The 70,545-nt window shown below is 45.0% G+C and overlaps 4 protein-coding genes and 1 long non-coding RNA gene across 5 annotated transcripts in view; 1 reads left to right on the top strand and 4 right to left on the bottom strand.

Annotated features, from left to right (window-relative positions):
- The window catches only part of rps6ka5 (ribosomal protein S6 kinase, polypeptide 5), a 19,309-nt gene extending 16,534 nt beyond the window's left edge, over window positions 1-2,775 (top strand). Inside the window, exon 17 of the mRNA XM_076023193.1 lies at window positions 1-2,775. This exon is cut by the window's left edge and continues 2,792 nt beyond it. The gene's annotated coding sequence lies outside the window, so the exon portion shown is untranslated.
- A 32,643-nt stretch (window positions 2,776-35,418) lies between these two features.
- mbip (MAP3K12 binding inhibitory protein 1) lies at window positions 35,419-41,234 on the bottom strand. Its single transcript, XM_076023192.1, has 9 exons — window positions 41,092-41,234; window positions 40,394-40,510; window positions 40,065-40,238; window positions 39,355-39,451; window positions 38,921-38,986; window positions 38,382-38,540; window positions 38,144-38,241; window positions 35,904-35,942; window positions 35,419-35,799 (listed from the first exon to the last, which is right to left on the bottom strand). The coding sequence occupies exons 1-9, from the start codon at window positions 41,212-41,214 to the stop codon at window positions 35,692-35,694; spliced, it is 981 nt and encodes a 326-aa protein (XP_075879307.1). The 5' UTR covers window positions 41,215-41,234; the 3' UTR covers window positions 35,419-35,691.
- Window positions 41,235-55,209: 13,975 nt separating this feature from the next.
- nkx2.1 (NK2 homeobox 1) lies at window positions 55,210-57,236 on the bottom strand. The gene is made up of 2 exons (XM_076023136.1): window positions 56,701-57,236; window positions 55,210-56,056 (listed from the first exon to the last, which is right to left on the bottom strand). The coding sequence occupies exons 1-2, from the start codon at window positions 57,068-57,070 to the stop codon at window positions 55,329-55,331; spliced, it is 1,098 nt and encodes a 365-aa protein (XP_075879251.1). The 5' UTR covers window positions 57,071-57,236; the 3' UTR covers window positions 55,210-55,328.
- A 6,104-nt stretch (window positions 57,237-63,340) lies between these two features.
- Window positions 63,341-65,736, bottom strand: nkx2.9 (NK2 transcription factor related, locus 9 (Drosophila)). The gene is made up of 2 exons (XM_076023191.1): window positions 64,687-65,736; window positions 63,341-64,350 (listed from the first exon to the last, which is right to left on the bottom strand). The coding sequence occupies exons 1-2, from the start codon at window positions 64,841-64,843 to the stop codon at window positions 63,788-63,790; spliced, it is 720 nt and encodes a 239-aa protein (XP_075879306.1). The 5' UTR covers window positions 64,844-65,736; the 3' UTR covers window positions 63,341-63,787.
- Window positions 65,737-69,193: 3,457 nt separating this feature from the next.
- LOC142886170 (uncharacterized) overlaps window positions 69,194-70,545 on the bottom strand; it is a 5,072-nt gene continuing 3,720 nt past the window's right edge. The window contains exons 2-3 of the long non-coding RNA XR_012926382.1: window positions 70,183-70,400; window positions 69,194-69,294 (exon numbers count right to left, since the gene is read on the bottom strand). This is a non-coding gene — a long non-coding RNA (uncharacterized LOC142886170). The remainder of the gene's footprint in view (window positions 69,295-70,182; window positions 70,401-70,545) is intronic.

The raw sequence follows: 70,545 nt of genomic DNA, 5'->3' as shown, positions 1-70,545 counted from the left end.
GAGAAACCGTTTCCTCTGCTCAATCAGGATACAAATTCTTGGACTACTGTGCATTTAGATACTCTCCCTCATCTACTTCCATTTTAATGCACTCTAAACCAAAGCATTAACTTCAAGGTAGCTGCTCTGAGCTGCATGAGACCTTTCCTGTCACGCAAAATATGCAAAGAAAACGCTTTGTCATCTCCGTTTGTCCCACCGGTTAAATATGTCAGACGTCCCCCCGATTTGGACGCTTTGCGTTTTAAGTGTCTTGCTTCACAGATTCTGAAGGGGATCCAGCATTATTCACTCTTGAGTTAAGCACATTGTACTGCTTAAAACTATGCACAGTTTATGACTGTTGCTTTTTCCGCGCTGGCCGTTGCCAGAGAGGCCCCGCTGACGCCGTGCCTGCACGGGAGGCGTTTACGTGCAGCGCGTCGTAACCCTCCAAACCGCAGAGATGGTTCTGTCGGCGTATGAAAAGCTGGAATCCTCGGAGCTAAACACTACAGAGCTCTCGTCTAACTTGGTACGCATGAGTTCCCCCGTTGCCGCCTCATTAAGCCTCTTTTCTTTTGTTTGGGTGTATTAATAGCTCAAGTGGAGGAAGAGGAAAAGTGTCCTACATTGAGCTTCCCTCTGGAGCCCGGCTCTATTAGCTGATGCACTGCAGCGCTGTTTGTTCCAAAGAAACTACCGTACTACACTCACCACCTTGGTGGGACCCGGCTCCCTTTTTTTTTTTTTTTCTTTCTTTCTTTCTTTCTTTTTTTGTATTTGTCGGGAAAATAACAGCGAATCAGAGAAAGAGGTTTTGGTACAGACGCCTCTCGGGGCTCGTATTCAAACTAGGCCCCCCCCCTTTGATGAGCAGCTTGTTCAGTGCGAGGCTTTGAGGACGACAGCAAGAGGGAGGCCAGTTTTGATTAGCCGTCCTCTGGCTTTGAGAGACTTAAAAAAAAATTAATCCCGTGGAATCCAAATGAAATTCTCTTTCCATCCACAGTGCTTTCACCCCTTTTTCTCCTGCCTCCCCGTCGCTGATGAGTGAGAACCTTTCAGCTTTTCGCAGCATAAACAAGAGGGCTGGCAATTTGTTTTCTGGATGGCGCCCAGCCGATAATGTCAAGCATGTACATGAGAGGCGGGTGTGGGTGCCAGACCTGGACGATGACATCACGCATTTTGCACTGAAAGCTTTTGTCTCCGAGCAGACAGATTCCGGTGGCCTGTTTTGTCACTCTCAGTTCAAGGTGCAGGATTGTGGAGCTGTCCGCAGTGCTGAAGTGGCCGAACCACTGACCGATACTCAAACTGGCTTCCATCATGATTCTGAAGAATAGTAATGGCCACGTTGCATAGAGAGCAGTAAAGGTGCGCCGTGAAAATCTACTCAAAGGTTTTACTTTAAGAAGAACCTGAAGGATTTCATAATGGTTGAGAGGTTTTTGGTGTTAATTAAAAGAAAAAATCAGAAACAGTTTCCTTGAGGGTCGCAGCCAGGTCACAGGAAATCAGCTGGTTTTGTTTGTGAGATTTTCTTTTTTTGTAATGTAGCACTTCTGACTTTCTCCGTGTTGGTGTTTAGAAAAGGGCCCATTGTGAACTTGATCGTTTTAGCACACGTGACAGGTTCACAGAGATTGTGGTGAACTCTGTGACAGAAAACTGTGCCAGTTGGATTGTGAACTTCACCAAACTTGAAAGAGCAGTAAATTCTGTAAAAAACTAAACTTTCCTAAAAACACAATTAAGGACTTAAAATGTCAGGAAATAAGGGAGCCTTGTGCAGAATGCTCAGCGTCAGTTTTCTGGGTTGCCCAAATTAACCTCATTACTTAAAAGAAAATACAGCTATTTTTTATCAGACTTTTACATTTCTGAATGCATTCAAGCCGCATTGCACAACAAAACTGAAAAAGAAAAAAGTTCAACTTGGCCAATTTTAATGCCAAGATAGTTTGTCGTTGGAAAAATATCTTTGATATTTTTTATTTTTCTCGGCCTCTTAGTGATTCCAGCTATGAGCCAATGCCACGGTGGTCATAGTGCATGGAGAGTTAACAGGAGAGGTGTTTCTCTTATTTCTTCAGCCCAGTGTTGAAATAGATGCTTCATGAAGAAGAGGCTTTAGTGTTTCGTTTTTGCCACTTCAGTTGCCAACCTTGTCGTTACCTCAGCCATCTTGCATGTGCTATAGCTTGATTCCTCTCAGTGTATTCTAATCTCCTTGGGTGATTACTTGTTTTATTGTTACTGAAACGTGTCGAAAAGTACTGTAGCAGTGAATCCCTTTGAGATTGGTCGATATAGAAACCTGTTTGAAAACGCAATCAAGCTTTAAGGGCAAAACTTTGCACTTGTGTGTTATTTTAATCATGCATTAGATTTTTTTTCTTTCTAAAGGTAACGCAGATGTCCTCTTTGATTTTTTTGCAGGTTCAGATGTCTCACTCTTACTCATCCATCTGTTTGAGTCAATGGCTGTTGTCCTACTAAAAACATAAACCTCAACACCGCATAGTACTAGTATATCAAAAGAGACACCATGTGCCAACCTGCTTTTCAAGGGCACTGTGAACTTCATGTTTCAATAAATGCTTATTCTTGCAGGCTGAAAAAAATGATCTGTGCATTTAATAACCGGACACTGGTCATGACAAATCCTTTAATAGATCCATGGCTTCATTGTGTTTTCAAGTGTATTTACATCAGTACTGAAGATATTTTGTGATACATGGATCTGTGTGTTTGAGTTGTCAGAATGACAATAAATGTACGTTTCCATGAGCTTTTCATTTATCCTGACTCGCAATTCAAGACTACTGATAAAAAAAAAAAAATTAATGCATACAGATGAGGCATTTAGTCCCGAGAGTAACCTCTAGATGGCAGTGTTTATCAAAGTACCTTCGTGGACAGTGATCTGAAGGCTAATCGCCTATGTCATGTTAAACGAGGCTGACGATAAAAAACTCTTTTCTTTTATCTAGCAGGATTAGACTTATTGTCGAAAAAAATGCACATTTTTGGCCTATCTTAGATTTGCATTTTACAGTCCAAATAAAAGGCTGTTTTACCTCCTGCCTTTTGAAACCTCTTCTGCATCATCAATTTATCCAATGGTTGTTTCATCCATAAATGAAGGAATAGTATCAATCACGATTTCTGACATCTAAAAATTTATCTGCCAAGACCGAACACAGGAATTAAGACGGGAGTAAAATATAACTCAATTAACCGCTGGTCAGCTTTCTGTAAACGTAATACAAGGCTAAAGTAAAAATGAATAAATAAATAATAAAATAAAATTACTTTAAACACCTCCTCAACACAATTTTGTTATATGTCTCATTTCAAGTTACTTCGGAGAGGCATGTGGATTTTGTCGTTTTTGGGGACAACACTGTGGTTTCACTGCATTTAAAAAAAAAAAAAAAAAAAAAAAAAAAACGTCTGCCAAGACAAGACAAGAATTGCCAAGCTGGACAAGGAAACAAGCACTGAAAAGAAGAGATAAACAGACAGGTACAGTGACACTCGGAACTTTATCTATTAACTGTTAACATTATCAATTTGCCGTCAGATCCACTTTCTAAAAATATATAATGGGGACGCTTTTAGTGGCGTCCGTGCCAAGTTTGACCTACTTTTACACTGATTTCATGCTAGCTAGTGCCGATGCTAACTGTGACCATTGTGCACTATTAAAATGAAAACTTATTCGGTGAATTAATTTTTTTTCTCCCTCTCTCTTTATTTATGGGTGACTTGAATGACTATTTTGAAAAGCCCATTGACGTCAGTTTTACAGAGGTTGTATTCCATTAGCACTGGCTAACTCAAGCTGTTGGTTGTGTGCTTCAGGTGTTCGGAAGTGGAACGTCAGCTAGAACTAGATTGCCGTCTTCTTGCTCATCTGAATCGTCACATATTTCTTTTTTATCCAGAAAGAAATTAAATAAATTTGTGTCAGTTAAAATGTAATTTTACTTTTATTTTTAATCAGATCACAGTGCTCAATTCACGGCTTGGCAGCAGAGCTAGCGATTCTCGCACTGCATGACCCAATGTGTGGCGATGATGATACAAGCGAAAACAAGCTTCATCACTTTGTCAGAAATTTTCAGTTGAACTCAGAAGTCCAGCTTGCCGTGCTGCTTGATTGGCTGCTCTGCCACTGCATCCCAAAACAAAGCGAATCTGTGCGCTTCTTTTTTAAGCCACTTGGTTTTGTGATCTCACCCCACTTACTGCTACATATGCAACAAACAGATGGTGCACTCGGAGAGCAATTTGCCTGCTAATTTTGCTACGTGGACGTCGATGTGGATGTTCAGCATGAGACACTCATTACACAGTGTGTCACTCGTGTGTGTGGGGATGTCTCATCTTTGAAATCTTTCTGCACTATCCATTACCAAACAATGTGTTGCATGCTATGGTCAAGTGCTTAGATGGAGGGTCTGCACTCTAAAATCCATCATTGATTTTTTTTTTTTTTGTAGAGGCTATTACATGTAGACAAAAATTCATCCATATTTACAATAGACTCACAAAGAGACCTACAGTTTCTCATCAATGTTTCTAATGACCCATTGCTCACTGTGCTGTGCTTCGCTGTGCTTTTTGCATAGTGCTGGCTTTTTAATGGATGCATGGGTACAGGGTTTGAGTCATGTGTCAAAATTTTTTGTGGTTTCACTTTAATGTGTTGTTGTGGCTTGAAACAGGAAAGAGAGCATCTCCTAAAGCTCTAAAGCAAACCTTGAGGCCCACTTTCGTCCAAAAAAAACCTAAAATTAGTAGAACCGTGTGAACGCATAATAATTTTAGCATGTAGCTAAGGTAAGAAGATGCCAAAAGCGTCCGCTTACAACTGCATGGCTCACTTAATGGAATAAGTTGTGGTAACAAAGCAAGTGGCTTCAAGGAGGAACAATCGCATCTTCATGTACGACTGTACCACCATTTTAACTGGTCCACGGTGACCCAGAAATGGGCTCTGCCAGCTCCAAAAGCCAAACCCAGTGGCTGAGAGTGTGGTTGCCTGCGTGTTCCAGAGCGAGGGGTGTAGGAAGGCCTGTTGAGGGGTGAAGTGCCTCCGATCTTTAGGAGTGGAAAGCATTTCCCTTTGTTGCCCTCCAATTTTTGACTGGCTTGCCCCAGCGCATGAGCATGATGGGGCTGTTTCTATTATCCGCCTTCCCCAACCCCGCAGCCCCCCATCCCCGTTCTGCCCGTTCCCAAAGCGATCGGCATTCCTGGGGGCCACCACTGAAGCAGCTTTAGAGGGAAGGCCTGCTGGCTCCTGGGTGGCCTCTTCTGCACTGGCTCCGAGGGGAGGAGACAATGTCTTATTAATTGACTGGGCGTCTTGGGCAGAGTTCAGGAATTTGCAGAAGGGGGAGACAAGAAGAAGCAGGGATGAGGGATGCGCTGGCAGGAATGGGTGGGGGTGGGGGGGTGGCTTGACAGGGGAAGATTCACAGTCAACCAATGAGATACGCTGGCCTTTGTCTCATCATGTTGATAAATCTTTGATTTACAATGCTGCCAGGAAGGGGAGATTTGTGGTGCTGTGATGCTGAGATGTAGCTGTTCTTTATTGGTCTGAAAGCTCTGTTGATTTTAAACAAGGCTCATTTATGACTGTCCAATCCAAATAGCGTCAATCCCAGTGTTGGAAAAGGCCGGCGGTAACTGGGCTCATCGTCATTGATCACCGTGTGAAACATTTCTGGCTTGAATTGTTCTAAGTTGCAACCGCTACTTACTGACAAGATGGCCGATGTTGTGCTGGTCTGATCAACAGCTGATTTCATTTTGATGCCGCGATAGCTGATTTCAGTCTTGCTGGTGAATTGCGGTTAGGGTGTTCACCCCCAAATTTGCCACATCCATCCCCGTCCCTCTGTCGTCAGCGCAGATGACAGCACAGCGCAAGGTTTTGTGCACGCCTGAGGAGTGAGACAGGACAGTTTTGGGGGTGGGTGGTGACGGTGTACCATCTCCCCATGTGGTCCCCCACAGCCCTCCGCCCCCCAGGTGTCCTCGGCCTAATCCTGTTACATGTGTCCCCCATTAGCACTAATGGAGGCGCCATTGTCACCCCCCGTTGTGTGCTGCTGTGCCCTCAGCCCAGTCACCTTGAGTCAGTAAACTCAGCCCTGTCATGTCTGGACTGCTTCCCACACACACGGGTGTCCATGGCAACGATGGGACCCCCACCTCCCCACCCCCACCCTCCCCAACACACACACAGCACACAGATGCACTCACATACATTTGCACTCATTGAGTTTTTTCCCTTCTTTTTTCAGAAGGACAGCTGAGCCATTTTTTGTATACAGCAAATCTATTGTTTTGTTCTTGCCTCTGAACAAAAATATGATTATGTTTGGCTGTTCTCAGTTAGAATACCACATGCATGTATTTATTTCACGAGTTTCACGCTAAATGATTTGCATCAGTTTTATGCTTTTTAGTTTTGAGCTTTTGTAGTAAGTAATTGCCCTGTAAAACGTGGTTCTTGCTTGTGGACCTATGACTGCTGTACAGAAAAGGGTTTGGGCAACAAAAAGAGAAAAACATTTACAAACCTTTTTTTTTAAGTTTCCAATTCGAGAATAAAGTTGAAATTTCAAGACTAAAGTTGACGTAAAAAAAGACAAAATTTTGTGAATAAAATGAAAATTTTGCTAATAATATTAACGGGACGTAAGTCAAGATGTCGAGAATAAAGTCGAAAGGCTATGTGCGCAAGTCTAGTGGAGTACTTCCGTTTTTGCATCGACTTTATTCATGAAATTTCTACTTTACTCACGGCATTTCGTCCTTTTTTAACCTCGACTTTGTTCACGAAATTTCAACTTTATTCATGAAATTTCGTTTTTTACGTCGACTATTTTCACGAAATTTTGACTTTATTCACAAAAATTCAACTTAAAACTCGAAATTGAAAAACTTAAATAAAAATCTCCTTCCTGTAATGTTTTTTTTTTCTCTTCTTGTGGCCCTAATCCTCTTTCGTACTGCCGAGCCTGCAGTGAACAAAAGAAAAAGTAATGTAATGCGACACTGCATTTCTCTATATCCTGAATTTCGCCGTCTTCCTGTCAAGTCGATAACCCTAACTGGCTCAGATGACTAAGAACCTGAATCAAACTCCAAAAAATAGATGCCTGAAACCGACATGCAAATTGATGTCAAATGAGTGCCAAACCCCACACGGTGTGCATGTTGTTGAGCCTGAGAAAGAGATGGGGGAGAGTGAAACTTTGGGAAGAGGCTGAAGAGTCGCTGAAAAGACAGTGGCGACGGCAGCTCTGCCCCGCCGCAGTCTTGTTTGGTGCATTTCAGGTGACCCGTCCCCCTTCGCTGCATCCATCATACGGAGACTGATTGAGCTGACCCCCCAGTCCTGCCCCGTCGACCCCCGGGCTTCCTGTTCTTTGTCCGCCTCTCACAATAACATTGGTATCACACAGACAGGGGAGGTCTGAGAACCGACTGAGGCAGTCCACCCAGGCCCGGGCTGGGCTGCCGAGGGTCTTCGGGGAGGGAGCGAGAGGAGGACCCCCCTTTTCAATTTCACTCAGTCTTCCCAAATGAGAGAAAAGGCAGAGAGTGGTGTCCTCTGTCACCCTGCCACACAGGGACCTTTAAAAAAGCAGCCTCAGTGCTTTCTCAAGTGAGGTGTCTTCTCGAGAGACAAAAAAGAGGAAAAGAATGAGTGGGCAAAGAATTTAATGGCGGTCTTGTGTGAGGAACTGGGAGTGGGAGGATGGCCACTCTAGCGTTTGTAAAGGGCCGCGCCGGCTTACTTGTGCTGCCTGTGTGCCTGTCTTTGGCCCTGTGAAATTGGAGGTGGGCTTTGGCACAGAAGCTACATCACTCCCCTTTTCGCCCCTTTCAGGTATCTCTGATTAGTAGCTGTGATCCGGGAAGTCAACAGGTGCAAGTGTCTTCCAAGCAGCATGAGAAGAAATTGGCTGATGGTGCTTGAAAGCGAGGTTACTGTGACAGTATCAATACAAAAATAAGATTAGCTCAATTTAATCTGCATTACTAAATTTGTGGAGATATAAACAAGTGAAAAAAATTGTCTTTGGTTTTTCTTATCAAAATGTGAGGATGTTGAATATTGTTTTTTTTTTTTGTTGTAGATGAGGGTTGTATTTTTGCGTTTCAATCCTCCTCTCTGGCGATCCACTTTAATTTTTCTTTCGATTGCTGTTAAACAGTCGCCTTTAGGGAGTTCTGGCTCTTTCTTGCTCAGAAACGAGACACTTGATGCTTCTTAAGTTGGACGTTTGAAGAGTCCCTCTTTGCCCTGACTTTCATACTCGAAGGCTGTGCAAACCGCTGTTTTTTTCTGCGAGAGGAAAGTTTGTCACACTTTATGAAAAATACATTTTTAAAAAATGGAGGTTGGCCATTGTGCAGTATAAAATCTGACAGAAGTGTCTCACAAACCCTCTGCAGCACTCCACAGAGTTTACATATTTCCAGTGAGGTTGAGAATAACTTCATTTTGAGGAGGATGAGATGCTGTGCGGCGGCACGGTGGCCTCATTTTAACCTTCAGCTCCATCTTACGCCAGGTCTTTGTACGTCCGACAGCGTGCGGAAGCGGCTGCTTCACTGGAAGTGCCTACAGAGCGGGCGCCCTGGGACTTCTTATTGGTTTAACATCGTCGAGCAGCGACGTCCCTCTGTGATCTTTATCACTTTGCAGTCGAATTTAAAGCAAATGTTTGCTTGCTGTTGCTTGTTCTAACGTTGCCTTACGTACGTGCGGCGTCTCTGCGAGCAGTTTTAACTTCCAGACTAAATTACTTTTCCCCAGTTTCTGCTCCTCCTCTCAGAGCAGCGGCGCCTTCGCCGTGCTCTTCTTCAGCAGGGGAAGTTTAATGGTGCTCTGGATTAGTTATTGGTGATGTGCTCATGCTTCTTCCTCTTCTTCTTCTTCGTCTTTGTCTTCTTCTTCTTGCTCAGAAACAAGCACTTAATGCTTTTTTTAGTTGGACGCGCGGGCCTTTGTCTGAAGAAGTCCTGCCGGTAACCATGACAATATCTCTCCAGAACCACAAACCCACCGGTGTTGCCTCCCCTCCTTTGTGCGGTTTGATAGTCATAAGATTTGCGCGTGGCCACTGACATACATCCCCGGCGCGAAGGACGGCTTTAATACGCAGTGCCAATCGATACTGCGTTTGTCCCATGGCCAAGGCGAACGCCCCTCCCCCCACAGCCCTCCATACCTGCTGTGCTCTCATAGCACAATGAGTGCACAGTCCTTGTAGCCCCTCCATTAAGTTAACAAAAACAATTTAATGGCCAGCAGCGAGAAAACCTTCCGTGCGCATCAGGGTTATTGATCCGCCCGTGAGTTTGGAACCTGCTGGTGGGATAAAAATACATCCCGAAATATATGTACGAGCGCAAAAGATGTTGGAGCTTACAACCTCGGGCACCCACTCAAGCAAATACCTGCTCTTTTCTTCTTCTTCTTTTTTTTTTAATAAAGGGATTTTGTTCATGAAATCTTTTCAAATATAGGCCTCTTGGATGCTTAAGGAACTCCCCCCCCCCCCCCCCCACCCCCTTCTCCACTTTCCTGTTTGAATATCCATTACAAACAGAAACCCCGAAACAATGAAGCTGTGACATTTATATAGTTTTAACATTTAACACAGAAGACAAAAAAAAAACAAAAAAAAAACAGGGGCCGCACACTCGTAACCTTGTGCAAATTATCAATTTATTTAGCATGTTTTTGGTCCTTCCCACTTTCTTCAGGGATAGATAGACAACCAGTGAGTGTGGCTGTATACAAAGGGCTTGTTGCCGTCACTTCATCTGATTTTGTTAATGTCAGACACCTGTGTAGGCATAGCAAAGGCCAACACGACCTCATGGCCACTGTAGTCCAACTAGGGAACTTGTAGTCCCAAGACAGGTTCTACTGAACCAAGATACAAAAACGACATTACATCCTTACAACCATATTACAACATTACAATAATCCAACAATATTTTTTTACAATATGTACGCTGTAAATAATTACCTCACAATAGATAAATGCAGTTGTTTCTATCCAGACATCGGGCAAAATAATCGCGATAAAGCATTGTCAATTGTAAAACCGTATTGTGATAAAGTTAAAGAACGGCGCTAATTTAAAAATCTTTGTTCACATTTAACACACAAACAACCACCGCTGTTGTTAAACTACCACGCTGGCCCACAACTCACAGTGTTCAGGCAGTCTCAGTGCAGGAAAGTGATCCGGTTCAGCAAAGGCTGCAGGCCTGTGGCTACACATACACATACATACACATACACATATACACACACACACACACACACACACACACACACACACACACGAAAAAAAGGAAACAAGCTCTGCTCCGTTTTCATCTTTTTAATTTGCAATGCTAATGCTCAGGAGGCAGCTGTCGTCTTGCATGTCGATGATCAACCCCGAACCAGCAGGGACGGAGGAGGAGGAGGACGACGATGAGGAGGAGGTGGAGCAGCAGGAGGAGGAGGGGGGAAAAAAAAGATAGATAAAACTGCCGGGTAAATAGGTTGGCCCTATTATTGTCTGGCCTCGCATGGGTGCCGGTCCTTGAGAGCGTTTTCAATGAAAGTCCCTTTCAAAGACGGACGAGAAGGAAGGGAATTAAATATGGGAAGATGCCTGCAGGAACAAATAAGAGGGAGCAGAAAATTGAAAGTGGGAGGAAGTAAAGCAAACAAGTTTTGCAGTTGTTGTTGCTGCTGTTGTTGTCTCTGCGTCTTTGTCGGAGGCAGCCCCCCTCGAGCGCTTGGAGAGCTCGGTGCACGCTGGGAGCCGTCCTCATGACTGCGTGAGAGTGCTCTTCAGGAGAGACAGGGTCTTCTCATAAAAATACATATATCTCGTTACTCGGCTTTGTTCCTTATTTTATGGAAGTGCCTTTCAACCACTGTTTCTAAAAAAAAAAATCCAATTCATACTGAGCACCGCACAGCTAAAGGATTTGAAATGCGTGCTTACTTTTGTTTGTGTGCGGATATAATTAGATGCTGCTATTGCAAAAAGTCATTTAATTAACCAATGGCTTGTTTGATAGAGTTCATAGATTTAGTTTAGAATTTTATTATTAGGGTTTTTTTATTATAGTGTCAGATTTTCTGAGAAATCAATTTTATTTTTTGGGATGATTACTTTGAATGTGTTTGAATTTTTTTTCCTCTTAAACTTCTGTCCATTGCTAGACAGTGTTGAAGCGTTTCAAATTTCAGCTCTGGACCCTAGGTTACTTTTTCTCATCATGTCGATTAAAGTTTGTTTTAAGTCTTCTTCAAGTTGATGATGTAAATACCATCGCTTTTCCTCTTGTACACGTACTGATCCATCTGGAAGTCCAAGTTGGTACCTCCCAAATGTAAGGTGATTCAGTCAAATGGAAAAAGGAGGCACTTTGTCAGTAGTTTAGTAGTTCAATCTAAACTGACTTAACCAAATAAATGAGATCCACTTCGTAATATTTCATATTAGTGAATCGTCCTCCTATGGTAATGCTGATTATACTCATGCGCATAATCAGCGCTTTACCTCTGGCAGTACGTCCGATTGTAGTGATTGCCGCATTTGAAACAAACTACCCTTTTTACACACCTTATTCCTGATTTTGAGTAAATCAATTTTCAGATCAATGGCTTCACTTAACGTCAGCCAGCCGAGTCGTTTCGGGAAAGGGAAAAAAACCCAGAAGAAAGCGGAATAAACACGATTGATGAATTAATTCGTTTTCAACAAGAAAGACTGCAATAAAGAGTGGAGGGTCAAAATGTGCAGACGGCGCTCTGTGATTTGTTAACCATATAATGACAAGTGAGGTCAGCCAAGACAAGAAGGCCATTAGTTTCCCTTCAATGCTTTCACTCTCCCCGCTAATAATGTTTGCCTAAGCTAGATTGAGGGAAATGAGGTGGAAAATTCACTGTGTGTGTGTGCGCGCGCACGTGGTAAATGGGGAGGATCCATTTCACGTACGTGTGTGTGTGTGTGTGTGTGTGTGTGTGTGTGTGTGTGTGTGTGTGTGTGTGTGTGTGTGTGTGTGTGTGGTTGTTTAGGAAGATGTCATCTCTCATTCTCACCACCTTTCATATCTTCATCCTCATCTCTCTGTCTCTCTCTCTCTCTCTCTCTCTCTCACACACACACACACACACACACACACACACACACACACACACACACACACACACACACACACACACACAGTCAGGCACGGCACACAAGGCCGGCCCTGTTGATGTCAGTGAGGCTGCAACAGTAATCCCTGTGCTGGGTCGCCCAGATCATTATAGACTCTGATCTGCGGTCCCTGAAAGGAGGAATTAGCTGGGAACACAATCCCAGTGACCTCTGTGACACGGCGACAAAGGCTCAGCTGCTGGGGGTCCACGTCCCTTAAACCAGCCCATATGGCTCGGACAAAACTGTTACAATGGCCGCCACAATGGGAACACGGTGGGAGGGTCGGCCTCTAACTGCCTCTGCCAGTGTGTGTGTGTGTGTTGCCAGTGTGTGTGTGTGTGTGTGTGTCCTGCAAATTATCCAACACTACCTTTTCCTGTTTGTGTGCCAGCGTGTGTTTTTTTTTTTTGTTTTTTTCTCTCGAAGTTGTCAGTTACCATTTGGACAGCGTGTGGCTGCAGTCGCTGGGTTGCCTGTTTGTTGCCTCCAAGGTTTGGCCAAAATATTTCATCTTTTTCCATTCACCTCAGGAATGTTTCAGGTTCTGGCTTCCGGGTTTAGAAACGCACGCAGGTGCAGTGGCGGGAAAGCTGTGTGTGTGTGTGTGTGTGTGTGTGTGTGTGTGTGTGTGTGTGTGTGTGTGTGTGTGTGTGTGTGTGAGTTCCCCTTTTCCGTGTGTTTCTATATGGAAGTCCCTCCCCTGCCCTCTCCGTCTGAGCTGATGGGTTTCCTAAGAGCCCCCCTGCTGGCTTCCTCTTTGTGTTTGGGGCAATTGGAAGAGACCCCCTGCTTTTAGAATACACACACAGGTTCACACACACACACTGACACACACATAGGCCTCCGATCTCAATATTGCGACGGCCGTCATATTTCTTTAGTTTTTGGTCGTCTAATGGACATTTGTAAACATCGCACAATATTTGGAACATGGAGTTAAAGCTGTATATTTAAATTCCACGTCCGTAAAAATGTAAAGTATTTCCTAGTGTTTGCTGCACAGTCACTACACGTTTCCCGATCCGGACGACTCGCTCCGCTGATCTCTGCGGTGACTTGCCAGGCAGCGTCGGCGCACGTACGTATAGCCACCGACCGTAATGGGCTCCTCGCGCTCCCAGCTGTCATAATGACTTCTCCCCCGCCGTGCGAGATATTTATTCAGTCTATTCTGTTCGCGGCGGCGGCGGCGGCGGCGAGGCGAATAATAGCTCACAATCATTCCCACCTCTCGTAATCTACTCAGAAAGCTGACACTGAATCACTTTATTTATACCCCTCTGAACTAGCGTGACACGTCTTACTTAACTAATTCAGAGTCAGCCCCATACAAAAAAAAAAAAAAAAGAATGAAAAAAATGGAAAGGTGGTTCATAATAATGCACGGCATGCCGGTAGCTAAGCTCTTTGCCCCCCCCCCCCAACAATGAATGCAATTGAGCGGCCAGAAGTGGTGCAGACTCGGCGATGCACAACGATTATAAGGCTCCCGTGTTCACCTGTCGGGCCCAGTTATTCCTCTAATGGTCCTCAGTGGTGTGGAGTGGCTGAGAGAGCCGGCCACTTTGTGCTCACACAAAACCTCTCGCCGCATATTTCCAACACTTGCGACAATTACGCAGACGTTGATTGAGCAGTTTTTTGGTTGTTTTTTTTGTATTATTTTAATTTTCGTAAGGCGAGAACACGAAGGCTGAGCCGCAATGAGCGTCTGCATGACATGATGCTCTTTCAGGTCTTGTGACCTTTTGTTTCTTCTTTTTTTTTTTTCCATCACTCGTATCGTATTAACGTTTGGCCTGATCTCAAGATCTCAAGATGTTTTTTTGGTTTTTTTTTTCCCGCCTTTACGCCAGAGGTGCATTTTTCTCCCGGGGCCATGTTCTCTCTTTCTCTTGGCTGCGCCGCTCTCTTCACTGCTCTCCACCCTCTCCAATTAGTGGAGCTCCAGCTGTGCACCACTGAGGATCAGAGGCTCCCTCTATTAGCCAAATGCATTTGTGTGGCGACTGAATCGCTCCCCGACCTTCTGGCTCTCGCCCAAAAGCCACCTCTGCATCCCTGGACCCCCCCAATCCCAAATCCACCAGCACATCCGTACCACCATACTCGAGTCCAAACAACAGCAAATAAATAAATAAAAAATTGCTCATCTCTGTATTATACTGCAGCAGTCTGTATATTGTTTTTCCCCATACAGTTTTGTGGAGGATGTTTTATAAAAGCGAGACTATTGCCCTGAATTGAATTTTTTTTTTTTTTTTACAGCATACTGAATGCCAGTAGAATGAGGATGACTCAGCTTGATATTTTTCCGATTCAGTCAGTCAATCAATCAATCAATCATTTATTCATCGGTATGAATCCAATACTATTTTAAACTTTAAAAAATCATTAATATCAAGTTTTTCTCAGTTGACAATGCCAACTGAGAAGTCAGACATTTTATTTATTTTATTGATTCATTTTAACGTCTCAATGCATAGACACTTACTCTGGAAAACTTAGCAAAAGTGTGTATTTATCTTATTTGAATTGTTTTGGATTTATTTTATTTTAATGAAAAACATTTCAACATTTTACAGTTTTGAATTATGTAATATTAAATTATTATCGTATACAGAAAAGAAGCAAAAACAATTATGATACCACCATTGTACAGACTGGCCAACCTGCTCTCTGCATCTTGCACTTTCTATTGAAAAACCTTATTCCCATTGGCACTTATTTCAACGTATTATTTTTATGAGGAAAAAAAAGTGCTACAGAAGGGTATATAAACTACGCTGAGCAGCCTGCACTGCAGAGCATAGTGTACAGTATACACAAGTAAACAGATGAATGTAATATTGAAGGGTACTTAAAGGCTTTCAGAGATTCCAGCTCCAATAAAGCAAATTCAATGGAACCATTGAAGTTGACATATAGACCTTTTTGTTTTTTTTTTTTTGTGTCCTTGACAAGATTTCTCATCTATTCCAGAAGGTGGCACAATTGTGTAGGGACTGGTCACAGGCCAAGGATTCATCCTCATACAATGTCAGCGTGGCTTGGCTGTGAAGCTGCCTGGACAGCAACAAAACCAGCCTATACCTTCTATATATTTATGGCTGTATAGACCAGTTGCCCCAGTGACACTGTCGGAAAATACCAAATTATCTTCAAAAACCAAATATTGTTGGGTGGAAGTAAGAATGTGTGGTTGTTTAGTGCATTTTTTAAAAAATGCTTTCAGTTTCTTGCTTTGAGGAAGTAAACAAGCTATTTGTTGTTATTTATTTGTCTGTTTGTATGATTATTACGCATTGGTGACTAAGTGAGGATGGTTTCATCCAGATCACGGCGCTCTATTACTTTTTATTATGGAGAAAAACGGTTGAGAGGGAATTGCGACATCGCAATGAATTCAATAGAAACTTACTGTTTTTCAGCTCAGAAAGTTATGTTTTATTGGCATAAGCTTTTTATTATAATTAGTGTGACCGAAAGCAGTACCTTTCCATTCATAAACCTGTTGTTAAGCTTCGACAAGATTAGCGAATGGCTTTCGCGCGATGCCCCTTAAAATGATCTTTGACAGAGTGGCTATTTACGCGCCGCCACTCGCCGTTGGAACGGACGCGGCCTCCGTATTCACGCTCAAACCAATCTCTCAGTTTGGGGTTTTAACCGAGTGCAAGACGTCGGCAATCAGCACGGCGCACGCTGCTCTTTTCCACCTCCTTTCATAACTGCAGAACACAGACAATTTAAAAATCTACCTGTCCCCGTCACATCTAAGCGCGAGAGCACGGTTCATGCATGCAGATGGGTTATGGGGAAAAAAAATAGCTTCATATTTTGATTAGAAAGGTAGCGCTGGGCTTTCGCTGAGAGGCCAGACTCAAAGGATCTGAAGTGGCTTTTTCTAGGTGACGGGATTCTTGCTAATGTGGTGGCATATAAATGTTGGCGGAATGTTATTTTTTTTCTTCCTTTCAGTGCGGACTAGACTAAAAAAAAAAAAAAAGAAAGAGGAAGAAAAAAAAAAAGCATTTGGAGGTTGAGGCATTAAATTTATTCATGGGGGAGCACACACCTATTCTGCTGATGTATTTTCCTGCCCCCTGGTTGTCGGCCCACTTCACCCCCCTGGAAGTTCAAGGCTGAGAGATGTCTCTGGTGCTCTTGATGACATGAGTTTAAGAAAAATAGCTGTGACTAAAAGGCTTGGCAAGGTGTTCTGCATGGGCATCCGAGTGTTTGTTTGAGGGGGGCACACTTGACCTGCTCCCTCTTGAGGAACGATGGAGGACTGCTCAAGGCTGTCAGTCAGTGGTTTTCCTTTCACGCTGCAGCCGCAGCAGCAAGCAGCAGCAGCGCCGCTCAGACATTCACATGCATAATATTACCCGTGGCCATGACGGGCGTTAATTTAACATCATAGCTTCAGAGGGTGGAAGGTAGGTGTTGGAATATTGCTTAATGTCTATCATTTTGCAACCGCTTTTTAATCAGGTGTCAAGTAAAAACTGTTATTACTAGTTTATGTACTAAATGAAGGATATGCGTGTGATGCGTGTGATGCGTGTGATGCGTGTGATGCGTGTGATGCGCGTGATGCGCTTACTGAACATCAGTGGTCCAATATGTCGCAAGTAGCTCAGGGGGGGTGGAAGAAAAAGAAAAGGAGGAAAGAAATCGGCGTCTTTTTGAGGGAGGTCCCCATGGATACCATTCTTCTCTTTGGAGGCTGGCAACTTGCCCTTGACCTTTGACCCCATCAGCGCTGACGCGATACAGGGGTGTCCAATTTGAACGTCGTCATTGTGGCGACTTAAAATTATTGCGGCTTCCCCATTGTTGCCGATTAAAATATGCGGAACAGCTTCAAAAAAAGTCTACCCACAGGAGTTGCAAGCGTCCAGTTCGACGCTGGCTTTGAGTGGCTGCGGTGGCTGAGAGGGGTTTGTTAGGATTTGAATTTTTTAAGTAAAGAGGAGGAGGCTGAGGGCGTGCTGTCCGTAGCTCTCTTCATGGCACGGACGCAAGTCGGTTCTTTAAAACAGGCGTTTATTCAGTCACACCTTGGGCGCATCAATACGTTCACGCCGTGAGAACTGTAATGTAACATAAATCAACATAAAGTGCATATTAACAAAATAAAGGTACACGAAAAAATGGCGCTAGGTCGCTAACGTAAAATTTTAGAGACAAATGAATGACCTCGTTGGGCTGCCTGTCGTGAACAGAGATTGAATTCTTTGACAGTGTGAGCTTCAGAGGTATGAATATACAAAAGTATAGCAAATTCACATGAGAGAGAATACTCTCACTGCACCTCAGTAAGGCTACCATGTCGTTGACAGTGGAGTGCACCACCCAAAACGTTTCCCCTTGCGACTTTGGTTCCTTACTGTGTTTTAACAACAGATGAATTAAAAGGATGAAATCATATTTTTAACCTTGCATCAGTTATTATTATTTTTTTTTTATTACGCTTCATGAAATTCTGAATAGTCATTTATGTGATTAATCTTATCCTTAATACAGAACATTTGTAAAACAACTTTTACACTATCAGTTATTAAATTCATTGCGTTACGCAGGTTTTTTGGGGGGGATTTGCATTTGTTGTATCCAGGCTCGTGCGCAGAGATATAAAGATGTGCACGTCAAAGCAGTCTTGTTATTAACGTGTTATTAAGCTATTATTAACAGGTTAGACCCGCGACAACCAATGAGTTTGTCACCCCAGTCGCTGCTCGTCGCTCCGGCTCACCTGTTGCTGCCTTTGACAGATTAATGATGCCTTTGACTGATGAATGATCTGCAACAGGTTTTACGATATCAAGATCTAAACCATGGGCATTGGAACATTGTCACGTGTCCTTAAAAAAAACGCCATGTTGTTGTCGTCTCCCGCCGCCTGAGAACTTTGGATTAGTTCTCCAACTTGGGTCTTGTTTTCACCGTCTCATCATAGTGAAGATGATGATAGTGCTGATTGTGATTTGTATTTGCCAGGCTGGGGCGGAAGAGCGTGTGTGGGTGTTTGGGGGTTTGGGAGGGGGGTGTGGGGTTGGCGGGGGGGCGTAGGTGTTTGCCGCGGAGAAAGACAATACAATTAAATGATTAATGCACAGCGGGACCACTGACAATTAAAACTATTATAGAAATTAAAATGGCATTATGTCACAGTGGCGCGCTGATGATACCCGTGTCGTCGTCGTCTCTCTTTTTTTTCTTTTTTTTTAAGGCAATTTTCATAATTCCAATAATTGAAATTACGGCATATTCATTCATTTACCGGGTGAGGAGGGCTGAGAGCGCGACCACTAATGAAACGCAATCATTAGCATCCAAACAAAGTAATTGGGTAGTCTTTTTCTCCTCGCCGATAGGTGATAAGGCACCAATCACCCCCGGTGTCCCCCCCCCCCCCCATCCCCCCTTCCCCCGCCTTCCAACCGAAATGCAAAAGTGAGCAATTAAAGCGCAAGGATGAGACCAGCGCTGCGTCTCGGGCCGCGCACCTCTGAAAACAGCGCTGATTGCCTTGATTAAAGACCTCACTGTCTCCCCTGATTTTGTTTATGGATACCGCAACGCTCTCCCGGCAATGGAAGGGGCTGGGGGTCGAGCCGAGGGTTGTTGTTTTTTTTTTTTCTAATGGAATATTTTTGTGTCGGAGGCAAAACTGTATCTGCGGGGAGGCGGAAGGAACTTTTTTTCTACCCGCCTCCCCCCTTTAAGCGCCTCTGCTATTGCCAGGGTCTCCCTCACTACCTCCCTCCGCCCGGGGGCCGCGGAGATGGGCCTTGAAATGACAAGTAAATTCGCATTTAGCTCACTTGGGCATTAGCTCCTTGTGCGTACTTAACTTAATGGAAAGTAGTGAGTGCGCCGTGTGTGTGTGCGTGCCAGCCCGCTCGTGCGTGCGTGTGACAATTACCAACGAGAGAGAGAGAGAGAGAGAGAGAGAGAGAGAGAGAGAGAGAGAGAGAGAGAGAGAGAGAGAGAGAGAGAGAGAGAGAGAGAGAGAGAGAGAGAGAGAGAGAGAGAGAGAATGAAGAGTCTTGAGGGAAAAGAAAGAGCTCCTTCTCACTCGTCTCTAGTGGGGACACCATTCTCTTCTACCTTTTCTTGGTTACCTCCTCTGTGGCGTTTAGGGCGCTTCTTCTTCTTCTCCTCTTCTTCCTCCTCCTCCTCCTCGGCATGTCAGGCCAACCCTCTCCCTCCTTCCTGCACACGCGTCATTAGGCCCTCCTGGAGGGGAGTCAAGAATATAATGCAAGAGGGGGCCACCTTCGGAAAAGAGAAGGAGCCCAATGGAAGCCTTTTCTGCCTGCACCGTCCCCTCATTAACACTCTCCTCTGCTCTCCGCCCGCCCGCCCCAGACTTGGATGTCACCTCTTGCACCTCTCCCGCGTGCGTCTTCAACACAAGGCGGCTTGTGTATCCGTCCCCGTGAGAAGAGAGAAAAAGGGGAGCCTTTTTTTTCTTCTTCTTCTTCTGCTTCTTCTTCTTCTACTCCTCCTCCTCCTCCACCTTCCCCGGCGGGGCAGACAGTTGCCGTAGCCACCTCCTCCCATGCCCTTGCCATGTGTACTCCACCCTCCCCAAGATGGACTGATGAGGGGATAACAAAAGGACCTGGTTGAGCAAAGAAGCTGCCCTGCTCCATAGCCTTGGCCCTGAAGCCCACGATTCCATTTTGCGGCTTGTAAAAGTAGGGCTTTTCATCTCAAAAGATCAACACATCTCTCTCCACCGCCGGCACCTCCACCATTTCTCTGTCCCATTTTCTCCCCCGCTCCCCTCCTCTATCCGCGCGCCGTTCTCTTTCCTGCTCCTTGGCAAATGGGAAAACTGTCCTTGGTTGGATTCTGTTTTTTTCAAAGGATTCAATTCTCCTTTGTACACACTTGATCTGACCCTGTGACAGACATTAAGTGTGTCTTCTGCCTGATAAAGGGGGGCTTGTGTTCCGTGCGCTGATGGACACGGCCCATTATCTCACGCGAGCGCGCGCATGTGCACGCACGCACACACATACGCACACGGTGCACTTCATTACACGCACTCGCATGCATATGCGCTCAAAGATGCGCGGCGTGCGTGTTCCTGCGCGAACGGAGGAAATGCACGCAAAACAACCGCAAGGCTAAATATTCGCAGGCAGACGCTCTGTCCGTTTGAGTTGACACGCGGACACACAAAACACATGGAAGGTTCATCAGAGTCGGAAAGAGGCTGAAATGCACGAGGGGAAAACACTGAGACATGATCCATCGTCTGTGTTGTTGGGATTACTCCATAAATGTAATGCAACCACTGACTACTCCTTAATAAAGTAATCTAATTACTTCTTTCACTACTTTGTTTCATAAGCAATCAATTAATAATTACTAATTACTTTAGTTAAAAAAAAAGATGAAGTAACAGTTGCTCAGTGCTTCGGAATGAACTTCACTAGAGTGCAAATTTTGTCATCTTAACATGAGTGAATGTTTGCTCTCTGAACACAAACTGCACATTTCACAGAACAAACTCATGTACAGCACTGGTGCCTTTTGCACAGCTCACATTGTTCAAATAATTCAAAGATTTCTTAAAAGTAACAAAAAATTGTTACTTGATAAAGTAATTACGATATAATTACCAGTTTTGCCACAGTAATCTAGTTTCATTACTCAGTTACTCAAAAAAGTAGTTTAATTATAGTGGTGGATTACTTAGTAATAGATTACTCGCCAACACTGTCCATCATCCTAATAAATGTGATTTACCAACGGTTGATTTTTAAAAAAAATTTTTTAACCTCGACGATGTCGCGTATATGTCATCAGATGTGAATATCGGTTTATCTCACATGCCCGTTTCTAACCTCTTTTTTTTCTTTTTTTCAAAGAGATCTGCAGAGGTTTGAAAAGGCAATGAATTGGAAGAAAAGGGCCGACAGAGGGAGACGGAAGAATGAGTTTGATTAATTCAAGTTTGCTGTTTGCGGCGGAGCGTCTGAGAGCCGCCGGGCCATTGTGTTGCCGGTGCGCGAGTTAAGAAAAAAAAAAAAAACAGAAAGAAAGAAAAGACAGACAGACATGGGAAACATGCACGCTGACATTTCTTAATCAAATATGGCAATCAGGGGGCCAACCGACAGCATAGCATTTGCAATCGCTTTTAATTCATAATCAAAAGCTCAGTAAATGAGGGAGAAATTGAGAAAGACAGGGGAAGGGGGGGTGAGGGGAGGGGAGGGCTGGGGAAGAGAGGGAGAGGGAGTGAGAGAGGGATGCTGGTCATTACGTACTCTTTTTACTGGCCCGATGAGAGCAATGTCGAATTAATCAGAGGCCATTAGGCTGTATTTACTTTCCGCTGCAGGAGCTCGGATCCCTTCTCCTTTCTCCTGGATATGAACCCTGATAGGATCCCGCCGCGCGCCGACCTCGTGAAAAGACGGGGGGTGGGGCGGAGTGAGATGCACGGAGAGTGATTGTGCACGAGTGTGAGCATGCATGCACGTGAGCTCTCTCGCTGGCTCGCTGGCTCGCTCGCAGAGTGCACGGCGTTGCATCAGGTGGATGCTGGATGCACCGAGGACGGAGGAGCACTAGAGAGGGAGACGCTCTTAAATCAGAGTGTGTAATCCCCCGGCAGGGTCGGCCCAAGGCCTCTGATATTGACTCACAACTCAAGCTTGTGCATCTGTCCCCTTTCTCTCCTAATGCACCGCTGCCATTACTCACGCTGTTGCTGCCGGTGCCGTAATAGGCCCCCAAAAGCATCTTGACCCCTAAGATGGTGTCATTTTAAGAAAGCCTGAGGAGGGGGGGTTGGGGTTCTATTCAGAGGTGCGCTATATTTGTTCCGTCTTCAGTTTTTTTTAAGCATTGAAAAAAGTAAAGTAGTAGTATCTTAAAATTCTAAAATGTACTTTGTCTCCCTCCAGAAATGCAGCTGAGTATCGTCTGTCATTCGTTGTCTCTCTGCCATTTTTGGGTTCTCTTTCCGGCTCTCTTTCACTCACTCACTCTCTCACTAGCCTCATAAATCCCGCCTCACCTTACCGGACAAAATAACGTACGTTTAGATTGTTTCTGTTGGCAGATTGGCCTTTTGCTGTTGGCTGATAAAGTTTCACGAACGCTGTTTGTGGCGTACGGCACCATCTTAGGCCCCGTTTACACGCATACGGGTTTCTCTGAAAACGCGCAAATGTTAACCCGGTTCGGCCGAACGTTCACTGGCACGACTCCCAGTCAACCTTAACATGGACCTTCTAAGGCTTTGTGTTCTAAAGTAACTCGAAGCAGAAGTTCAACTTCGTTGTTTATCACAACATCTTTCTTTCTGTTATCTGTGGCGCTAATGTTTTTAGCGTGCTGCTGCTTCTTTAAACACGGCATTCTTCCTCACCCAGGGAGCAAACTTGCGGCGCCACACCGGGCCGGGCATAGGTACTACATCCTTTGCAGTCGTTTCCAGCGTATCCGTGTAAACGGGAATTTTTTTTGGATACGGCTTTGTGCGGTTTAAAGAAAAATCTGTGTCTCCGTGTAAATGGTCCCTTACAAAAGCAACACTGGTTGACTCACTGATAACGGCTGAAAACGCTGACTCGTCAATATGTGACTCAGTCGAGGTGACTCAAAGCCGTTGTGTAAGCAATGTTTTAAGCAGTTTTTGAAACCTGTTTGTTTTTGTTGTTGTTGTTTTCTTTGAGTATTAGGCTTACATATTTTTATTATTGTATCTTTTTATTTCCTTTTCCTTCTTTTTATGCTCGAATGAAGAGTTAAATTAAAAAAAATAAAACGTCACTTTAAGCTTCATCGATCGAACCTTCACACCTGGCCTGATGCCTAGTTGTAGAGTTTCAGAGAAGAAGAAGAAGAAGAAGGGGAAAGAAAAGTCGCTCTGCAGCGTGAAAGAAAACCTTCGGATGTGATTCATCACAACCTGTCAGGACAAACTTTTCCTCTCTGAAGTTGTTCAATGACTTATTGACGCTCTGTCAATCATTAATAAACTACTTAATCATTTAAAAACACACACACACACACACACACACACACACACACACACACACACACACACACGTTTACAGTTGCTTAAACTTCAAAAGTGTCACAAAGTACAAGCTCCGGGTCGGCGGTGTTCTCTCAGAGGTTTCCTGCGTCTTCTTCCCTCTTTTTTTCTTTTCTTTCTTTTTTTGTTTCTTTTTTAACTGTGCGACCTTCTCGGATTGCGTCGGGGGTCGGCCTGCGGCGACCTGCGCAGGTTAATTCTCCGGGGCGAGGCAGCACTTCAAAGGCCGGGGCTGACCACACCATTACTGCACAAAACCCCTTCAAACGGCTGATACGGAGACAAAGGAGGCGGCGGCCTACTTTCTGTGGCCGATGCGAGCAAACAGTTAATGGCGTTTGCTTTAGATTGCCGCAGCTCGCCAAGCAAAGGGCTGCGACTCGCGGGGAGGACTAGCGAGTGCCCGGAGAGACGGCGGGGAGAAAGAACAAAAGGCAGGCAATTCAACACTCCAGTCATTTAGTCCACATTGTTGTTTTTTTTTCCTCTCTCTCTCTCTCTCTCTCTGTTTGCTGGGTGTGCCACAGCAGTGGAGGAATGCCGCGCTCAGAAGTGAATAATTTGCCAGGGCCTTGAATGGAACGTACATGCACAGCCAATACCTGCGTACAAAAGGCATGTGGGTGGGTGGAGGTGGGGGCAGAAAAAGAGAAAAAAAAAGCCATCTGATGAATGACGGGTAATTTAAGTAGAATGAAACTTCCCTCAGAGTGTTGCTCATATTGCTCATCACAAATTCAATAAGTTGATTTGAAAAGGAAGAGAGCGTCTTTATGTGTCGAGTGGGACGTGTGTGTGTGTGTGTGTGTGTGTGTGTGTGTGGCTCTAAGTGATGTGAAGAAAAGAACATTGTAGTCATAGCCTCGTACCTTTGATAATATGCCTGGAATGTTTTACTGGCTGCGTCGATGAACAGCTTGTAGTTGTGATTGCAGTTGAAGTTGTAGATGAGCTAATGTACGCCACAGTATAAATGCTCATTTTTTCCCCCCTCAGACTAGCAGTGTTTCAGTAGCCGGAGAGACGGGACATTTCCGTATATGTTGCATTGAGCGATTTCCAGAAAAAGTAGCTGAACTTTGTGTCGGTCATCTTGAAAGCGGACCAGTCACGCCGAACTGGGTTTCATGCAAAGACAAATAAACGACACAGAAAGACAAAATAACAATAATAATGACAACGAAACAGACTACAATAAGATGTTTCAACCTTTCGAGGCACACGTGAGTCTGTTTCCTTCTCTTAAAATAAACTCCCAGTTCCCCAAAAAACTGCCGCAGCAGCGTTCACACCGACTCCTCCGTCGTACTTGTCGTCTTCTCGTGTTCACGTAACTTCCCCACGTCGCATTCACGCTGGAGAACTGCGCTGACGTCGCTGACCTACAATCAGTGGGGTTGGACAAACACACCATTTCCTCAAGCTCTCCTTTGAGTTGGAGAGACTTTGTCAACTTTTTTTTTTTGTAGCATTCTGTATTCATCAGGCATCCTGGTACAAGCGTACAATGCGGTGCTCATTGAACTTTGCCATGTTTTGTCGTACAAACTTTAGTTTGTAGTCATTTCAAAAGCATAAGGCCACCATTGAGATTTTATTTTGTTCCCCCACCCTATTAGCTGTCCATGCAGAATGTAATTTTTTTTTTTAAGCACTCGCAAGGTTCCGTCCTCGGGATGGACGTAAATCTGAAATAAAAAAAAGAAACCCGTGAAGGTGAACCGATTCAGCAGCGTCCTCTGAAGTTCTCCGCCAACCTTCCCCCGGCGCAGCCAGACTGTGTTTCTCTGCCGCCGATTCCCTCCAGAACGTGTAATTTTCTCATTTAGCTCACAAGCGCCCGGGCCCGACACCAATTAGCGGCGGGGCCCTGACCCCAGACGTCTGCGCCGGGAGCCACGGCGGCTAACGACGCAGCGCGCGGCACACCTCAATCAGCCGCTCGCAGCCTCTTTGCAGCCATCAAATCATCTCCGTATACATAATTCATTCACCCCGCGTTCGGAGGTTTATTATAAGACCCTTTTCGCAACTCCGAGTGTGTGATTATATCTTCAACTTTTGTAAAAATAGGAGGATGGGCGGGTCGCCGTCTCTCAAGAACACCTGTGTCGTGTCGCCGGAGTTTGAAAAAAGAAAAAGTCGCCTAGTGGCTTTTCGCATTGCCACTGCGATGCTATCGGAGTTTTCAGACGTAAATTTGTGTGTTGGATTTTAATTTTAACTATCGTTATCAATTTTGTTCTCCCAAAAACGTATTTATTAATACTTGCTGAGCTGCTCTTCAAAATTTCAATGTTTAACTTGTTTTTTCTGTTTGTCGGTTATTGCCGTCGCCATTGTCATTACGTAATGCTATATTGTTATTGCAACTATGACGGGGGCTGCAGCTGCGTCCTGCACTTTTCTTTTCTTTTTTTTTTTTAAGCCCAAACCAAATTTGTGCCTTGGGACAATAAAGTCCATCTGATCTGATCTGCTCGGATTGGAAGAGCTTCAAGGTTGGAGCCTTCACAGCAACAAAGCGCCCCCCCTCCCCCTCCAATTATATGGCACAAATGGTGCTTACATGTTATGCAATACCAAAACCCGCCATGGGAGGGTGGGGTCATACCAGAGTGCTGGAGCTCTCACCCATGGCCTCTCTGTATGAGAGAGCCATTCATCTCAATGGGGAGAATCTAAAGGGCCTGGAGGTGTTGAGATGTAATGGGAGGATAAAAATTCACAATCTGAACCTTATTTAAAAAAAAAAAAAAAAGTTCTTATTTAGGTAAAGGCGTTCCCCCGGCCCGACGGTCCACTGTAGTGGCTTTGTGATGTGCATCTCCGCACCACGACTGCAGAGTCGCATTAGTATGCATGCAAAACTGTAATTTGATGAACTTTGATTTATTTGCCATTAACCTCCGGTTCTCCTCTCCTCGAAGAAATGCACAGTTAGTGGACCCGCATTACATCTGATTAGTTTCCGGAGGCAATCACTATTATCTAATTTGACGATGTTTGCACTCGCGGAGACCCACGCCGGCGCGCGAAGCAGCGGCGTGTTTACGCATGTGCATGCATATGCGTGCGCTCGTCCCGCGGCTTGGCCCCCGGACGTGCGTGCACATGTGTTGAGTGTGTGCAGCATGCACATGTCTTCCCTCCTTGACGTCGTCTGTGCACCCCACCAGGCAGCTCTTGGCCTCCTCCTTTCATTGCTAAGAAACCATCCATTCTGTGTGAGTAATCAGAGCTGTGCCTCCAGGAGCCCAGCCAAGCCTCTCATCCTTGGGCTGCTCAAGAGCTGCTTTAATTAACCATCATACCACAGATGGGATCAATTTTTCCCCCACCACCACCACCACCACCACCACCCTTTTTTTTTTTTCTCGGTCTCTTTTCGCTCTTTCTCTCTGCCTCCCTCCCCTTCGACCCTCCCTCTCTCTCTTCCTTCTATCTCTGCCGCTTCTTTCCTGCACCCTTCTCTCCCTCTCTCTCTCTCTCTCTCTCTCTCACATACACAAGCCCCATAATTGCCCTGGAACAGTGCCAGCCGTCGGTCGGGGCCCCAGACTGCAGGCCTCTCCTCTCACTCTGTTCTCCTCCTCAGCCCCTGGCCTCACCTGCTCAATACCTTATTAGTGTCAGGATCTGTAGAGAGCCATTGCGGATTAACTAAAGAGATGTGAGATTGATTTCTGCCCCTGCAGATAGAATTGAAGTTTTCTTTCTCTCGCTCTCTCTGCCTCCGTGCGTAAGTGCGTATGTGTGTGTGTGTGCGTGCGTGTGCGTGCCCGTGCACACGCATGTGTGCACTACGGCTGTGCGATGAACTAATTTTAAATCAAAAAATTTGGATTTATTAGTCAAGACGATGTTATCTAATCTATTTTCCTCTCGCCTCTATTCCTCTTATTATTCCTTTTATTTTACAAAATGTGAAAGTTTTGCAATTTATTCATTCATCAATGTTCAAGATGATAGAAAAGCCTTTTATTTTTAAAGTGATGTTTGGTGAAAGACAGTTAAGGTTGTCACTTTATCCACAGGGGAAGTCACCTGTTCATTTTCAAGTGAAGTTTGGTGAAAGTGAGGTTCTCACTTCAATAATTCCAAGAAATTCATCTTTGTTTGGTCAAGAAGACTGTAAATGTTGACACTTTGCTAAAACCAAGGAGGATTTACACTATCGTTCAGTTGCACTTATTCCCAATAGGGAAATGTGTTTGCTATTTTTCTTTAAAAAAAATAATAAAAAAATAATATTAAATATTTAAAATAATTTATTCCATTGTTATTTGTAGTTTTACCAAAAAATAAATAAATCGAAATTCAAATCAAAAATGGATTTTCAAAGAAAAAAAAAAATCGGGATTTTATTTTGGTCCAAAATCGTCTAACCCTAGCGTGGACAACTCCTTCTGTGTGTGTGGGTTTCAATAAGATACATAAAAGAAACAAGAAAAGTAGGAGGGGGAGGGGGAACAGAAATTTGAGGAAGAGGATACGAGTTCGACAAAAAACAAAAAACAAAAAAAACCTGACAGGAACACGGCACATGCGCCCGTGTGTTGGCGTCTCGCTGTTCTCCAGCGTTGCACGAGGGTTTTCGAAAACGAGGGTTTGCTAATTTGCTATCGGAAGACCCACTCGAGCCTCTGCCTCTCTCTCACAACAAATGAATCCCCCTCCGCTCGCGTCGCCTCACCTTCGAGGCGGCGGACAGGGGAACTGACACAGCGTATCTTCCCCCGCGTCTCATCCCGGCGAGAGCTCCGCCCACCCCGCGCACGCCGAGGGAAGAAGGAAGCGCTCCCGCCGGCGACTGCCCCGGCGGCCCATCTGAAAGTCCAATCTGGCATCCTAATCTAGCGCGGTAATAGTCCGCCAAGAAATGACCCGTTCTGGTGGGGCGGGGGAGGGAGGGAGGGAGGGAAATATGTCGGCGAAAAAAACTGGCGGCCCTATTGATTATTCATGGACGCCGCTTGCGCGCGTGTCAACGAGGTCTCGGAGGCGGCCGGTTGGGTGAGAGATTAACATCTATTTCAGAGATAGGTGAATTTGTCACGGAGGAGAGGCGGCGTGGGGGTGGGAGGAGGAGGGAGGCGGTGAGCAGGTTGTGTGTGTGTGTGTGTGTGTGTGTGCGAGGAGTTTGGGGAGGAGTGGAGTGGTGGGTGGTTGTCTCCTCAGGATTGTGCTGTAATCACAGGCCTCCGTCTGCATGGCACATCTCAAGAGTGGTGTCAGCTGGGCTCTCCTCTGTTTGCTAATAGCAGGGGGTCAGGCCTCTCTCACAAAGAGGTGCGTTTGATCCCCAGGTATGGGACACGGAGGGAGAGAGGTTACGCCGCTGAATACTAACAGCCCGCCGCTCCAACCCCTCCCCCACCCCCACCGCTACTTATCTTTCGTCGGGCGTGTGCCAGCGTTTTAAGACCTTCTACGGGAGTTTTTTTTTTCTTCTTTTTTTTTGCGTCTCAGGCGGTTCTACGCTTTCCAAGTGTGTCGCAGATTTTTTTTTTACACTGTTTTTTTTAAATCGGTGGATCTAAAGCCACCATGCTTTGATCTGATCCCACCGTTCTATCGATACTGATGCTAATAGTCACGTAACTAATTGAATTAAATGGGTGGGGTGGGGTGGGGGGTGTTCTGCACAGCCCAACAACCTTCTCCGCCAAATCTCGGTGTTGTGTGTGATGGCAGGTGCATTGCCTTTTGTGGTCTTACAGCTGCTGATTTGTAGTGTGGCGTTTGTGGCGTTTTCTCCTTCTCCTTCTCCTTCTCCTTTTTTTTTTTGTATAACAACCATTGTGGCAGCGGTTGGGTAGCGGTTCGCGGGTCCCAGGGCCCAGCTGCCAGAGCGAGGCAGAAGAGTCAGACATCATTGTGGTGTGATTTCCTCCTCTCCTTGCAGATGGAGTGTTTTTGTCAGAGCGAGGGCCACTGTGATTGCCTCCTCGCCAACGGTGTCAGCCCGAGATAATACTGCAGCCGGCCCCACAGGAACAAAACAGGATCAGCACAATCCATTTTCTTTTTCTCTGCCAAAATGGAATAATTTTAGAGAGACAATCCCTGGCCTGGAAACGAGAGAGAGACATAGAGGGAGAGAGAGAGAGAAAAAAAAAAAAAAGACAACCATTATGGCAAAAAATCGTGAAAGAGGTGTTCCACCTTTCCCCCCTTTGGCCCGACCAAATGCTACGCCCGGCTTGTGACTAACAAGCGTGGCCGCAGACAGACAAAGAAAGTGGATTGGAGAGCAAAGCTAGCAATCTCACAGAAAGGAGCCGGCGGAGCCGTTCCTCCAACACGCAAGCACGCAGACTGCAGATGAGGGGAGGCTGCCAGCCGCGTGCCGGAGGCCGCGTTCGCATCCCTCCCTTCAAACAAACAAAAAAGAAAAAAAATCGGGGGGAAAAAATATGGTGCTTCGACAAGTCCATACATCTGCAGAAATCCCAGATCTATGGCAACCTGCCCTTTACAATCCTAATGACACTTCAGCAAAGTGTGTCGGCTGAGAGAGGGCGGGAGTCGGCCGCCTCGAGAGCATCTCGTCGAGGTGGGGAAAAGGGGCCAAGAGTGTTGTTGTGATGCCTGACTCCATATTCTCGGGCCATAGATATTCAAGAGCCTCGCCGCCTCCTTCCTGTTTGCCATAAGTCGGGGAGGTGGTGGTGGTGGTGGGGAGGGAGCAATGGAGGGGCGGTGGGGGTGCTATAGTCGGCCGGTTGCGGATGAATATCGGTGTGAAGATGCCGGCGGCGTGATGGGGGCTCGAGTTTGCCGCTCCAATGTATAATAAAGAGGCGGCAGGATGGGGGGAAAAAAATGCTCCGTACTTTCTCTTTCCCCTCCCCCTCTCTCTCTCTCTGTCTCTCTCCGTCTCTCCGAGAGACAGTAGTCTCCCCGCGTGGGGCGGCGGCACATGGCAGCGGCGACGCTCGGAGCTCCGCCGCCAAACAGGTGCTTGAAGGACAATATCCGAGCAAGTTGTCTATTATTGTACAGTGTGAATGAATGAAGAGTGATTGAGAGCGGTCCTCCACGCCACCTATATAAAGCAGGAGTATTGCAATGTGAGGGGACGCCGAGATAGAGTGGGGGGAGGGGTTGAGTTCTGCAGGCCCTGAATGAGGCGAGGGGAAGTGGAAGTGTCCAGTAGGGGGTCCACTGCTGCTCTGAGAGCAGGAGAGGGAGGGGGGGGGGAGGTGGCGGTTGAGGGTCGGGTGATGGAGGGAGAGAGGTGGGGGTGGGGGGGTTACAACGCCTGGGCCAATGCGCCAAGGTTTTTTTTTTTTTTTTTTATCTCCCTTCGGTGGGGCTAAGTGTCTCATCAGCATCCAGCTCAGGTGCTGCCAGGGCCCACGCACTAACTATGCCCTGACTTGATTGTAATTGCCTGAATTCAACTCCCGCTGCTCCCCCGCCGGCAATGTCGCTGGCGCATTTAACTCCGGAGAGGCCTGGGGGCCGTGCAGCGGGCCACAGAGTGCTGCAGCTGACTGCCTCTTGTTGGAGGGCTCCGCCGGGCTTGCGGGGGGATCCTCCCCTGCCTGCCTGCTGTCTGCGCTACGGAGGAGAGGAGGACGACGGGTGGGGGGTGGGGTGGAGGTTTGGGGGTCACAGGTGCGCCAGACAACCCCCACCCCCTTCACCCCCAACACCACCACCCCCTCTTTTCCTCCTCTCGCTGTTTCTCGAATGCGGATCGAGTGCGCCCCCACTCCCCCAAGTGATGGCATGAGAGGTACAGAGGTATTTGCTCCTTTTTTCTTCTTTTTTTTCCCCACTGGGAATAACAAGCCCTGTCCCCCCCCCCCCCCCACCCCCGAAACCTACCTGACCGCTGTCCCCAGTCCACTTCTTTCAAAAGGCTCCGTGGTGCATGCAGGAATTCGCGGCACACGTAGCAGCCGTTCAGATTTCGGTTCAGACCAGACCAGCTCAGCGGTCTGGTGGTAGAGTGTCTGCCCTGAGACGGGTAGGTTGTGGGTTCCATCCCCGGCCCGGTCATACCAAAGACTGTAAAAATGGTACCCATTGCCTCCCTGCTTGGCACTCAGGATTCATGGTTGGAGTTGGGGGGGGTTAGAGTGGATAATGGATCCCTCAGGGGATGATGGGTCAAATGCGGAGGATAAATTTAGCATCCTTCGGGATGTGACAATGAATGGGACTTTACCTTTAACTTTGGTTGCATATCGTTGGATTTTTGCTCTGCAAAAAATAAAACCAAAAAAAAAGAGGCATCATCAGATGCGTCAGACTGTATTCATGACGTCCGAGTCGGAGGCGGAAGGTTTTATATTGCTGCATGCGGCGACGTAACAATTTTGCCAATGTTCTTGCGAGAGTTGGACACAATTACTTCCTCTTTGAAAAGAAACTACAAAAAAAAGCCTTTTTTTTTTTTAGATTGAAGGGAAACTTCGGGCCTCTCCTCGCTCCGTAATGGATGACGTTCGAGTCGTCGGCGTTCCGGACCCAGTTTTTGTGCCGTCCATAACTGACAAGGACGTGAAACGCAGCACTTCATTCTTATTTCCGAACCCTTGTTGGGAAAACAAGGTGCGGGATTGGCCGACAGAGAAAATGTAATTTCCCCGGCGTGGCGGTGCTCATATGCAGTTTATGTTTCCCCAATTGCCGGCGATGGGAAATGCCGCGAGGTTAACCTAAAAAAAAGTTGAAGCCGGTGGGCGCTCGTCGCCCTGCGATAATAAGGCTGCCTGTAATGAAGACCAGGCCTGCTGCCAACAGGTGGTCTCTTTAAAAAGGCTCAGAGCCACAACGCTCAAAGTGATGGGGGGAGAGAGAGAGAGCGAGAGCGAGAGAGAGAGAGAGAGAGAGAGAGAGGAACTGCCATGGCAAAATGTGTCAGAATCTAATGTTCTGCAGAGTGAAAAGGCTGTTTTCTGCCTTTTGTTCCCGGCTAGAGATTTAGCCTTGTTCCTCATTGTCAGGGGCACAAACGAGCAACAGTCTTTTTTGACACGGAGCCACAGATGAATAAAGACTGGAGCTGACTAGTCACAGGAAAGAGCTTTCTTTCTTGAGGGCTTGGAGCCCATTAAGAGTTTGTGAGATATGAATGGATATGAATCCTCTCCCTCGACCTCAGCGGGGGAAGAAGAAAAAAAAGAAACAGAACCGGACCCACAGAGGAGAGGAACACCTCTGTGTCCTTTTTTTTTTCTCCCCAAGTTTCCCAAGAAAATAACAAGAAATCAGAGCGGGGGAGGACTGATTGACAGGCAGGAATTACACAGAGTCAATGAGGAAGTGGCTCTTTGTTCATTTTTGAAAGGATCGGCTATGCCCACCCAACCTTAGAGCCCTCACCACTGACACCGGTGTTGACAAGTTGACTCCACAATGTACACATGGGCTATAGGAAATAAGACGTCACTCACAAGATTTGGCCAATTTTTTTTTCTCTCCAAAATTGTACTTTTGTGGTGGAGGGGGGGGGGGGGGGGGGGGGACCAGAACGTCACTCGACTAGATCTTTGAGTTGAATTCCGTGCGTGCAGACCGAGCTCGGCCAATAAAAAACAAGACGGGATGCAGATAATGAGATATTTAGTGAGCCACTTCATGCAGACGCTAGTCAGTGCACCGGGCTCAATGGGCAGATGATGGGTGGATCCCATGAAGAGCGGGACCCGCAGAATCCAACCTTTTGTCCCACTCCATAATCCATTTGTTACACTCAGACCAATTTGTCCTCATTAACCCTCATAAGGGGACTGTGTCTGAGACAAAAGCTCCCGGGGAAACAATGAGTGACACCCCCTCCGCCGCCACCGCCGCCCGCCCCACAGCCTCCGCCTCCATCCACGTCGCTGCCCCTCAAGTGCTCCCCTTCCCAGCACATTGTGGCCCCTTGTTGGCTAGAAAGGTTCCAGTCTATGAGCAGGCTGGGGAGACTGGGGTGGGGGGACGGGGGGGGAGAGATTAAAAAAAAAAAAAAGAAACCCGAGGCATACCTGGAAAAAAAAAAAAAAAAGTCCCCGCGTTCACGTAAAGAATGAAATATCTTCTGAAAAAGCACAATGCGACGTCTTCCTTTGTGTTCGGGTCACTCCATCAATCAACCCTGAAGTAAATCTTGACGTGAGATACAAAGCGCAACTGCAAAGAAAGGGAGAGGAAAGGGCTTACAGTAATTTGCAAAGACGTGAGAAACTCGGGATTTTGTTGTTTTCTTGTTTAAGACCTCTGTTCCTGTTTGACACACCTGTTGCAACAGCGATTGGGAAGCACTGGCTTCGAGTGCTTTTCACAGGAGGCAAAAGAAAGGCAGAAGGAGTGATTTTTTTTTTTTTTAAGCAGCTTCAACTTTAGTAGTTCTCTGTGTCAGTTTTCCTTTGGTCTGCTGTAAAGTACCCCAAACACTTTTAATATATATATATATATATATATATATATATATATATATATATACACTACAAGTCAAAGGTTTGGACACACCCTATGGATTTAATCTATTTTCTTTCATTCTCATGACTATTGACAATGGAGTTTCTCCCTGAAGGCATCAAAACTGCGTATGAACACACATGGAACTATGTAGGAAACAATAAAAGTGTAAAATAACTCAAACACATTTTATATTTGAGTTCTTCAAAATAGCCATCTTCCATAAAAAGCATATTTAGTTATTTAACGTGTTTTTCTTTGCTACATTAGCACATATATGTTCCTCATATTTTTTGATGTATGAGCAACATATTCAGTATCTATCTGCAGTGTAGAAAGTTGTAAAGATAAAAAAAACAAATTGCATGAGAAGGTGTGTCCAAACATTTGACGGGTAGTGTATATGTATTTGTCCTAGAAATTGTAACAATGTACAAATGGAACAATTTAGACAAGAAATGCACTAATTTCTTCAAATGAGCCCATTGAAAGGCCAATGTGCATAAATATATCTAGTGGCAGAAAATGGGGCAGAAAATGGGGCAGAAAATGGGGCAGAACATCAGCACAGAAATATAACCAACATGACTCCGTCTGTACAGGATAAGTAAAGCAGCACCGGTTTGTTTGCGATATGCTTTCTTACCACAAGATGCTACTCGATCTTACACGCTGGGCCTTTAAAGCAGTGCTTGGTTTTAGGTAGAGTGTGTAGGTAGGTAGGGTAGGTTCTCATTAGTGTGCAGCTTGAGTAGGACTCAGCTGTGGGTTGACCTCTCCTCCACATTCAATGGTGGGAGAGGATTTGGCCACGAGCAGACGCTGACTCAGAGAAACAGAAAGTTTTTACTTTCTTTAAACAAGAGAAACACAAAAATCACATCTGTCATCGACAGTATTGTTCAAGCCCTGGTCATGACACCTCGTATATCTGTAGGTTTAGTAACGCAAACGACACTTGAAACATCACGCTGAAAACTTGACACTCTTTTTCTAATCTAGGTAAGCAATTGCATGTAAAGTTCCTGTATTTAAAATCATAGTAAACTAGAAATAAAAAAATATCTAACCATTACCTGCTTGACATGTTTTAATCATCTTGCAATTTACACAAAAGCAGTGCAATATGCAATTGCTTGATCTTTAACCCGTATAAAGGTCATACTGTACTGCCCGGTACTGTTTACTTCATGTTCAGGGTTTCTGTCAATACATCACTTGATTGTGTAGCCAACAAGTCGCACGTCACGAGGACTTGTTACGCCAGCGTTGGAGGAAATAACCCATCCTAAACTAGAACTATTCAAAACTGAGAAATCAGTCCTGGCAGCACAGAGCCCTGAGATTCACTCACGGCAGTAGTAGTCAGAAAAAAACATAAAAATAAAATAAAGTAATTATCCCCTGAGCTGTATGCGAAAGCCTTTTATGAAGAAGTCACAGTGTCAAACGCAGCGGCGTCTCATTTAGTGCTGGTTTGTTGAGTCTCCGATATGTTTTCCAAACAGAGTTGCAGTAATCAGGTCATTTGCCATAATGACAACCATTAGGGGTGATCATCGTCACACAGCGGCAGTCAGGCACATAAATCAGGTGCTGTCTGAGACTCATCAGACACACGCGTGCGTGCGCACACACACAGGCAGCGTAGGGCGTTAAAGATGAAAAGATTGATCAGCCATGACAAATGAGTGTATTTATTTATTTTCAAAAAGGAGTAGCTTAAGCGACACAAAGGTGAAGGACCAGTTTGGACAATATGGAAGAAATTTTTTTTTACCAACGGCCATGTTTTAATGTTAACAGGACATTAACAGCAATATTTACAAACGATTCTCCCGACCAAATAAAAGAAAGTATTTCCGGTCGAAACGCAGCTTTTTAATGTACAGGGCGAAAAAAAAGCACTTGACGCTGGGTTTGCCTTGAACGCGGCGTCTTTCGCCGCTACATCGGGCTCTCGGTTCCATATCCAGACCCAAATTCATTGGCCCTCTTCAGCAGAGCCGCTTTGACGGCGCTGATCTTCTCATCCAGTTCTGTCAGGCTGCAGGCCTGAAGGACACGTTAAAGAGTGAAGGGGGTGAGGGGGGGGGGGATCAAAACTGGCTGAGCTGCACCAACAAAAGGCACTGAAAGGAAACAAAAGAGCCACTAACCTGAGCAGGAGATGTCTTTGGGCGCTTGTGCAGGTGACTCTACAAAGAAATGGGAAGAGGAAGGAGGAAAAAAATAAATAATACGTCGGCCCTTTTCTAATTAGAGGCTGCGATTTCTAAAACCAGTCTGAGCTTTGAGAAGCGCACTATTGAGACAATTCCAAGGCCTGTTTTATACAGCGACCCAGGCCGCCGCTCGCAGGAGCAGGAGCTGCCCTGCAGCCTGCGGCGCTTTGAAAATCTGCATCGTTCCGCCGCGCTATATGAATCCTGATTGCGCTTCGGATGCATAAATGCCGTCTGGAGAGGCGACATTTCCAGAGCAGAGCGGGCTTTGTCGTCCTGCTGGGGTTTTTTTTTTTTCATGCTTCTGCGTGAGCGACGTTGGCTTCCAGCTGCCAAAAAACAAACTGCTCTGAGAATGACGTCCTGAGCCCAGGCCGCACGACAACGACGCGGCGGTGATTGTTTATCTTCGAGATGCTGCCGCGTAATTTTGTTCGGAAAAGTCGTTTTTTCCCCCGACTGCCGCGTGAAACGGTGTTTGTAACATCACGGGCCAAATATGTACAGCGCTTCAGCTGTACCGCACCCCCCACCCCATCCCATCCCCCCTCCCCAACAAACTAACAGTATTTTTCAGAAATTGCAGAGTGGGGGAGGAGGGGGGTAAAGGAAAAAAAAAAGTGGTACTCTGAATATAAAAGACCCCATCAGTTTATTCAAAGACACTCAACATCTCTTGCTCTCCTCACGCGCGCTCTAAAAAAAAGAAAGGTGGGGGTTTGGGGGGGTGGGAGAGCGTGCAGCCAGTCAAAGGCAGCTGGAGAGCAGCGTTCTCACAGAAGCAGCATGCGGTGTGAGAAATACCAGTGTGAAGAGACATGCAGCGTCTTAAGCACACTTACTCAGATCGCTAAACACACGCCGGACAGACTCCTTCAGGATGGGAAATTAGAGTGTGCGCGGCGACGGCGGCCGACGCCGACTGTGTTGTGAAAGTCTGTCAGGTTGGAGATGCAGTCCGACAAATTACCTCCCGCCATATTTTCCAGCCTGCGCTCCTTTCTGAAGGCAGGCTGCAGCGGAGAGTCGTCGCTAGCTTAATAGGGGCTTTCTGCGCAGGCATGAAAGTAGAAAAAACAAAACCTATATATATCTATATATCTATAGATATATATATAGTCAAAAGTTGGACACACCCTATGAATTTAATTTCTTTTCTTTCATTCTCATCACTCTTGACATTGCAGTTTCTCAACTGAAGGCATCAAAACTACGTATGAACACACATGGAATTATGTAGGAAACAACAAAAGTGTAACTTAACCCAAACACGTTTTATATTTAAATTCTTCAGATTAGCCAGCTTTCATGAAAAGCATGTTTAGAGTTATTTAACGTGTTTTTCTTTGCTGCATAATTACATATATGTTGCTCATATCTTTGATGTCTTCAGCATCTATCTGCAGTGTAGAAAGTTGTAAAGATAAAAATAAAAAAGAATTGCATGAGAAGGTGTGTCCAAACTTTGGACTGGTAGTATGTATATATGAAAAAAACAAGTGTTGCATTTTTGATTTAAAAAGCTTGAGTGTGAGTGGAGAAGGGGAGCGCGTCTCTCGAGTATCGCACACAGAGTTCACTCTGTGCGAAGGTGAGGTGTTAAAAATAATTCTGCCCACGGGAGATTAATATTCTGTTCTGCCAAATAAAGCGTAGAAACGCGTTAAATTCCACATCCGGCCTGAATATGTGCTCCTGGCCACAAAAGTCACTCCGTTCATGCTGTTGTGTATATATCTGCGCTACAATTTGCACCGTGGAATTTCACTTGTCTTGAATTTAACTTGCTGGGTCTCAGTGCAGGCGATTGAGGCTGAGTAGCGCAAGCCCATGGCCTCAGCAACTAAAGATTTAAATAAGTAACCTGTGAAGAAAGTGAAAATATAACGATCCCACTACAAGTGGAGCTATTATGATGAGAAATGCTGCAGCAAGGAAGAAACATGCTAACAAGTGACCGCCTCTGGTGTTCGGCAGCTTTGGGAGGTTGAATGACGAAGACAAAGCAACAGAAATGTTCTTGAAGGCGCAAATAGACCAACAACATACTTGCAACAGCAATTTGTACACTGTTGAAATAGACAACAGGCCTATAATATCCTAATGTGTCTGAATCTTTTTTTTCTCTCTCTCTCTCTCTTTTTTTTTTAGCATTTCAACACGCTAATACTTACCGTGGACTGGAAGTACTCTGGCGAAAGTCCCTCCAGCTCCAGGATGCGATCCTCCAGCTTCTTCAGTCTCTGGTAGACACTGAGGGGAACTGGACCAGCTGTGGGATAAAGAATACAGTTTTCAATACACGACCAGCAGCCTGAATGTTGCAAGTGAGTAGCTGATGAACTGCACTGGAGAGGTACTGCTGTGCTTCCACTGACAGACACAGCGATGTTTATATCCGAGTCTTCTGACCTTCTGGGAGTTTGAGATGAGTTTCGATGTTTTGCAGTCGCTCCTCTATGGCCGTGTTCCCACAGTGCCTGGCCGTCGGCCCCACCTGCTGCTCCCCGGCTGCTCCCTGACCTCCCCCGCCACGAGTCTGCGGCCCGTAAGTGTTTACCACCCGCGTCACTAATCGGCAGAAGAGGCAAGAAAATAAAAGCAAGAGATCAGCATGCAGTGCAGCGAGAGCGTCTAAGGCTACGTGTGAATGTTCAGGTGCGCTGAGGGGTCCTTGAAAAAGCCTGATGGTAAAACTTATTCGCGCAAGAAAGAAAATCTCTAAAAAATGTCTTAAAAAGAGGTTTTAGTCATTTCAAATGCAGCTTTACTGTACCACAGTGTGACATTTTGATTTTAATTGTGCCAATTACACCAAAAATTACAAATCAACATTTCCTCCCATGACTTTTTCAAAATGCTGCAGGGTAATTTAAAATTGATGCTTACAGTTTATAGAATAAAGCGGCTGAGAAATGTCACTTTGACATTTGTAGCAAATATTTTCTTACCTTTCACGTGGCTTTTGAAACCCGGGTAAGGGGTGAAAACAGCATCTGTTCTGGCACAGCTGTTCTCTGCAGAGCAGAAGAAAAAAAAAAAAATCAATGCAACTCAGGCTTTAATTTCAACTGAATTGTGGATCCCCCCCCTTTTTTTTGATATCCAAAAATTTCGCCAATTACCGTTAATGTCTCCCGATGTGTATAATTGGTGTATCACAGCGGCTTCGCATTTAAACAGCTCGCCTGTCTAATGTTTTTCTGGAGCGAGCCGGTTGCTTTTAGAGGCCGAGTGTGTTAGCTACTTCAGCTCCACTCTTGGAGCAGTTCAGCCTGACCTCTCGCCTGTGGAAATCAGCTCTCTCCCAAACATTGGCAATTTGTGTGCAGGCTCCCCCCCACCCCCACCCCTCCGACCCTCCCCAGCCTCTTCCCATTCTCACCCTGATTGCAGTCGATCACGTTGCAAAACTCGCGCACATTGTTTTCATTGATCTCCATCTGCTTGCGCTCCATAAATGCAGATATTCTCCGTTCAATCTGGGGGGGTTAATAATAATGGATAGACACAGATGGTAAGAGACAATGGATTGGTGAGCAACTGATAGATGTCAAGAAGGAAGTAAGGGTTGATTTTTTTTTTTTTTTTATGTCGGGGTGGGGCGCCAGTCTAATGAGATGCAGCAATCTATGCACGACAAGGAGTGTGAAATACAGTCGACAATTATTCCAGGTAGCCCCCCAAAAAACTGAAATTGCCCGCCATCATTGCATGATGGAACATGAATACTGTTTGCTTGCCTACCAAAATAAATGCACAACAGAATGGGGCCTCTTGTCCTTCATCCACATGCAATCTCACAGTAATGAGCATCCACTTCATAATCCATCAAGGACCTGGCCCTCTCTCAAAGCCCTCCAGCAATGTGGTCCGTTCTACCCGACCACGGCGCTGAAGAACCCCCTTATTCGTCGCTGAACTCGGCTTATCAGATCTCCATCAAGCGTCTCTCTCTCTGCCGCGGCACGTCGTGCTCACATAGTCGGGAGCAATTACTTATGATTATTCATTTGCTTGACAGCGAGTAGAAGAGGCGCCCTGAAAAAGTCTCACTCGCAGGAACAGCTGACGGAGGCGCCGGCTGGGACCCACCTCTGACTTCCTGGCTGTGATCTGAACCATGACGTCATCGGCCACCGTCTTGCTCTCCGCTGCCTCTGAGCTTGGCGGCCGGGGCGCAGGCGCAGTCGAGGGGTTGGCGGTTTTGTCTGCGCCGCTGTCTTTTGCAGCGGCATTAATGAGGGACTTGAGGCTCTCTGAAACAGCCTTTGTAAACACAGCAGGGAAAAAAATGACATTGCGCCAGAAAATAAAACAAGCGTCCCGCATCAAAACAGACAATAATGCATTCACAAATGATTTACTACCCAAGGCTGAACCATTTTAAGCCGTAGAATGTCAAAATCTTACAGCCCCTTTACCTGGAGTTTAGTGATGTGCTCCTGCAGACAGGCGTGCACGCTGGCGTCTGGAGACGAGGGCAGGTCCAGGGCGTTCACGTTGACTTCTATTCTGAGTGCCGCGTCGTTTACCTTGAGCTGGATTTCAGAAACCGGGTTAAGAGGTTTGAATGATCAAACAGAACACACAATACCGCACAGAGTCACAGCAGAGGCTACTCGAGTGAACCTTTTTTGATTTGTGGAGTCCTAAACAACACTGATTTTGTAAACTGTATCAACAGTATTTCTTTATATGCCGTGGCAAAAATGTAATTACGACTAGCGTTACAATCAGCCAGATATTGATCGAAGAGGGGAGTTATGTTGCCATGAAATGAAGCGGCAAATCTCAGTGATGAGCGACACACACACTGTGCTCAAAACATCAATATTGCGAGACTGCATGATTTCATTAAAAGGAGACGTCGTTCCAAACAGCTTATTGGATATCAGCTGTTTCCCGTTTAACTACGTGTGGCCACAAGGCAAAGAAAGTTTAGTATCGCTGTTGAGGCTGAGGAATCGCTTAAAAAACATCGATGTGTTGAACGTGTTGACGGCACATCCTCCGGGTGGCAGCGAGAGCAGCGCCGGGATGCTAAAAACATTAGCATGTGCTAAGTGGCCGAAGCCGGCAAAAAGAACACGGGACTTTCCGGCCACGTGGCTCAACCAACCTCTTTGCCGAAGTCTGCGAGCAGCTTCAGCGTTGCGCACACGCACTCTCGGTAGCTGGACATTTTGTTGAATTCATTAGCAGGAGCGCGACTCCCGTCCTGCTTCATTGTCTCCGCCATCATTGCTCTGCGTCACCGCGAGGCCGTGCGCTGATTGGTGGGACTGGGAACGAGTCTGCGTCTGCGCAGTAGATCAGCCATAGAGCGCGGATGCGCTTCAGAATTGTGGAGAAGGAGAACAGAGGCTGCAGTATGTCAAATAATTGCCACCCTTCTAGGACTTTATTCTAAAATGTCGTCAAAATCTTTGATATATATATATATAAAAGACACCGTAATTTTAATGTAATGATAGCAATGTTGTTTTCTTATTAAATATTTTCTGTTGTGTCAGGGCAGGTTTCCTTATGTATTTATGTATGTATTATTTGAGTGTATTTATATGTTTGTACATTTTTTTTTAAATCAATGTACACTCAGCTCATAATCATAATCAATTTATTCGTTATTTAGATTTTTTTACTCAGCTTATGTTATTACATTTTTTATTCACTTGTTTTATGGAGTGTATACAACTAGGAAAATAAATAAGGAAAAAAATTGATGATGAAAAAAATAAATAAAAACAACACTTCTTCCCTTTAATATTATTATGCATCATTTGTTTCCAGACTGACAGCAACAAAAGCATAACATACGACCCCTAATGATGTACATTCCACTTTCTATCTATCTGCAGCCAGAAGCAACAATCAGACGAGGTTACCTGCAGAGTGGGTCGACTCAAAAGGGAGATTTGTAGCCACATTTAACTTCTCCATCACTCACTTTTCAAACACGGCAAGAATGGTCTTTCAGCTGCAGGAACACTGTCTGTCAGAGCTTCGGTGCATTTTTCTGCAGGGCACTAGGATGGGAACCTGGCGACAATGCCGTATTTTTCCAAGTTGAGTGACTGTGGGAAAATCTCCCTCCTCCATTCAGACATTTTTCCCTTCTTTTCATATGATAGGGAGAGAGTCTGATGAAGGATACAACAGAAAAAGAACAATTGCAGGCGGCAAGAAAGCACAAGCACTCACAGCTCAATAATGCTCTGTATAAGGGTTAATCATTTTAGGAAGGGGTCTGAAGACAAGCCTTTTTAGTTTAATTCATCAACTGGGTTGATCTCCCCTCCCCTAAAACACGAATGCTTGCACGTGCGCGCGCGCACACACACACACACACACACACACACACACACACACACACACACACACACACACACACACACTCACACACACTCCCCTAACACAGGAAGGGAACTGTAACACTTGACATGCTGAGCCATAGCTGAATGTTCCCACAGAGTAAGAGTGCTGGAAAAAAAAAAATTCCAACTGCTCATTTAATTTGTCGCAGACTCAAGAGCAGTTGCTGTTATTCACAGGTCTTTAACTGGCAGGAATTATTATTTACATTATTACTAAAGATTGGATATTGTCATATTAATGATCAGAACCCATAATGCAGGGTTATGTCTGTGTGTTTTTTCCACAAAGACCTCGCTATAATAAATAATATTAGGGCTAAAAAGCAATGTTTGTTTTTTTGTAAAACAAACAGTAAAAATTGAGAGAGTTTTCATTGTAAAGAAAGCTGTTTTAGTTTGCAGACAGTGAAAATTAGTTAGTGTCTCCATTCTCACTTTAAGAGGGAAGCTTCAAAACCGCACCACTGACTTTAAATTGAACTTGCTATTGAGTATTAGCTTTCAAAGAGACCAAAATCCTGCCTGTCCTGCAGGCAGTTCATAGGCTAGCGTATGTTGCTCGTGTTAACAATCCTTGGTCTTGCAAATTATTTTATGCATTGCCTTCGAATCAAGGTTTTTACGTACTTATAATTTCTCTTTTGGCGCTTGTGTGGGCCTTGTCAGCATTTCACTGCAATACAAGACTTCACTACAGAGGGAAAGGTTATTGCTTAAAACCTCTTCTGGCGCTGAAGAGCATTAATGATATGGGCAGAGCAGTAAGGATCCTTGTAAAGTTATTAACTGGCTTTCACCGCCGCACACTGCTGCACAGCTACACTTCCCAATAGGGAGTGAGAAAATGCAAGGCTGCCAACACTTGACTACTTATCAAAGAGATCAGAGAGGTCAGAGTGTACCACGGGTTGGAAAAATGCAAAACTGCCGAACGTAAAGATGGCGGAGCACGCGAGCAGGAGCAGTCAATTCCTTAAAAGGTAATTGACGCCCCTTAACTTCTAGAGTCCTCCTGGTTCTTGTGATGGGAGTTCCAGGTCACGATCCAGACCATGCGGCTCAGCGGCAAAAGACAGAGTTAAGGTGAGGGGAGGAGAGAAAGGAGAAAAATGAAAAAAGTTGGGGTTAGAAAGGGGAGTGGTTAGAAAGAGGGTGACGGTTTGGGTTAGGGTAATAGTTTCGGTTGGGGTTATGGTTTGGGCTAGGGTAATAGAGTTGGGGCTAGGATTGGGGTTTAGATTAGGCTTACAGTTACGGTTGGAGTTTGGGTTACAGTTGGGGTTTAGGGTTGAGGTTAGAAATTACAGTAACGTGGCCCTGTAGTGATGCTGGTTCGAATCCTGCCATTGATCCGTGACTGAAGCACATCAACTTGGTGGGAGTTTTTATTGCAGGGGTTTGTAGTTAACTATTTTTTTCCTCCGGCTGAGCCTTTCCTGCAGCTGAAACAGCGGAGTGCAGTGAGTGGTTGAGTCACTCAGCAGTCGCTCGCTGAGAGGCTGCATGTTGATAGTCGCCTTGTTATTCCTTCCTCAGTCAGGGCCTTGAGGACAAGCTCGAGACCCGGCCTTCTGCCAGCGCCAGACAAGCTGATGGAGACATAGCCTGCTGGTGATGCATAATAATGACGATAAAAACTTTACAGTTGGTTTGCATGTTTATGTGCGGGTGGACTTTTTAAAAGTAATTCTTTTATTGACTGTGAAGTTGCGTATTCCCATCGTTGCAAAGCTGACACAGCGGACGCCACTCGCTGTGAGGGAGACACGTTTAACAAACTCTGCAAACGAGCTAGTTTTGAATCTGACATGTGGAAACACTGGGTTTTTCCAAAGAAATTATTTCCTTGTTTGGTAAATCAAGAATAGAATAGATGAAATCTTTGTTTGTTCCACATGGGGAAATTGAACCACCCTCTTACAATAAAAAAAAATGAGCCAAATATAGTGTATGTGATATTTATTAATCATTTCCCACAAAAAGATAATGACAATAGTTTGATAACATACAAATGATAGAATGCATCACATAATTTTTTTTATTCAATCTTGCAACAAAATAGGATAAGATGGGCATTTATCAACATGCCTTTGTGACTTGTAGGTAATTTTAAACCTAATTAGGACCAAATTACTCCTGAATTATTTCACACTCTTGACGTAGGCCATTATCCTCCAGGCTATTTTACCGCAGCTGAATCAGACCAAAAAAAAAGAAGAAGAAAAAAAAAAGGATTTGCTCCAGTATTTTAAGAAGGAACATCTCCACCCCGGATTTTAGTCATTCCTTTCAAAATAAACTTAAATATTTGCAGTTCTTACCAAGATTTTTTTGCACCTTGAGGTTTTGATTTCTTTGCAACACTCGTACATAAAGTCTTGGCCACAGTGGTCGAAGAGCCAATCAGGGTTGCTGCTTGCCTGGAATGGTATTTTCATCATACAAAGATTAAGACAGACGCTGTCAGGCTACCTGTATGCTATGTTTTACTAACACACACACTCACAAAAAAACAAAAAAAACAGATGCCTTTTTCTCGCCATAGCATTTTGAATGCGTCTCCTGCACACGCACCGCATTACCGCCCTCCCCCTCCCACCTCCTGCCACCCCCAGCCCTCACTTCATGACACCGTCCCTGCCCCCACCGTCGTCAGTCGGCTGCACCTGTCACCTGCGGGCCTCCGACTACATTCAGGATCAATTTACATAACCTCATTTAGCAGTTCACAAATCAGAGCCATTAAGAGCTGCTAACAGGAACCGAGGGTTCTAATTTACCTTCCCTTTCACAGTGGGAAAATTGTGCAGTTCAGGCCTGCAAATAAAGATTCAGGTCTTGGCTTTGATTGTTGATTGTGATGGTAAATGTACAGATGATTAGAACACCCCCCACCCCCCACCCCCCACCCCCCGCTTCCCCTCCCCTCCCTCCCCTCCACACCCCAACCCTCCTGACACACACACACACACACACACACACACACACACACACACACACGCACACACTTTGTATTGATTTCCTGCCAAAAGGCAGCAGCCATCGGTCCTGCACTGGGGGACCCACCGGGGGGGAGGTGAGCGCCAGCGGATTCTGCAGCAGCCGTTGATATGCGTTGATTTATGTGGCTGCTCAAAGTGTGCGGATTGTGTGCAGGTCCAAGCGAACTGCAAAAAGGCAGCGCGCGTTTCAACATCGTGCTCAAATCCCGCAGCCACTAAAGTCATGACGTCCGACACAACGTGAGCCCACAATGTCAAACTTTCTCCTGTGTGACAGCCAGACAGACGGACAGACACTTTGGGAGTTTTTTTCTTGCGGCCTCGGATGCCTTTACTTCCCATTTGTTGCAATAAAACAAGAACAATTGATTGTGCCGTGAGTGGTTGTAGTCAAGAGCAAAAAAATGGGGGAATAATTTCCAATCTGCATTCATTTTGGGAAAGAGGGGAGTCGCAGAACAAAGAGGCCGATTCAAATTTTCACTTGTTTGCCTCTACAACTTTATGCATTGTCTATTTTTTGGGGTGAGGTGCTGGCGGTGGAGCCAAGTGGGGTAGCACATTTTTTAATTAATGGAACAAATCAGCGCTCTTCTCACTGGTGTTCCAGACGCATATGTTTGCACTCGAGGCTGCGGCATGGGGAGGAGGAGGAGGCTCGACACGAGATGCGCGCAGGCGGCCGCCCACAGGTTTTGTCTGCCGGCGTTGTAAAAACCTGATTGCATAACATCAGTTCATCAGCAGGCAGATGATAAGAGGCGCCGTGACGGCGGGCCCACCGAGTTGGCTGGCAAGGTTTTTTTTCGAGGCAGAGACGCAGACGCGGCGCGCTGACTGCGTGCGGACGGGACAGGAGGTGCGGATGGAGGAGGGTCAAGTCGCAAGGATGGGCGGCGGGGGGCGAAGATGAAAATAAAAATGTTTATGAGGCGCTTCGTTAAAGTGGCCCTGCATGTCCTTCCTCTGTCCGGCTTGTTTCAGTTGTTTTCACTTGAAGATAATTTATTACAAGTGTGCAGAGCAGGTCTGTGTGGGGGTTGGGATTTAGCAGAATGGTGCTTGAAAATGCTATAGCAACCAACAAGAGGTTGTGGGCTTCTGGTGAAAGCAACTGTGATTGTGTAGAAAAGAGAAAGAGAGAGGGAGAGGGAGAGATAGTGAAAAAGCCTTTATTTTTGACACAACTCCTGGATATATTTTTTATTTTATGAATATATGTAAATGTAATTCTTAAGCAAGTTAAATAGACAAATGTTGAAAAGTTATTTCAATAGAACAAGATATTGGGCATTGAAAGCCCCATTGTTACACCCATTTTAAAATTAAAATCTTTATTTTCAGCCCAGACCCCAGTAGAGCCGCCTTGTGTGATAGAACAGATGACTTAACCCTCTGTTTACAACCTCCTGCAAGTTCCGGGAGGGGACGAAAATGAGGCGACCGTGAGAAATCTCCTAAAGCACAAGGAGGCGAGAGGAGGCAGCGGCACCCTTTGTGACGTCACAGTGGGCCTTTTAAAATACTTCTTTATGGTTATCATTATTTTAAAACGGACTCGAGTCGAGGTGCAGTTTAGTCAAGTTGCAGGTGGACTTGTTAGCCAGACAGACAGCGAGAGCCGCAGATGTCTTCCGACTCGCTTTGGCTGTGAGTCTGTCTGAGAACCTGAAGGCGGTGGCGGCGGCGGAGGGGGAGTCCTGGACCCCGGCCAGTGTCTTGTCCATCACCGCGTCACAAAAAGAACACAGGGAGACTTCTGTTGTGGCCGTGTTGCCTGGACAGATTAGCTATAATGAACAAGTAATTAATGGAAATAGACTCCACGGTGTCAAAGCAAACAACTATTCTAATTGATTTGCATCCCTCCCCCTCTTTTTTTTTTTTTTCTTAAAGCCGAGTGGAGGGGGTTGTGTTGGGGGCGAGGGGGGACGCCCAGATTCCCTTTCTGTCAGGCGTCTCTATTGATCACCCTCCGTGTGTATCGCTCCGCATGTGTTTTCCTTCATTTGGAGATAACGGGTTCCTGACGACTCCCATCCCGGGGTTTAATGTTGCTTAATGTCTACTTTGTTCCCGTGTCATGTCGGAGGGCAGTGGGGGAATAATGAGAGGGTGGGTGGGCCGTGATTGGCCCTGTAGTGAGGCGGCCGCGGTTTTTGGGAGGTGTAGGGGGGTAGGGGGCACCGGCTGCAAGGAGATCAGTGGAGGGGTTAGAAAAGCAGAGCCTTCGGAGGCGGTTTTGGGAGTGGGGGGGCACAGCATGTGGTCTCCGAGTCAGATTCTCTCTCACTTTACGCCTCCTGTTTTCTGTTAAACTGCCGCCCCCGACCCTTCCACCCCATCACCCCCACCCCTGTGCCTTTTTTAAAAAAAATATTATTATTATTATTGAGCTGCCCGTCAGCAAATCGCTTCCTATTGGAGCCCCTTTTTTTTCCTTTTTTTTCCCTCACCAGTTAAGAAGTCTTTAACATAAATGCGCCACGGTGCGGCACGCAGGCACGCTCCTCCGGGATTAAGACGTAAACCCTTATTCCGTTGATTTCCGTTCATTTGGCCCCCGTCAACTGACCAAGCGACGGGGGAGGGGGGGTGAAAAGTGGGGGGAAAAAAAGAAAGAAAGAAAGGAACCGCAGCGAGGCTGCGTCCTACTGAGCAATTGAGCTCGCCGGAATGGCGCACAGTGACAATTGGCCTAGAAAAGGGAGAAAGTGCGGCGTGCGCGCGACGGCGAGGCAGAATTGCACGTTAGCTAATTGTTAATTGAAGCGGCTGGCGGCGGCTAATTACGCCGGTGCTGCCGAGCCATTTGCATGATGGACCAGCCACCTGCCTGAAGGCACTGCCAGGGCAAACGATGTAATTACTGAACAGCAGTGGGGCAATTTTTGACTGTCGCCCCCTTTGTGTCACATGAATTCCTCGTAATGACATATTTCATTAAAGGGCGTTGGGGGGGAGGGGATATCACCCCTCCCGCACCCGGACAAAGCGTGCGAGTCTCAACAGGTCCTAATCTGCAGCAGCTATTTAACATCCACCTTTAACCAGTGTTGCTGTCGGCCACTACGTGGCTATGTGGACCTCATCAGTCAGAGCCAAGGCCTCTCGCTCACACTCTCTCTCTCTCTCTCTCTCTCTCTCTCTCTCTCTCTCTCTCTCGGCTCAAGCCACACTCTCGTCTCCCTCCTCGGGATAAAATGGACCCCCCTCCTTTTTTTTTCCTTCAAGTGATTGGGGCCTGAACTCATTAAGCTGTCAAATAATGCCCAGGCTTGATTGCTTATTGTCAGGACGTGTAACTTTTCCCCCTTAAATACACCTGGACCAAACGGATAAAAGTTGTTGTATTGAAGATCGTATTTAATATTTGTTTAAAAAAAGAAAGAGAGAAATCCATTCATGGTTAGTCATTTATATATATTTTTTAAATTGTAGATGCTTATTGTTCCTTTAAAAGAAACACAAAATAAAAGTTACTTAAAAAAAAAAAGTAGGCAACTGCTGAATGTGGCTGAATTTAGCTTACAAATATAAATAATACACCCCAAAAAATATTCTTAGATACAAGAGATACAATTTTTGTAATTGGCAATTTACTTTTCCTACATTTACACACTACGTTTAAATGCACCCTTCACCTTTACGGGATGGCTAATTCATTTGAATTGACATGCTGTGTAGATGTGAAAAGGGGGATAGCCTCGGACTATTCAGGCCTTCATTAAATGGAGAAGTGATTGGTGGCGGCCGGCGGCGAGCAGCAGCACTGGGGTCGGCGTGGAGGGTCTGAGGTTAAAGGGGTTAGTGATGGCTCGTTGCTCTCTAAAGGACCCCCGCTGCTACTGTACACAGACATGACAACTCAGCTGTGAGCGTTCAATTGCTTTGCTTGGCGCGCGCGCACACTCACACACACACACACACACACACACACACACACACACACACACACACACACGCACGCACGCACAGCACGATCTCTCAAATTCCTGTTCTTGTGAGGATTCAGGGGTGCCTCTGTCTGCGGATGTTTTTGTGTGCGCTAATCTTTCACGCGTAAAGTCGCGGCCTGTACGTGGAATTGTAGGAAAACTTGTCATGTGATTTGATTTGATTTGCAAAATTGTTGCCTTTTCTGAAGAAACCCCCCCCCCAAAAAAAAAACAAGACAAGTTAGGTTTGAGAAAGAAACTCTATATTCTCTATCTGGCTTTCTTTGATGTGTGTAAGGAAAACTTTGAATTAAAATAAGATTGGTTTTTAGTGCTGGGTTAATCTGAAGTGGTCTAATCTCTAAGAAGAATGTTTTTTTTTTTTTTAACTAGGGTCTGTGAACATACTTTAGGGTGCTATTGCTCTGTATTATACTTGTAAAGCCATAATTCCAGTCACCCGAAGCTGGACTTCAAAGAAAGAAACCCACCAATAAGGACAATCTGCTTCCCTCGTCACTCCGAACTAATGTTGGATTTTGAAGTAATTCTAGTTTGAAGATGGACTTAAAGCGTATCAGAGACATGCGACAACAGACACACTTAACTGGATGATGATAATATAAGCACTTGTATTAATTGGACAGAACCGGGAATGCTCTTCATTAATGTGATAAGAGAGCCAATCAGCGACCAACTCGAATGGTTTTGAGTTGAACGCTGAGGATGGGCGCCGTCTCACAGAACACATGAGAATTTGACACTGTGGATGATAAATGTGTCCAAAATACCGCCCTTGCCATTTGCGAGGTCTCGTCCAATCAATGCATACATACAATACATTGCGGTTGTCAAGTTGTTCACAGTGAATTCCTCACAGCATGTTACAGATACTTTGACTTGAGAACCTTGTCCTTATACGGTCTAATTGTTTGATGAAGGTGCTAGCTTGCTCTTTTAAGAAAAGACATTCCAAGAGTGTTGAGATGTGGATATTCCTGCTACTTCAAGAGAATAATTGTACTTTCAAATCCACTTTCTGCTTTATTTTCACAAGTAGATGTCAAGATTGAGATCAAGGTGACTGGCAGGTTCTACCAGGAGAAGTAATCACCTTGAGGTTTTTGGGTTGTTTTTTTCTCGTAGACTTGCTCTTATTCCAAGCTGTGTGATCTCCAAAAAATAAGACTTAAACCTTTAACCTGGAACCCGATAATAATGTGAATTATCTACAAAAATACTGACAATGCCTGTTATTCTTCACAACTTGTAGCCAAGGACTCACTTTAGGAAACATGAGGTGCCACAGGGACCAGTTCTTGGAGCACTTATGTTCCGGTCTTTGAATGCTTGTTGCCCTCCTCCGCTCGCTAAGCCTGCGCAGGCTGACCCATTTTCACAATTAGACTTGTTTGACTTGCTTGAAAACAGCAGCGGCCCTTGCATGTAGATGTGGTTCTTCAAATAACCGGACTCTCTTTTCCAAATTGCATATTCATGTTCACAAGTTTAAGCGAAACATTTTTGCATGCTGCGTTTAATTTTTATTGGCTGAAAATTGTCCCCAAAAAGCCCATCAGCCACTAAGGTTCGAAAATGTTTTACTTCTGCCTACATTTTCTTTTGTATTTTACATATAACAGATAATACAATAAAAAACAGGATTATAAATAAATAAATAAAAGCATGAGCGCTTAACTAAAGAATGTTTTTGTTTGTCTGCTTTTGTGCGTCCAATCCTATTTGGTTGAGTTTCACAAATATTTTTCCCTTTCAAATCTTCATAGCTGTGAATTAGACCAAAATAGAATTCCTTTAACGTGCAGTCCAGTTAACTGCACGTCATATTGAACTTGAGTGAGGCATTAAAATACTTCTGCCCTGCAGACATCATCATTCAAAACACACATCCAGCCAAACTGATAAAACACATTATAACTTTGTCATTTCTTTGTGGTTAAGCCTGGCATTGATTGCTCAAAGGCAAAATTGAGGAATTGATGTGCACACGCCCCTCCCTACATAAGTCTTATTAGAATGACGATAAATTGCAGCCAGTCCCGAGGAAATTTCCCTGAAAAGAAACAAAAGCCAAACCAACAGCAAAGATGTATAAATGCGCTTTGTTCATCAGAGGGAGGGAGCCAGAAAAGACTCCACTCAGCCGCCTCTGAATGTAGCATTTCATGCCTGCAACAATTATGCTGAAAGGTCAAGTATTACAGCATCTTGTGCTCCGCTTTGCATGCAAAGTATTTCGGCTCACAAATGACCCTCGTTTGCGCTCTTTGAACAATGGCTTCAAGAAGCAGATAAACGTAGGAGAATTAAAGATTTTTGCTCCTGGCTGACTATAACGTTTACCAAAGGGGGGGTGATTGCAGTTGCTGTGTAATTGTCCTATTTGTGATGCACATAAATGCTCGTGCCTGCTGCTGCAGTGAAATGTTGCCTTGGAGAGAAGCACAAAATTAGCAGTGTTTTAAAAAAGGGAAGAAAAAAAAAACATATCTATTATTTGCACAAAGTCTCAAGACGCTTATTATGTCAGGGGGTAATTGTAAAACTATTTCTGACGTGTTTGTGCTGCCTTCAAGTATATAAGTGACCTGTACACCTGTTTCTGGCTGAATATTTCCCATCATTACACTTTATTCACATGTTTTTTCCTCTAGACGTAAAGCCAAAATCTTAAGAAATGTAATAAGTGATATTAACCATAAAATGTAATTTTACATTGCACCGTAAATGCAGCACTCTCTCGTTAACTTAAAGGGTGATAAGCTTGAGTTTATTTCCTTTTAAAAATAAATAAATAAATAAATAAAAAACAGCAACAACGTGATTTTGAGATTTTGACTTAGTCTGTGTCGATGGAGAATCGCACTGATTTTTTTGGTCGCATAAACTTATTAAACACCAGACGCTTAAAAATATGCAGGGCATAATGACTGTTTTTTTTTTGTTTTTTTTGATTTTGCTAATTGCAGAAAAAATGTAAGCACACCAATACGATAAAATATTGTTTTCTTTAACATAGTAATAACACAAAACAAAAATTGTATTTAAACTGTTAAGTCAAATTTAAGCAGCCTAATACGACGTTTTGCTTTCATTTAATTTAAACATTTAGCAGTCCCCGTCTTGCACGATTAAATGTCTACTGGATTATTTTTTTGGACAATATTTATTTCAAATAGAAACTAAACTAAAATAAAAACTATTGTAGGTCTCCGCCAGTTTGAAATGAAAGATTTTTCCACGCTGCACACAAACCCCTAAAGTGACACTGAAGCTAAACAGGCGAATAAAATTCAGCATCAGCCACTAACTCAAATATGATTACCTTGAGATTAGGGACTAATTGCTTGGGGTTCATGGAGACCAGCTCAGCATAAAGCCACGAGGACTCGGGGAGTTGCACTGTGGCTCTGCACAAAAGAAGGCGATGAGAGCACACACGCTTCCAACAAGTCATTCTCAACAGCTACAAGCCGCGCACAAAGACCACACACCGCGCCAAAGACATGTTAATGTAATCACAAAGTTCGCACTTTGCTCCCGAACAAAACCTGCGCTGCAAAATACCTAACAGCAGATAGTTTGGTGTGATGGTAAGACCTTCCTTTTTAGAGACCCTCCAAAGGGTTTCTGGGGAAGGCTGTGTGTGGCTTAGATCGGTGGGTGTTGCATGTCGCAATATCAGATTAAATTAAACAAAAAACAAAAAAAAGCTGTAAATAAAGTGACTGGAGTTACTTGGTTTGGTGAAAAATACTCGATTTACACTCCACTTAATGTTGCATCCGAGCAAAAAAACTCGCTGGCATTAAGCAGAGGCTTTGTGCACCAGAGTCTAATTAAAATCTCTCTCTTTGTCAATTAGTTTCAACGCAGTGCAACGTGCAGATGATATCAGTATCATAAACGTCATAAACGAGATGATTTAACCGGAAATACGAGCGATTTCCGTCGTGGCAACAGTGATGGAGAGGCCTCGTACACCGCCAACATCCACAGCACAACACTTCATTATCGGCTTGATCCCAGCATGAGGATTTCTCCAAAGCATTTCAAAGGGGTTCGTCGGTTGATCTGTTTAGTCACTCACTTTTTTTTTTTTCAAATTTAATTTTGAAGGGAAACAAATCCTAAAAATGAAAACTGAAGAATATTTTAATTTAAATTGTTGATTCAGTCTTCTATATATATGTTAGTCAAATTGCGCCGTGTTTCGTTATATAAATTCGTTATATAAATCCATATTTGTCTATAAATCATCCGGATAAAATTCAGCAAAAAAAAAAAAAAAAAAGTGCGCTTTTGAACCTCAACAGAATTTTTGGAAACCGAAACGTTTCACTGAAAAATATCCAGAGACCCTTTGAAAAACGAGTGAAACTCCCTTGAATTGTTCTCGGGCTGGACGGTGTAACACACAGACCGGAACAGAACAGGAATTATAGCTGCAGCAGCAGACTGAATAAAAGACAACTTGTCTCAGACACTGACGAAATCGCCCGTCGCTTAGCGACCCGTGTTGTTTACAGTTCATACGTATAGCGCTCCAAGGCGGCGGGAAAATGGCCCCTAATGATTATTATAGCTTATATTTACCGAGCCTGCACCTAAAGAGGAATAAATCACTGCCTTTGTGTGCGCGCGCGTGTCCGCAGAATTGCGCCGGTTTGAGGGAAACATTGAAGACCCCTTGTGTTACAAAATAAAAAAAAAAAAAATGTTTGCCGCTGATACTGGACACAAACACCGCGTCGCCGTTGGCTTTCAGCGCGCTGATGGATTATTGATAAGGCAGCTGATAGCCGCGCGTCAAGGGACGGAGAGGAATCCCGCGGTGTTTGGTGAAGGATTCTGTCGATAAGGTCTCTTTGCGCGCGAGGTTTTTTGTGTTTGATGTTTGGGAGACGAAACAAACCTCACCCCTCTGATTCACACGGTTCACGGGCGCGCGCGTGTCTGTGTGTGTGTTTGTGCAGTGTGCGTGTGTTTGTAAAAGGCGAGGAAAACTTCCAAATAGTCACCTACGCATAAATGAACGCTTCGTTTGCTCTGTGCAGCCTTTCAACAGCAACAACGACATAATAATAATAATAATAATAATAATAATAATAATAATGAAGAGTTCAGTATTCCGTTTCCAAGTTTCACTCAAACCATGACTGTTGTGAGTTTGGGTTTTACCAATTAGACAAACCAAATAAAATCTTTCAGCGGGGAAAATTCCCAAACAATTCATTGGGTAATAATAATAATAATAATAATAATAACAATAATAATAATAATAATAATAATAATAATGTTTTTCTCTCCTTATATTTTCCAAACTATTTTTCGTTTGCACCTGTGTTGTTATTTCACAAAACGACCCTTAGCTGTGTTGTTTACATAATTTATTAATAGGACTGTCTCGTAGTAAGTCAAATATCTATATAAGTTACAAAGAAATAAAACGTACAAATACCATTGAAACGACAACAAACCGGCAGGAGTGCCAAAAAACTTTGTACACGATGGCTAAATTATTATTATTATTTTTAAAACCTTTTACAGAAATGTACACGCTAGATCTACGGCTTACATTAAATTCTATTATGATAAATCAGAGTCACGTGTGTTTGCAGTGTGTCCGTGGTGGTGGTGGTGGCCGTTGAGGAGGAGCAGGGTTCACAGCTTCCCAGTTCCTTTTTACTTCGTTTCCCCCACGTCTATGCCTCTTCTTCTTCTTCTTGTTCTTCTTGTTCTTCTTCTTCTTTTGTTGTTGCAATATAATTTACATAAATAAATCCGCACAGTCCGGTCAAATGTTTTCATCTTTCTCTCCTCTTCAAGTCACACTTGCTTCCAAAAAAAAAAACAACAAGCAAAAAATAAAAAGGAATTTTAAAGAGCTGCGCCGATGTGTCTCTCGTTCAGATTTACACTGAGATCTCTCACGGTATTTATTCTTTTTTTTTTTCACACCCTCTTTCCTTCTGTCTTAAAATGAAAGAGTCCGTCTCAGATCGCGCACGGCGCCTCCTGTCACCACGTCCTGCCGTACAACAGGGCCGAGCACTGCAAGGCCGAGCCGTACTCCGCTCCGGGGGAGTTGAGGTGAGACAGGCCGGCCACCTGGCTCTGCAGCGACGGCGGGCTGGAGGAGTGCGGGGCCAGGTCTGGGGAGTGGCCGGTGCTGCCCACCTGCTGGCTCGGGTGCCCCCCGAGGCCGGACGCGTTGCTGGACATGATCATGACGTTGCCGCCTTGTTGCTGCTGCTGCTGCTGCTGCTGTTGCTGCTGCTGGTGGTGGTGGCTCTGCGCCGAAGACGTGGGCGTGTGGCCGGTGCCCTGGCACGGCTTCCCGTCCTTCACCAGCACCGGCACGGCCACCCGCCGCGGGGACTGCTGGGATTGCTGGGACTGCTGCTGCTGCTGGCAGGAGCCGCCGTCCTGCTGCATCTGCTGCTGCGACACCTTGTCCTTGGCCTGCCTCTTCATCTTGTAGCGGTGGTTCTGGAACCAGATCTTCACCTGCGTCGGCGTCAGGTGGATCATGCTGGCCAGGTGCTCCCTCTCGGGCGCCGACAGGTACTTCTGCTGCTTGAAGCGCCGCTCGAGCTCGTAGACCTGCGCCTGGGAGAACAGCACGCGTCTCTTCCGCCGCGGCGTGCTTGACAGGGAGCCCATGCCTTTGCCCACGTCTGCCAGCGAGGTGAGGCTGCCCATGCTGCCCATGTTCATGCCCGACGAGGAGCCCATGAAACGGGAAACTGGCGTGCAGGGGAGAGGAGGAGAGGGGGGAAAAAAAAAAAAAAAAAAGTCAGTTAAAATGATCTAAATTTACCTGCAAGGGGGGGGGAAATATCGTGGCGGAATAAAGCAAAGAAAAAGTGCAACGAATGTTTGACATCCGATGCATTAACCCGGTTAATTATTCCCCATGGGTGCCTTTCAAGCAGTCTGCATGTGACAGCGGCTGAAAAAAAAAAAAAAAAAATATCCGTGAAATATCTCCTGCAAGGGCGGCATTAGAAACGAACCAAAGTCCACTTTCACCCATTCATCAGACTGTCAAAATGTATAAACGTCAAACATGAGTGATGTCGTAATTATTGACGCGAGAGAGAGAATCGTGACGAGACAAAATTCGTACTTTGCCTGGAAGGAAATTTCGATCCAAGGTAGCTTTTTCTGCAGCCGTGGATAAAGTGCAAATTGAACATTTCATTCTCACCTCAAAATGGGATAATAAAAAAAATATATATCTTAATAAATTGGGAATCAGAGCGGGGGCAGCAGGCACAATCGCCCGAACGCGGCACAACCCCCCTACCCCCCCATTCGAAATAAGCAACACTGTACAACAGGCGGACACGAGTCCCGGCAGAGGGAAACAGGTGCGGGCTGTACTCACTGGTGGAGAAGCGCGGGTCCGGGTTGGCTCCGTACCAGCCGGCGGCCGTGGTGCTGCCCCTCATGCCGTCCTGGTAGGACGGCAGCTCGCCCATGTTTCCCAGGTTGCCGTTGCAGTATCCCCCCATGGCGGTGTGCGACAGCTGCGAGACACCTGCCGCTGTCATGTGGTACGCCGCCGCCGACACCGTCCCGTTGTGGCCCATGTGGTGCTGCTGCATCGCCGCCTGGGAGACCTGCGGCTGCCGGTAGGAAGCGAGAGGCGCCCCCAGGTTGTTGTTCTCCATACTCACTTTCTTGTAGCTCTCCTCGAGGGGACTCAAGATATCGGAAACAGAAAAAGGAGTCGAATGCTTGGGGCTCATCGACATTGTTCTGTGGCTAGAGGAGGGAGAAATTAGAAGGCAAGGCAATCGCTCCTTCTCTCTCCTCTCTCGTTTTTTTTTTTATTTTTTTATTTTTTTTGGCCAAAGCCCCTCTGGTTCCTGTTGTCTCAGCGTCGATCCCGGCAGATGAAGACGTGAGGAGAGCGCCTCGAGTCCGCCTTAATTGGATGGAGTGGGAGCTCGGCGCTGGCTTTGGGTTTGTTTTAGCTGGGTGCCAGGTTTAAGGCTACCATCAGAGGCGGGGCATCAGCAACAATACAACAGCTCCAAGCCTCCTTCTTCTTCTTCTTCTTCTTTTTTTTTTTTCCTCCGCCGTGCGTAATTTCACCTCCAAGATGCGCGCGCGCTCCCCTCCCACCAACAATAACATTTGCGTCCTCTTATAATCCGCGATGATCAGCGCCCGTACCCGGTGCCGGTGGCGCTTGTCCGGACCCGGACCCCGCAGCTGGAGCTGCTCGACTGGTTCTGTGGCGCGTCGCCTTCGCCGCCGCCGCCGCTGACAAAACACCTTGAGACCGCTGACCACAATACACTTTATTAACTGTAGTGATGTTTACGAGGGCCTCTTGATGAAAGGAGGGCCTATATGGACTTGAGAGTTGGAGGAGCACTCCTCCCGTTGAACCGCTGACTTTTAATGGCCATGAGAGGCCTCCAGTCAGTGATTGCGGGATTGTTTGTGTTATGCGCCTTATCGTACTCAGACATGCAAAAGTGCACTTGCCAGGAGGGGAAATTGACTGATACTGATAAGTAAATAAATACACATCCGCGCGTTAAGTGGCTGCGTAAATGATTAAACTCCCTCCCCTCTTCGTTCTCTCCTTTTCTTCCCTTACTTTATTTTTTTTTGTTCAACATTGTATGCTAGCCATGTTACCTGAATTCAGACGCACTCGCTCCTGGTGGGATGGTTTCTGGGGCGATGGGGTGGGGGGGGAATAAACAAATAGAAACAAAACAAGACCAAACACAGTCTGGATTAAGAGAGGCTCTTGTGTAAAGTTAACGGCGTTCAAGTACTCTCACCACGGCAGCACAACGCCAGGTAGCCCTCAGTAGCACCTCGCCTTCACCCTCAAGGAGCCGCGGCAGTTTAACCCAATCATATCTCATTTCTAAAATGCGACGCGGGAGCATGGAGGGGGAAAAAAGATGTTGCATCCAGCAGTCAGCTTTGAAGTCAGTCAAATCCTTTTGAGGCGCTGCCGAGCCGGAAAAATGCACTTTTACGCACAGATTGTAGTCATTTTTTAATGGTCTGTTTACATCCAAAATATGAAATATAAAGCAAGTTTTGGCGTTCATGAAATATATATATATATATTTTTGTTTAATTAAATGATACGTTGTTATCGTACACAATTTTATGTTATTCGTCACTATATACAAATCGTAAGAATCTTTTTTTTTTTAAATAAAATTAATTATTTACGAATTAATTATTATCGTCATACAATGTACACATTTTGAAATGCAATATACTTTTTCAGTTGCCTAAATTACGAATAAGAATACAGCACTGTAGGTCTTTTCATCAAATTTGTATAAAACTTGTCCTAAAAAATATTGCAGCTATATTATTTGATCTCGCGTTTTACTTGCTCAATGACAAAATGACAAATGAAATATTTTCTAACTTGCTGGATCTTTTACGGGGCTAAATTTTAAGGTTAGCTATTGCGAAGACGAAATGCATAAATAATATCTGCGCTGATATGCGAATGTCTATAACATCAGTGCAGCAGCAGCAGCAGCAGCAGCCACGGGGGCGAGGAGCCGCTGCCTCCATCAGAGGGAGTGTGAGAGCCCGCAGGTTGAGCCACCGCGTGACCTTATCCAGGAGCTAAAGACACACAGCGTCTTCTGCTGGCAGACACGATCACCTGGAACCCCGCATCAGGCACGTCCATCGCCGCACAGGAAGCGCCTCGTTCACAGAATGTAAGTGTGTGTTTTAATTTTCTTCGTCTTCTTTTATTTCAACCGTCTAAATATTGCAACTTCAGGCCCCGCTGCTGCACTGACGCGTCGCCATAACCACCTGCAACCTTGTTTACACGGAGGTCACGCGAAGCCCTCCATCGTTCTGATTGTCTCAAACAAAGCCATTTTATGATATAGCTTCGGTCTCGACGCAAAATAAATTGTTTGCATGACAGTCGAGGTGCGTGCACGATAAACCTAATTCGCGGCAGGCCACGTAATCGAGGGCAATTAAAATTACCGCACTGCAAGGTAAACCTTTTTTTTTTTTTTTTTTTTTCCTTTTTGCTTGTGCCTGCCACAATTAAGGAATTTCGCAAGACATTCCTAATCACCTAAATCAGCACCTTTCCGCCGTTCCAGCACTCGCCCATTACGGCCAATTAGCAGCAATTAAGTCCAAACGTTGCGACTAATTCTTCACAATAATGAGGACACGCGTGAAGTGGCGGCGCGCGGGGCTGCCGAGACTTTGGCACAGTTGTTTGTGACACCCTGCAAACGGCTGCATGCAGTCTCACTGGAGGCACCTATAGAACCGACAATGAAAGTAACTTTTTTTTGTTGTTGTTGGTCTTTTATCGTGACATACGATTGTGTTGTTGTTGCTTAACTGAGTAAAGCGCAAAAAAATAAAAATAAAATCGTGCTGCTGCAAAAATGCAAGTGGCACAATAACACGGTGCAAAGAATGTTGCGTTATATCATATAATCTGATTAAATCACACAAGATATGCGACTAATATTCAACAATTAAGCTCAATTTATCTCCTGTTCTGTATGGAAGCTGCTAAACATCCAGGCATGACGCGTGTATGACAGGTTGGCTGTAATTTTTTTTAAGGGAAACTTTTCTCCCCATGAATTTCAGAAGAAGTCGGTGCAAGAAAACAAAAAGATTCCGGTGATTTGATGTAAAAAAAAAAGAGAAAAAAAAAAGGCTTCGCTACCTCCGCGCTTCACTTTGGTTTAGGATTGCCTCATAAACTTGCCTCTTTCCTCAATGTGGTTCTCAAAAAGCCACACACTGTTCCTCAACCCCGCCTCACGTTGACGTCACATGATTCGTCACGTGACCTGGGGCAGCCACCTCTGTATAGCCAATCAGCACCTGTGGAGCGACTCTTTGCAGTGGCCGGGTGATCTCTAGGAGGGTTTTCCCCCAGCGAAAGTGCGCCTCCTGGCGGTATCTCAAGATAGTTGCAGCCAATGAAGCCAGCACATCACTCTGGCCCTCAGCTGCAGCTGCAGGTGACAAACGATCCAGTGTGTTAGTCCGCCATCTAGTGGGTAGAGTAAACATCTACTTGCACGTTTCTTTTTGTGAGTATCAATAACTGATACTTTGTTCAGTACCCACTCGTAACATTCTGGTGTAGCACCCCTCCAGGGATTTCTGTAGGGCTTGTGTTAGTGTCCAGCATTGTTGGTTTATTATAAACACTGATCGTGTTAATGAGTTCTCACGATCATTGTCAACAACAACAGGAAACAGATAGATATCAATACATATGCAATACTTTATTTAAATAAATCTCGGTGACAACAAAAATAATACAACCATTATAGCCATACATTTCATTAATTGTATCCAAATTATATTATATTATATTATATTATATTATATTTTAACATAGAAATTTGTTATAAATATTCATTAGTACACCACTTTGACAAAACATATAAAACACATATGTACCAAATAAAGAGAAAAATACAAATAAAACCCAACAAACTATTAACGGTAAAGTGAAATCATATATGTGTGCATTATGCGTACACAATACACATAAGGAAGGAGAGATAAGTCAATTATCATCATTGCTTCTTTGAAAACCTCCCCATCAGAAAAAATGCTTTCTTCTTTCTTAATCAAGCAATGCGGAGCTCAAATTGGTTCGCTAACTGGTTGCTTTTCTTTGGCCTCGTGAAAAAAAAAAACTGCTGTTTGCACAAAGCTGCCTTTAACTCAGTGAGTTTTTCTGCTCTCAGTGTGCTGCCTGGTAGGTAGTGAGCGTGGTAGCTTGTGTGGCACGTCCTGAAATGCCTCTTCCCATTGTGGGGCGTTGCCATCACCCCGAAAATGAGATGCACACAGGAATTATTCACTGTAGTGAAAAAAAAACCCTCTTCCTTTCATCGACTGTGAAAATGTGTTTTGTTACTTTTTCTGCCATGTTTTTGGGAGTAAATCATCTCCTCATCTTATCTTATCTGGCTAGCTACGATACTATCCTATAGTACGATACTATTCTATAGTATGTTGCGTTTATAATCGGACCAAATAATTTAAAGAAATACTTTAATAAGCCTGAAACCAACTGAAATGACCGCCCTATCATAGTTTAGCATAAGTCGGTGTGGTAGAATGCAAAATATCGATATGTCAGAAAAATTCAAAATTGGCATTTCTCATTTTATTCTTCTGGGACAAAATAAATCTAAAAAAAAATCCTTTAATCAGGCTTGAAATTCATGGAAATTACCGCCATATCATAGTTTAGCATGAGACGGAGTGGCAGAATGCAAATAGCAACATGGCTGAACAATTGATTTAAAAAAAAAAAAAGGGTTAAAATAAAATCATCAGGTCCCTCTTTGGGAAATTAATAAAACATTGTGATTGGACAGTATTTCTTTTCCTGGTCGTCAGGACGATATGGGCCCTCTTCCTTTCCATTAGGCCGCCCCCTTCATGGGCACTACAGTCAATCATCTGCTTCCTCTTCTCTCACACCAAATGACTAGTACTCACGTCATCAGACATTGGTGAGGGATCATGGTTGGGAAAATATCTTGTCTTGCCAAAAGAATCTAATGCTAGTTTTTGCAGGATGAAAGTCCAGATTTGGCATCCCCTAATCAGAGACCTATTGTCTATAGATTAAAACAACAGATACAGCGAGTTATTAAACAATCTTGCTCTTGACGCGTAAGAGCTCCTCTTGAATAAATGCTGTGTCAGAGCTCCTTATTTAATTACAGTGGCAACACATGATCCAATTTGTGTCATGGCATGAACTCTACAACGCCTCCTGTCGATTTCAGGGTCCCAATATGTATTAAATGTCGATTGCAGCAAGTCCACAGAACTCCTCCTGTGGCCCAGTTTATGTGGACCTTATAACTCCACTAAGAGGGGGCCCCTGGGGGCCGAGCAGTGAGTAAAACTAAAGGATGGGCAGGGCCAATACCAACCCATCCTTTTCAGACAATTCCTCTCAGCAACTTAAAAAACCAATGGCAACCTCTAAAAGCCTGTCTTTGTCACCCTTAAACCCCGAGATGCTCTAAAACGCCATTGTGCAGTTAAACCTCATAAATTTGTCGCAGGCACTGATTAAACATCACGGGAATAGAAACACTAAAGATTTTGTCTCGGTCCCTTTTGGATGGCGGGACAATGGTCCATTCACAGGGAGACACGCAGACAAAAAGAGTGTTTAAGGGGAGATGCAGCGAGCTGAGGGGTTCGGCCAGTCCCCTCCATATGTGATACAAGGTGGCCCCAGCGATGGGGACAAAGGGCCAGGTGACAGGGACGATGGGCTGCGGGGTCACAGGACGAGCAAACAACATTACAGGGGGCGTGAAAGCAGAAGACCCCCCTCATCACTGATGAAATACTGACGGGATTTTAAATGGCGAGGCGGATTTTTTTCACAAGATCCAAACGAGTTCCCTCATAAAATGGTAATGTGCGACGTGTGTAGAAAATGTCGACGCAATTTTTCTATCGCTGAGTGTTTTTAGGTGCAAATTTAAATCAATAAAAAAAGAATTATTTCTGGTGAAGTATTTCTTTTCTCCCCCTCGTGGCACCCGTTTACAGGACAGAAGCAAATCTCCTTAAGCCTGCAATACACAAACCAAGATTTTTTTTTTTTGTTCACACATAGTCTGAGTGTGGATTGTCATATTTATCCCGACGGTTCCTGAATAACAAAAGTGAATTGTGTAAAAGCTAAAAAGGTGCTGTACCGGGGGAGGCCGTCATGTTTACTGGGTATTCTTATGCTTAAGTAAATCCACTCCCTCTAGGCCCCGATGTTTGCTCAGCTTCAGGGTGCACAATTAGCATTTTAACATCATAAAAGCCTCCAGGCCGCTGCCATGACCTACCACACATTCTGTATTAAGCGAGCATAGTATGACTGAACCTGCTGTAGCATACTGGAATTTTAAAACTTAGTGCAGAAAGAACTGAACAAAAAACTGAATTTATCTTAAAAATGAGACATTTTTTTTTATTGAAGGTTGTGTTCACATAAGAAACAGTTAAAGAAAAGTCTCCTCAAAGACAACAAATAACATTATTTTCCCTTCACACATTCAGGCTAAAAGTGGCTTTGCTGCTTCTTGTGCTAATTCTAACAACCTACTGCAGCTCCTCTTTCTTTTCTTTTTTTTTAACAAGTTGTACAAATATTATGTTTGAACATACAAATACATAATCTCAGCGGATAATTAAGAAAAAATAATCTACGGGCTACACCACGGTGCCCGTGCAGGAGAAAAATATTATCAGCATTATATAAAATAGTGTAAAAGACGCAAAATATCAAAAATGTGCAAATTATGTTTTCCTCTATCAAGACTAAATGTTTAAGTTGCTGGGGGGAAATTGCCAAACGTCCAGGGGGAAAAAACAACATTTGATGCAATCTCTCTAAAAAAAAAAAAAAAATGAGTTTATGCGTTGATTTCGGTTCTTCACTTAAACGAGCTGAAATGGACCGAGTCGCTCCAAAAGTCCCTCCAGGCCAACCGGGAGGCCGCAAAGTGCTGCTGGTACCTCGGAGGGAGTCTGGCCGGGCAGGGGTGCTGCAGGGCCGGGTAGGCCATAGGGAAATGGGCCGCCGGAGGAGCCGGTACGCAGGCCGCCTTCTCCGTGTCCAGTACGCAGGTGTGGAAGGGCTTCCCGTCCCGCACCAGGATGGGCACGACCACGCGACGCAGTAGCGGCGGCTGCTGGGAGATCTCCAGCTCGTGCAGCGCGCCCTCGGCTCGGCCTCTCTTCATCTTGTAGCGGTGGTTCTGGAACCAGATCTTCACCTGGGTCGGCGTCAGGCTGAGGAGCCTCGCCAGCTGCTCCCGCTCCGGGCCGGACAGGTAGCGCTGCTGCCGGAAGCGCCTCTCCAGCTCCAGGGTCTGCGCCTTGGAGAACAGGACGCGGCGCTTCTTGCTCTTCTTGCTCCTGTCCGGATCCGAGTCCAGCGACGAGTCGTCCGGCTTGGTTGAGTCCGGTGAGGCCTCGACGCTCCCTTCATCCGAGGCTGCAGGAGAGAGGATGGGTGGAGGTTAGACCCATCTGCTTGTAGCCTATCTATCTATCTATCTATCTATCTATCTATCTATCTATCTATCTATCAGAATAGATGATTTTGTTTGTTTTCCAAAACACAAGAACAAATCAAACAACGTAATCAGGACTGAATGAATAACACTATGAACACCATTATTCTAATGTTTCCTATCTATTTATTTCATAACGGAACAGAGGAGAAAACAGAAAAACAATCGAATTTCATTTTTCCTTTTCCAGAGCGAACGCGAACAAGAAACACCCACCACACTTCACAAGTAATATATTTTTGCAGCAGGCTACTCACACATGCAGGGGCTGCGGTCGCACTCCATCCAGGTGGTGTACGGTGAGCTGGAGGAGGAGTACAGCGGAGAGGAGCGCGGCGCTGCCTCCGGGTCCTGCTCGGGCAGGTCCAGGATGCTCCTCACGGAGAAGCTGAACTTGTTGTTGGTGGCGGCCATGTCGTCCCACTCTGCTTGTTTCTCTTTCTTCTTCTTCTTCTTCTTCTTCTTCTTTTCTTAGAACGAATAAATAAAGCCAAGATGGAGAACAAAGTAAACCTGTCCGAGGTGGAGGAGGAGACGGGAAGGACGGAGCAGCTCTCCACTTGTTCCTCGCTGTCCAAACACGCTGCTTGCGCCTGAATGCTGGCGGACGCGTCGGCTCGGTGTTTGTACACAAACAGCTCCCCACTGACTGCAAACACCGGGCTCGCCCCCTCTTATAAAGCCTCCTCAGAAGCCCTCCACCCTCCTCTGGCCAGCTGAATGGCTGCAGTGCTGTCACCCAGTGGACGGTGTGAGGTGCCGCGGCGCGTCATCATTACACATTCGTCCCGTATCGCCAAACCGGGGAGGGTTTTTTTTTTTTGGCGGCGGGAGGGGGGGCGCGCGCGCAGATAATGGTGATTGTTGGAGCTGAATCACGTCTTGGGTGGCAAGTGACAACAGAGGCCGCCCCATCATCAAACCCTCCCTCCTCCCATCCTCTCTCTCTCTCTCTCTCTCTCTCTCTACCTCCCTCCCTCCTCCTCGCGTCCAAACAACGTGTCCAAACATTTGCATACAAAGTGAGCAATTAGCGCGATGCCCGTGAGTTGTTTTTTTTTTTCTTAAGCGCGTCCATTAGTGGCCAGCAGCCCTAAACGACCAGCGTGAGAAGTTTTGACATTTATGGATGGAGGAGGCCTGGCCGGCACGCAGGAGAGCCGCCTGACAGCTCCGAGGAATGTGCACCAGGCAAATACTTGGCATTTAAAGGCCCAGCTTGTGTGTGTGTGTGTGTGTGTGTGTGTGTGTGTGTGTGTGTGTGTGTGTGTGTGTGTGTGTGTGTGTGTGTGTGTGTCCCAGTGATTTTTTTTTTTTGCAGCAGCTAATGGTAAGAAAACATATTAGCCTATTACAGTCATGATGGTAATATTAATGTGTTTTATGATCTTCTGATCTGGTCCTGCCGTACTTTTTTGTTTTGTTTTTTTTTTACATCCCTGCTGGGATGCAAAAAAAAAAAAAAAAAAAGAATAAAAAGTCATTAAACCCCAGCAGCAGGTCGATGTTCTGGGATGTGCCCATGCAGCTCCTTCACGGGCCTGTTCTTTGAACACTAATGCTTATCATTGGCACATGAATACAGTCGTTGTGACGATTTTATAGTGACGTTAGCTAAATATAATACATGCATGTCATTTTTATTCCAAGTCATGAAATAAGAGCCCTTTAAACACACGGTACCTTAAATCTATTGGCTCGTATTTGTCCACATGATCGCTTTTAAACTATGAACTATGAATTTATGCAATAATGAATATCAGTTTGAAAATGTTAAAACATTATGCCATGTACACTTTTGAATAGAGGCGTCATGTTTTATTCTGCTAACACTCAACTTATCAAACTTCAATTTGTCAATTTTGACTAGTAAAAATCAGAGCAAGATGACACTTTACTTATACAGAATATATGTATATGTATTCTAAGTTGAATATATTGTATATGTTGTATCTGTATATGTGTTCATGTATACGTTGTGATATACTCTATGTTGTCTGTTTCATCATTACTCTTCTTGCATTTTGGAAGAATTTTTGACTGTCGTTTAAATAACTATTTTTCAATATTCTAGCTCCTCCAACTGGTGGGTTAGAAAAAAATACGGTATAATCAAACAAATTGCAATCACTGATCATTTCAAGCAAAACTTTGTGTTTCTTTGATCCTCTCAGGGATTTTACATCTTCCTGATTCTGGAGAGCAGTGAGCTCCATCCTTCTGCTTCTGCTTCTTCTCCTCCCTGTGCTTACATTTAAAACGCATTAAATGCCAAAAAAAAACAAAAAAAACCCCAAACAAACAAACAAACCCCGGCTCTATGCAGCCTTATGCTGCGCGTATCTCGCCGAGGATCCTATTTGATATTGATATCGCCTCCCATCCACTTGAACGCGGCGCACGGGGCCGCGCAGCGCACAGTGTCGCCGGACGCGCCTCCCCGAGTCTCCCTGGGTGGTCGGGTGCGAGGGAACACAAATACATGCCAGGCAGAGGCGACGAACAAAGGGGGGAAATGTAGCCCCGCGTCCGAGACCAGTTGGAAGCATTTGTTCCAGTCAAGATTTTGCATTTGTTCAGTCCCGCAATAATGGCTGATTGACGCCGCGGCACAATGTGCTTTAACTTTGCAGGATAAATCCGAGCTTGTTCCGTGTTGTCATGGCTCTGAATGGGCCTGAATGGGATGTGGGGACACTATCTACTGCGCCGCGTCCACGTCTATAGCCACAGGCGATATCACGTGTGATTTTGGGAGGTATTAAATCGCCTGCGACGTCTGCAAAGTTCAACAAAGTCGCTGACCTGGATTTGAAGATAATTCGTGCAGTGAAAGTGGATTTTCTGTCTACTTTTCTTTTTCTTCTTAAAGAAAATCCCATCCAATCAGCACCAAAGAGGAACTTTCGATGTGAATTTTTCTCCCGGGCAAAGTTTTGGAGAGGGTGTGATTGTTTTTGTAGCGCAGTAATGTGCAAACAGGGGCCTGCAGTGGCGGACAAACAGCGGCGCATTACAGTAGTTTTCTGCTCGGAGTGGCGAGTTGACAGAGGCCACTTCGATTGGAGAGCGAAAACACGCAAAAGCAAAGAGAAGTCGTGTCCACAGAGCGGGAATTTCTCTGTCCACAATGACCCAGCAGCCACTTAATCTATTTAACACTGGCGGGCTTGAGCCGGAGAGGGTCCTCTGCAGCTCCAGAGAGCTCTCCACGGCCAAATATTTACTCTTGTTGTTCAGCTCTCCATTTCCCCCCCTCAATCCCTTCCTCGGTCTCAGCTCTGCCAAGACCACAGTTGTGACTCACGCGGTGCGACTGGACCAGCAGCACCAACATCAGTGCCTGTTTGTGCACACGGATCCAACACTGAGCTTCAGTGTTCTCCCATAATCCAGGGTTTTACAATGTCACGTCCCAAAATTCTTGATGTTTTTTTTTCTCTCCAAATGTCAGGATTTTGTAAACAAGAAAAAAAAATAATATTTTTTTTTTCAAATTTTCTAGTCAAAATAAAACAATCAATTTTTTTTCTCTAAACAAAGTTGTCGATGAGAAAATTCTATAATTATATACACTCTTACACTTAATTTTAACTGCTGCAATAATACGACAATGCTAATCAAAAGTGGGGATTTTATTCATTTAAACGTTCCCTATTTTTTTTTTTTTTTAATTCCTTTAATTTCAAGTTACCACGAATACTGGTAAGAAAATGCACTGCAGTCAAACAGAAATTATTATTGATATACACTATTCATCCAAGGTTGTTTTTTTTTGTTTTTTTTTACTTTTTACTTTTCAAATTGATAGGCCACTCCTGTAATGCATCAAACCCAATACATTTGGCATTGTGTTTTTTTTCTTCCCAATTTTAGTATTAAAAAAAAAAAAAAAAAGTACCTAGCTCAACATCTGCGTTGTGCAACAGGATTTTAAATCTCGAGGCCACAGCTTCAGTCAGAGGTTTGAGATGCAATTGGCTCTGGAGATAAAGTCCAGTATCCTTATCTGATCGCAGCGTGATTACAACCATCTCCATGCAGCATCCACAATAAGGCCTCTGTCGCTGCTGGGTTCAGTGCAGCGTGATGCTGCTGCTGCTGCTGCTGTTGCTGCTGCTGCTGCTGCTGCACCTGCCTCTCCCTCCTCTGTAAACAGTATTAGCATTTTGGAGAGGGGCTTCTGCAGACTGGGGGGGTGGATGGGGAGGGGGGGGGGTAATTAGAACCAGGCTCTTGTGAGTCTGCTTGATCATGTAGCAGCAGCTGTGTGTGTGTGTGTGTGTGTGTGTGTGTGAGTGTGTGTGTGCGTGCTGCTCGGTGAAAGTGTCCCATCAACACCCCCCAGTAGCCCTCCACAAAAAGAAAGAAGTCAGGTTTGTTTGGACAGAGCTTTAGGGGACAAAACTAGTGTGTACCGCCAGGATTTCCATCGAGGACTCGGAAAACAGGAGGAGAGTGGCACAACAACAGGAAGTCACACACATCAAGTGAGTTTTAAAGTTACAAATGAAGACCGAGGAAGTCACATTGTTAGAACATAATAGATATGACTGAAAATATTTTAAGAGTGTTCAAGAGCTTTGTTTGCTGGGAGCATTTACGTTGTTTAAATGTTTTGGATAATTCATACCATAAACTTTGACATTCTATTTGTTATATAAAAAGGTTTATGGTTCATCTTAAGCACCAAAGAGAAGTTTAAATATTATTCTTGTACTTTTAAAAGAAAGAAATATATTGTTTCTATTTAAATTTGGAAAGAAAAAAAAAAATTGTGGTTCTACTTACTGTTTGGTAGAAATTGGTCCTCAGCCCTCAGCATCCTCACAGCCATCAAGTCCAGCTGCATCCTGCTTTTAAAGCTATTTGGAGACATAAAGAATCGTTACAATCACATCTTATATCAATATCACGTACAATGTCTTATGAAGAAGTCATTATCTGTTCTTTTAGTTTAACGTGATGTCATCAGCAGACCAGCAACGTGCCTCCATTGCTTTGATAATGGCCTCAAGTTTTGGTTTTGAACACCCCCAAAAGTGAAATGAACCTCTGCAACTCGAACATCAGTTCTGGGAAGTTTGTGATGTGGGGCTGCCCTCTGCAGGACATATTGGTCATGACACCTAACTTCAACTTCCTACAGTCAGTCAGTTGCCTCCCTGTATGCCCTGAGGTTTGTATCAACTGCTGAAAAGACGAGCTTTCACACCAGGGATGACTATCGAGCTGCTCGTTGTTTGTCTCCTCTATTCGCAGTGAAGTATAGTTGAAATATAGTTGGAAAGTCAGGATCAATGGATTCAGAGGCAGAAACAACGATGCACTGCACCTCAACAAGGAAATAACTAAATTACTAAACGCAAATAATCTGATCATGACACATGTTCATCATGGTTAACAGTTTTCCATTGGACTTTAGTTCCCGTGAACGTGTGCTAGAGGGCGCTGTGCAGACTGTCTTGTAATTCTTTCATTTCAGGGGCAGAAAAAGTCGTCTACTGTTTTGTAAATTGTCCACTAGATGGCGCCGCCGTATTCTGGAACGTCAAAGGAGGCGACGACGCAGCATCAGTGACCCGAAGAATTCGGGTTAAAAATGTGACTTTGGAGAAATCTAGGGGGACTTTTTCTGCACTTGTGATCAAAACCAAACCCAGCATCTGATTCCGGCCAATGTGCAGCTCAAACTGGCTCAACCGGAAGTTCCTCTTTTCCACGCTCTTGACGTTCCTTGCGGATCGACCCACCTTCTCTTGGTGCCCTCGGTGGCTTGATGCTGCTGCCAAGATGTGCTGCTTCACATTCCACCGACAGGCAGTCAACCAGCCAGCCAGCCAGCCAGGCAAACCAGCCAGCCAGCCAGCCAGCCAGCCGGTTACTGCAGTTTGCATTCAAACGCACGGTGCCGTATGGAGGAGAGTCACGAGGCTGCAGGGTGGCCGCGGGGCCGCTTCTCTCAGGTGAACTAGAAAGACAAAACACATTTCATTTGAATGCTGTCAATAGGGAACTATTAGTAACAGGGCTCGTTTTTTTCCCCCCATATATTTTTTTTATTTACTACATTGTGCTTTGCAGTGAACACTTACTTGTGTCATGTATAATTTATT

This window comes from Nelusetta ayraudi, unplaced genomic scaffold (genome assembly GCF_046127955.1).
Source record: "Nelusetta ayraudi isolate G7.1 ecotype Tasmania unplaced genomic scaffold, CSIRO-AGI_Nayr_v1 ptg000015l, whole genome shotgun sequence".
Taxonomy (NCBI): Eukaryota; Metazoa; Chordata; class Actinopteri; order Tetraodontiformes; family Monacanthidae; genus Nelusetta; species Nelusetta ayraudi.
The sequence above is the reverse complement of the archived record's forward strand: the minus strand, read 5'-3'. Positions and strand labels throughout refer to the sequence as shown.

Bases quoted from the DNA above. Each gene is read 5' to 3' on its own strand.
- mbip (XM_076023192.1), bottom strand. From the start codon at position 41,214: ATGATGGCGGAGACAATGAAGCAGGACGGGAGTCGCGCTCCTGCTAAT. The intron at 40,511-41,091 runs GTTGGTTGAGCC...TCTGAAATCCAG, and splicing joins TCGCAGACTTCGGCAAAGAG to CTCAAGGTAAACGACGCGGC. The intron at 40,239-40,393 runs GTAAAGGGGCTG...GTGTTTACAAAG, and splicing joins AGCACATCACTAAACTCCAG to GCTGTTTCAGAGAGCCTCAA.
- nkx2.9 (XM_076023191.1), bottom strand. From the start codon at position 64,843: ATGGCCGCCACCAACAACAAGTTCAGCTTCTCCGTGAGGAGCATCCTG. The intron at 64,351-64,686 runs GTGAGTAGCCTG...TCTCTCCTGCAG, and splicing joins CGACCGCAGCCCCTGCATGT to CCTCGGATGAAGGGAGCGTC.
- nkx2.1 (XM_076023136.1), bottom strand. From the start codon at position 57,070: ATGTCGATGAGCCCCAAGCATTCGACTCCTTTTTCTGTTTCCGATATC. The intron at 56,057-56,700 runs GTGAGTACAGCC...CCTGCACGCCAG, and splicing joins GGACCCGCGCTTCTCCACCA to TTTCCCGTTTCATGGGCTCC.